This window comes from Nuphar pumila, chromosome 13 (genome assembly GCF_984573655.1).
Source record: "Nuphar pumila chromosome 13, dmNupPumi1.hap1.1, whole genome shotgun sequence".
Classification (NCBI taxonomy): domain Eukaryota; kingdom Viridiplantae; phylum Streptophyta; class Magnoliopsida; order Nymphaeales; family Nymphaeaceae; genus Nuphar; species Nuphar pumila.
Genome location: NC_143261.1, coordinates 5508342 through 5565533, shown reverse-complemented (window position 1 = coordinate 5565533; position 57192 = coordinate 5508342). Strand labels below are relative to the sequence as shown.

Here is a 57192-nt window from a genome sequence, read left to right as displayed (position 1 = left end):
TATTTCTTGACAATTTAGTCCCGGAGTTTAGTTGAGTCAGTGTCTTGTCAGTCTCTTTGAGTTCTGAAACCTTAGAATTCAGTTAAAACCTCAATTTTCAGTGTCACTGTAGGCCCGACAGAGGCAAAAACTATTTCTTGGACCATTCTATTCATTTTCGTCAAAATTATCACTTTTTAAACTGGTACAACTGTCGATTAGGGTCTAATATCCAAAATTTTTCATCCAGGGTTAACATTTCGCATGACATTTCATATCATTTCTCATCATTTCATTACATATCATTTCATTTTTGAGATCCAAAACTCTAATTTTGAAACTTTCAATCTAGATTTGAATTTTAAAGCTTTTCGAAATCAATTTCAAATCCTGGGTTTCAAAATGGACATTTTTACACCCCAGGACGCTAAATTTAGAAATATTTTTCCTGAGAAAATAATCTGGATTCTTTTCAAACATGATTTTTCGAATTTCAAACTGGATTCGCTTGTTTAAGGGGTACAAAATTTTAAAGTTTGAATTTTATTTCAAAAACTACCAAAAATAGCTCATTTCATCCAAATTTTTTTCTGAAAAACCATTACCTCTTTGGCTTTCGAAATGAATTTCAAAAATAAGTGGAGCCCATTCTAAGTGGTGCCACATTGAAAAACTTTGGATTTCATTTATTTATTTTAATGTTCTTAAAAACCGTGTGGGCTCACTCCAAGGTGGCGCCACACTTAAAACAAAAAAAATAATAATAAAAGAAAATTAAAAAAATCAGGTTTCCTTTTTGCCCCCTTTTCTTCTTTCCTTTTCCCTTTTTCTTCTTTCCTTCTTCTTCTTTCCTTTCCTTCCTTTTTTTCTTTCTTTTCTTTCCCTCCTTTCTTCCTCTCCTTATTACTCCAGCCCCTTTCTAAAATCCTCATAACATGATATGGTGGCCTACTTTCCACTCTCTCATTCAACCTTAAGCATCTTTCCCTTCTCCTTGCTAAAGCCCTAACTTTCCCTCTCTCTCCCAAGGATTGCAGAGCTGGGCACTTTAGCCCCTTTCTCTTAAACTTTCTCATCTCCTATTCTCTCTGACATAGCTGCAGATCACACAGTTGGTGTTGCTTTCCCTTTCATATCTCTCTCATACTCTCTCTTCTCCAACTCACACCCAGCCCATTAGCTCTCTCTTCTCCCAAATCTCACCATCTCCACTTACCTTCAGCCCCTTTCAAGCTCCACCTGGTGCCTACCTTTAGCAACACCTCCGACAAACACAACCAGCACCACCATCTTCAACCTCTGCACCAGCAGCTTCAATCCATAACAGCAACACCTACTCCAACTGTGGCATCCACCATCAACCTCCAACCTGCAGCATCAGCCACCTCCAGCGCCATCAAGGCCCAGCATCTCCAGCCACTGGATCCTACCCTCTGCAGCAGCTCCCTCTCTTCAGCACCATTGATAGCAGCACACTATCATCCTCAGCTCCAGCCGGTTCACCACCACCTGCAGCCCCTCAACTGGTTTAGCCTCTCTTCAGCACACCTTCCCTTGCAACTGATCTTCAACGACTACCTTCAACTGCCAGCAAATCCAGCTCTTCCTTGGTTACCTGCACCTCCAGTGCCACCTCCGGCACCCCCTTCCTGCAGCCGGTCCCAGCTTCCCCCAAGGTGAGTTCATATTTTGTTTTTTTTTTCTTTTTCTTTATTTTCATGCTTTTGCTATGTGAGAGAAGAGGATCTGTCTGATACATGGATCGAATCCTCTCTTTTCCTAGCCAAAAAAAATATACATGACTCGTATCTCCCTGTGTTTAGTCTTTTCATGCTTAAATATTGCATTTAGGTTAGTTTTATTATTGCTTTATTTATGTAATATAGTTTTATTAGTTTTTTGGATTAGGATTCATAGGTTTTAATTTATGTGCATAGGACCATCGTTATTTCATGTGTGAATTTTTATCTTTAAATCTCAAAATTTTTATCTTAATTAGGTTTGCTTGTTCATGAATTACTGCAAAAAACCCAGTTTGATACGGGTTTTATAACCCCGTTTTAAAAATCCAAAACTAAATCGGGTTTTGAACCCTCTGGAAATTCCAGATTTCCCTGTAGCAGACTTGGTGATTCGAGATCTCCCTCATGGGAGATCCGATTAGCTCTCTAAAAAATAAAGTAGATTCATGATTAGATTTACTATTTTCATGTATTTTTTGGGATTTTTTTAAAAAGGTTTGATCCATGTCAAAATTCGGGTTTGGCAGACCCCTGTGAAAAGCCTGTTACAGGCTTGTTAGGGTCTAGACCGACCTTAATCCACTGTGGATTCTCAATCCGTAGGTTGGATGCTCCAACTATCAAAAGAGGAGTTGTTCCTCATGAACTCCTCTGTCATTTCCCATAATTTCAGGATTTTTAGGACTCATTTTTATTTTTCCAGATTTTACAAATTCACTAGTTAATTTCCTATTGTTTCAATTTTATCAGAATCAGAGGTTTGATAATCCCTTGTGTCCTCTGTAACCATAGGTTCAATGCCAAAACTGTCAAAAGAGGATTTGTTTCTCTGTGTTTCTGGGACATCGCTCTAAAATTTCAGCCATTTTGGCCACTGTCTACCATTTTTCTCTGATGTTTTTGTAAAAATCTGTCTCAAATTCTAGTCACTGGATTCTGACCAAATTTGTCGGAGTTGTAATTGTTTGACCATAGGTCAAATCCTAAATTTGTAAATGGCAAAACTTCTCGTCTGAGTGTCCTCTGTCACCCCATAAAATTTGGTACATTTCTATGGTAGGTTAGTACCCCAAACTAGGTCATCATTAGGTTAGGTATAGGCTAAAAGAGAAAATCTTGATTTTTTATTAATTACCATATTTTAAAATGCCAAAAAAATTAGTTTTGGAATTTCATTCTGTTATTAGGGTCAATCTAGGCGTCCATGCCAAATTTGGGGCAATTCCAAGTTCATTTGCCTTGTGTGTTAGTTAACTTTTAAAACCAAAGGCGAAATTCAGAGCTTTGATGATATTTTTTTATTTTTAGGGTTTTAATATGTATATCATCATCTCATATCATATTATAGTTGATTGTCACATCATTTGCATGCATTGAAATTCCAAAATTTGCATTTTTACAAAAATATTTCTGAAAACCCTCGTTTCAAGGCCATAGTCTTGCTATCAGGGGCTTTTTGGTCATTTTCACCTCAATTTCGAATTTCCAAACTTTAATTTTCATATTTTCATACTTTCAATCATATCATATCATCTTATGTTTGATTCTATCTTTCTTTGAATTTCAAAATCTTATTTTTACAAAAATTATTTCTGAAAACCCTGATTTCAAGGCCGTAATCTTGCTATCAGGGGCATTTTGGTCATCTTGACCCCAAATTCGAATTTTGAAACTTTATCTTCAGATTTTATATTCATTTTTATCATTTATTTCTTATGTTTATATCAGGAAGGTATGAATCGGGGTTTACATATGGGTAAAATTCGATAATTTCCCAATATTTTTGGATAAATCCAAATAAACCTACATTTTTGTGCTAACTTGTTTTCTGGTTTTGCAGGAATACTCAAGTAGAAGATTTTATTTTATTTTTTGTTTATTCAATTCAATGTAATATCAAATATAAATTTGAAATAAGAGTTACATTTTTTGCTTAGAATATGGTGCATTGCATATAGTTTGCTTTCGTAATTTTAATATTTGATATATGATTCATGCACATTTTTCCAAATCCACTATGGTTGACACAAATGGCATGTGCACAAGCTCTTAGGTAGTTGACAAACTTGGTGGAATTCGTATTTTTGGCCATAGTAAGAATACGAATGAAACCCAGATTTGTGATCTTCGTATTATCCACATTCAGCCTACACCCTTAGGCTAACTTCAAAATGCACTACATTTCTCAAAAGCAAAAAAAGATTTTCTCAAGTTTCCTCAGAAATATTCTTTGAAATTCCATTCATTCATTCACATTGGCAAATGTGTATCATTTTCTAACTCACTTTCCAATTCCATTTCAGAGAAATCTATTTTCTCAAAATTTTCTAAGTCTTTCTCAGAAATTGATTTTCTCAAAAACTTTGGGTTTTCAAATGATGTTTGAAATGTTTTCCAAGTTCAAATCATGATTTTCCAATGTTTTCATATTCTCAATTTCAAGGTTCAAAGTTCACAAATTGATTTTCTCAAAGTCTTTGAATTACCTCTGAAATTGTTTTTCTCAGAATTCCAAAATCTTCTTAAGAAATCAATTTTCATTTCAAAAAGCAATCCAAATCTCAAAAATCGATTTTCTCAAAGTTCCAGTTTTCCCGAGAATCAATTTTCCTTCAAAAGTTATTTTCCAATGCAATTCCTGATTTCCAATGAAATTCATGATTTTTCTCAGAATCATCACTTTTCCAAAGTATTTTCCAAGTACATCTCAATATTCCAAGCATTTTCCAAATATGAGAAGCAAACATCATATTTCTCAAAATGTGCATCTTTTCAAAGATTTCATAGCACATGCCTGATTCTCTATGCATTTTAGGAAAATAGAGCATGATTCAAATAATTGAATTCAGTTAAAGCACACTTTTGATCCTTGGTTTAATTACCCATGGTAAAGGCGGCAGAAATGGTTGAACCTCATACCGATAGGCGGATCCCATTTCACAAAATTTTCTCACAAATTTCAAAAACGGAGGCGAGTTAATTTTCAAAACCAATTTTCAAAACTTTGGTCGAGTTTGACTCGCAGAAGAAGGGAAAAATTTTGCGATGATTACAGTATGGTATAAAGATAAAATGAATAAAAAATATATATATCAACCCAGGGATGGTCGAAGAGTAAAAAGACTATGTTACCCTCAATATGCTCAATTAGTAAATGGGGCATAACTTTTTACCCCAATATCAGATTCAAGTGATTTTTGGATCCTTGGATTCTTCTGTTCGAGTAGGATCCATTAGCAGGGGATATGATGATAAATTTTAAAAGAACAGAGTCAGAGTTTGGCATTAAAGTTTAAGAGTATTTTTATAATTTTTTATAAAGATTAGACTTTAATTGATGAGATGAGATATTCATCTATTTCATATCAGAACTTGCAAGAAGACTAATGTTATTCCTTATAGTTGAAAATTAAGTGTTTCAGGTAAGTGAAGATTTGCAACTTTCTCCTTAGTTAAATAAAATACATGCTAGTTAGTTTAGGCATCCTTCAATGTGATTCTAGGTGTTTTAAGTATGCTAGTTTTATCTTATTTTGAATAGAATAATTATTTAACATGCTTAGGAATCCATAACCTTAATGTTCTGTATGATGCTTAAATATGATGATACATGTTACATGTTTCTTGATTTATAACATGATTTAAATTATGAATGTATCATGTATGGATTAAATCATGACATTACTGCATGTAAAAGATTGATGTATAATTTTAAGAAATGAGTGTAGTGTCCAGAATTTTAGGACATGATCTGTTCTGAGAATGTCACGCTTATGCCTTGAGAGGGGCATTGTAAGTGTTGTGATTTAATGAGTTGACTCTGTGGTGCTTTGTTATCCTTAAATATATGATACGTGAATACGTGTTAAAAGTAGTTAGTGAATATACATTGATGATTGTGTAAGGCACTAACTTTAAGAAATAAAAGTTTAAAGAATAATGTGTATAGGGTAACAATATAAAGCATGATCAGGAATTCTACTAGGTAAGGCATGGTCTAGGGCATCATTTGAGGTGTGTATCTCATTTGTATCTTGGGATTTTTTCAAAAATTCTTCGATGACCCTTAGGGGTTAAAACATTGCCCACTAGCCACATGTAGGATGTAGCATGAACCACAAAACCTTGGGAGCAAGTATAGCTCATCGACATTTTGGGGGCAAGTATAGCCACCCACGCTCTTCGATTAGCTACCAATTAGTACTTTGTGACTTCCGACGAGCAACTGCAGCTTTTGTATTCATAGTTTGGGCTGGTTTGGACTATGTTGTTATGAGTGGTTCATATGTCTGGCCAACACCGTAGACTCTAAGTTGTCTATACGGGTTGCTATGCCTAAGGAGGCTATTTTCAAAATAGTTGATTAGAGTAGAATATAAGTATCTACTTTGATAATGATGATAGAGACACGGTAAGGGGGTTAAAATGTAGAAACATGTGTGCTTAGTTAACAAACTAAACTAAGATTAGGAGCTTAGAGTTCCTACAATTATAACAATCGTGTCTAATTTGTAAATGGAAACTTACTAAGTTGTAGACTCATAACTGTAGGTTCAGGGACTATTGTCAATAGGAGGAATTGACCATTGACTTTTGACTCAGCTGCCACCAGACATCACAACATTTGAAATATCATTCATTTATATTTTTTTATTTATTTTGCTTATATAATTATGATACTTTTATTTGGATAGAAATAGTTATTATTAATGGATATATAGACCTTCAGTTATTATGAAAAAAAGTTTCTAGCATGGTTTTGAGGTTATTTTGATAATTTTTCTCTAGAAACTAACGTCCACAAACCCAGGCTTGAGAGGCCCCAGTTTGGGTCATTACATTTTGCATGTAAATTGTGTTGTAAATTGCAAAGTATAACAAACCTCATCGTCTCATCCTAATGAGGTTGCATAGACAAGTATTTCATCGGATGTGGTTGTTATAAGATCTCCATATTTGAAGGGACGTTTATAGCATATCCAGGATTGTTGAAGATTATTTGTATTGTACACTTATTTATATTTTTTATTCCATGTGAATGAGTATCAAGATTTCTCTCTCCATTTGTTCTTTTAACTTACTCTTTTACTCCTTCGTGTTACCATTTTTAACATGGTGTCAAAGCTTTGGGTTATTTCTTCAAGGAAGGCTTTATAGAAAAGAGAAAAGCTTTCATAATGGAGATATTGAAAAAGAGGATATTGAGTACTTGGATGAGTCTCTCTTGTAGTATCCGGTTGGAAGACAAGATCAACTACATAGCATTTATAAACCTTGAGATGACTTGGTTGAGATCGATGCCTCGTAGAGCGCCTGAGTTGGGATTTAATTTGATCAGGTACAGTAGAATTTGTATTTTGGGTATGTTTGGGTTTTGTGATTTGTGGGGCAATGGTTAACTGGGAGTTCAGGTGTGTATCCTCATGTTTGATGATGGGTTCACAATAATCAGGAATTGGTAAGGGCAAAGCCATGTCAATGCCTTTGTTTGATTTGCTCAAATTTTGAAATGGATACTTATTTTCATAAAATTTCACATCTTTATAAATAAAAACATTGTGGTTTCCAAGGTCATAAACTTTGTATCCAATTTGGGCATATGGGTAGCCTATAAACACACATTATTCAACTTAGAGTCAAATTTATGGGTATGATGTATGTTGTAAGCATAATGAAGGCATCCAAACACACGCATTCACTTTAAATAAAGTTCACAATCTATCATTAGACAAATGCCCAAGATAATTGTGCCAGAGTTTAGAAGAGATTAATGAAGCACTCAAAGCATTGTCATTGCCATGCATATCTAGGATATAAAGTCCATCTCCAAGTTTACCCGCTCCAATCGTCTGCATCGAGAGTGGGTCCTGAAACAAGCAAGAATTATCTTTGAATATAATATGACATTTTAAATCTTGGACAATCTTGCTCACATAAATAAGATTAAAGTTAAAATTGGTAACACAAGACAATTTTTAACATCAAATTGGGAGACAATATAACATTTCTAATATGTGTCACTTGGCTGGACGTCCGATCAAGTAGATCGACAAGACGACATCGGGTTTTTTCAGAGGAAGACATACAAGAAATTGAATGGGTCATATGGTCACTAGCTCTTGTATCTATGATCCATGAATGGGATGTTGAAAGAGCAAAATGGTTTGATATATTACTTGCAAGATTGACTTGGGGGCCTTGGTTACCTGGGTAAATTAGACTCATAATCCTTTGGTATTGATCTGGAGTGAGCCGAGGAGTGGACAGTTCTGTAGAGGCATCATTGGTCTGTTTTGGCTCTTGGGTACTAAGAGCAGCATTGGCAGTAACATTGGCAATAGATTTGATATTGGTAGAAGTCGAAGAATAAACCTAATGGATCAGCCAAAAAACCGTGCAGGTGATAGCACTTGGCCTTGATATGCCTAATCTTGCTACAATGGTCTCAGTGAGGGCGAGGACGTCCTTCATGATTTCTAGATGCATCTTTGTTTGCAATTATGGAAGTGGTTATTGTAGCTATGGACGTCCCAATTGTAGCTATGGGTATCCCAAATGTAGGCAAAACATGTATCTCACGTTGTCTTTCCTCTTGGATGACTAAAGCATATGCCTTGGACACAGACGTAATGGGATCCACGAGTAACAATTGGCTTCAGATAGCATTGTAGTTATCATTCCATCCCATAAGAAACTGCATTAACCTTTCTCGTTGTTGATTCTCCTGAATCATTTTCATTGCCCTAAAAGAACATGTTGGGACGATGACAAATGATGACAATTTATCCCATAATCCTTTCGGTTTAGTGAAATAAACTGCAACTAATGATTGAAATTGTTTGTGGTTTATTATTTCATACTAAATTTGATAAATTCTTTGGTCATTATATTGAAAAAATCTATCATGTAAATCTTGCCATACTTCGAACGCTATTTTAGCATATATAATGCTAAAGAAAAGATCTTTATGTAGAGAATTAAGTATCAAAGAGAGGAACATATTATTGCATCTCTCCTAGGATGCCACCAAGGATGGGGGTGTAAATCCCATAAATTTTTTATATTTTATGAAAAATATGGGCAAATTTAATGCTAAAATATTATTTGAACTTAAGGTGAGATTTAATTGTAATTTGAGCTGTAATTTGTATTTGGAGTGAATCTCAAACTATGAATTTATTTTGAATTGGCTTTTGGATTTAGTATGGATTTAGGTTGGACTTAATTGAAATTTAATTTGAGTTTCGATATAGTCGGGATTCAAATTGAGTGCGTATTTGAATTTAGAGTCTCATTGAATTTCAATTTTAATTTTAATTTCAATTTTTAGAATTTAAATTTAGTTTTGGATTTGATTCGCATTTTCATCTAAATCATAATTAAATTGGATGTCAATTCAAAATTTAAACTATACAAAAATTTGAATCCTTGTGAAATTGAATTTGGGAATTTTAAATTGAATATGGATGTAACACTTGTGATTTTTAGAGCATTTTAATAAATAAAATAATATTAATAAAGATTTTCATGTGAAATAAATATAAAAAATAAAAATAAGTCTGAGTTTAATTTTAAAAGGTATTTTATGAAGAATTAAAGTGGATTTTAGCAAAATTTGCATTCAAAATCAAATTTATGAAAAACCAGAATTTTAATAGAATAATTGGAAAATTTCTTTAAAATAAAGTCGAATACGATTTCTGATGAATTTAAGTTTAATTTGATATGTATGTAGTGTAATTATATTAAATTAGAATTGGGTTTGTGTGGATTTGAAATCTAAATTCTAAAGTAACATAAAATATAAATAGGGATTTTATGAAATGAAACACTTAAATTAATTAAGATTTATAAAATGGTAGAGGTCCATAGGGTGGGTGTCCCCCTAAGTGGGCCCATTCTATGTGGCATATCTTGCTGAAATTAGGTTTGAAAATTTGTAAGTTAAAAACCTTAGTTAAATGGTATTTCAAATGTTTTCTTAAAATAAAATAAGTAAAAAACAAAATATAAAAATCAAAATTTTAAAACTTGCCAAAAACCAACACTAGAAAACTTGTGTGGACTTTTGACTTAGAGAGGACATCCTCTAGGGTGGAATGTCCCATCCTAGAAGGTTCTCAAGGCTGGACTAATAGGTAATAAAATTATAGCAAGAACAAAAAGAAAAAAAATGTTAAAAGTCAAAAACTTACCAAAAGAAGTTAGTGTATTAGTTTCTAGGCTTAAGGTTTTGGAATTTGGTAAGTTTGAGAGCACAAGAAGGGCGCACCATGCTTGTGGACCCCATGTGCTTACATGGACTTTATGATATACATTATGTAGTTACCTAATGTAACTATATAGCTAGGTAATATAATAAGTGGAAATAAAAACATAAAAGATAAGTAATTTAGAAAAAAATATAAAATACAATTAGGAAAGTCTGGACTGGAGAGTTTAGAGGAATTATGAAGGTTTGTAAAGGAGAAAAAAAAACTATAAAAAGCGCCAAGAGTGACTCACGCACTTCCTTGGGATTCTTTAGATTTTTTAGTCTTTTTCTCTCTCTTTTCTTCTCTATCTTATTCTCTCTCTTTTCTCTCTTGCCTCTCTCATTCCTCCATTGGGTTTAGGAGGTCTGAACCTCCATTGAGGGAGTGTTGATCAAGTAGTTGCAACCACATATTGAAGAAGTTGTGCAGATCGAGCCATTGAACCAATCGTTTTGGTTTTTGTGCTTACCGATTTTGACAAAACAAGATAGGGGTTCTATTCGATACTCGTAGATTGGGGCTCATATGCACAAGCATATTTCTAGGCTGAATAGGATCTTGATCCGGATTTAATCGAATCAGATCCAAAAGTGGTCCTCAGCCTATCGATGCTCATGATGAGCCCAGGCTATCATGTCGATGGTGAGCAGGACCCTGAACCCAATGAGAAAATCGGATATCCCTTGGTTGTTCTCATGAAGCAACTAGGCATCTTTTTGTAGATTTCCAAGAGAGGCCTGTAGTGAGAGGTTTTAGTGGGCGGTTACCACTATCAGTGGTTACCCTGTATAGGCAGTTGCAATAATTGTCCTGTAACTCCCATGAGTTATGCTATCTCATGATGTGCTCATGTCAAACTGAGTCATATCATATTGCATTCGATCCATATTCCAACATTGGATGAAAGTGAAAGGGGAAACATAAAGGGTAGGGGCATCTAGAGTTTATGGGATGGGTGATGAAGAAGCAATGGGGAGGATTGGTGAAGGAGCAGAGAGAGGTGCAACAATGGTGGGCTGAGCAAAGGTGGTATGGGAGGCAGAAATGGAAGATGAACATTGAGTGAGGGAGTAGGATGCAAAGGGTGTTGGTGGAATTGAAGTATTGAGGAGAGATGAATGAGAGGCCAATTAAGAAGTTATGGGGGCAGGCATAATGATGTCGAGTATAGAAATGATTTGATGGATGCCACTTGGAGTGGACAAGCTCCAACCCATGGCAGTGGCGATGATAAAGAAGGGTGTGCCATTAGCATAAGCATGCATGGTCTGGTTGGCTGGTGTTTGATTGGATTGAACACCTAATAACCACCAACGCCAATAAAGGTGGTGGACGCACCCACCAAACCAAGACTTCGAAGTGATCTTTCAATCTCGTGGAGGCTCGACAACAATTCTCATGGGATGCAATCTCTGACCCAACAAACAAGAAGATAGAAGAGATAGAAAGGGTGAGGTGGGAAGGGCCATAACTACTTGAGCAAAATCGATATGCCCTCTCGAACTAGTAAATTGATCCATGGCAACAAATTGGCTGACCAACCTATTCGATAATGCTATTGAAGATTCCAACATTACAGAACTCAACCCCGAGCCCATGTAGACACAACCAACAAGGACACAAACCCTCAATTCTAAAAGGAGGTGGGGTCCATAACTGAATTTGCATCGAAACCCTGTGGAAGCACCAAAAATTCATGACTAAGATCATCTTGATGCTCAAAAGTAACCAAGAAATCCTTGATTTTAAGCATGGAAAAAGAGGATTTGCCAAGGAGACCACAACTACTTGCAAGCCTTGAGAAAAGGTTTTTTGTGTTAAAGCTCTGATCAGTAATTTTTTCAACCAAGTTAAACTGCATTGTCTGAACACAAGCCTCCTTAAACTCCCGAAGCAGGATATATGTCCCCCCCCGAAGACGCACTGTAGAAAACATTTTGTGTTCGGGGGTTCGAATGAGCGCCACGTATATAAGCACAAGGGGCTTGTATCCCAGTGTGTGTCAGCATGAGTTAGCATTGGAGTCCAGTGCCATTACAAAGACTTAAAGTACCCTTTCTCATCATTCTCGTCATAAAACGCTGATTCTAGAAAAAGAAAAAAATGTCTTACATCCAAAAAAGGGAGGATGATCTTAACTTTTTAAAGTCCAAACGTTCTGTTTTTGCCCTAAGCAGTAAACTCCTCTTTCGTAATAGGAGCTCCTCACAATATTTCACCCTAAACATTCTCGATCACCCTTTGACAACGCACAATCTCTTGTAACTGGAGCTCCCTTTGACGACGCACCATTTGCCATCGTCTGCTATCATCGAAGCACCCTTTGCCATTGTTTGTTGTCGTCAAAGCACCCTTTGCCATCATCTATTACCGCCATAGCACCCTTTGTTATCGTATGCTCATGAGAAATAGTTGAACTATCAAATGAATTGACATTCTTTCTATTGTTTATCATGATACCAGGGTGCAAGCATTGAACTGAGTAGACATAGAATAGTGATTTACAACAAAGATAATAGTGGCATCGTCGAACTGAGTACAAAGAGAGTAGCAATTTACAACAGAGATCAGATCAGAGAGTAACGATTTACAGTAGAAATCATATTAGAGAGTAGTGATTTACAGTAGAAACTAGATCAGAGAGAAGCGATTTACAGTAGAAATTAGATCAGAGAGCAATAATTTATAGCAGAGATTAGATCAGAGTAGCGATTTATTATAAAAATCAGATCAAAGAGTAACAATTTATTATAAAAATCAGATAAGAGAGTAGCAATTTACAACAAAGATCAGATCTGATTTCTACTGTCAATCGCTACTCTCTAATCTGATCTCTACTGTAAATCGCTACTCTCTAATATGATTTTTATTATAAATCGCTATTCTCTGATCTGATCTTTAATGTAAATCACTACTCTATGATCTGGTTTCTACTGTAAATCACTACTCTCTGATCTGATTTCTATTGTAAATCGTTACTCTCTAATCTCTGATCTCTATTGTAAATCGCTACTCTCTAATCTGATTTCTATTGTAAATCGCTACTCTCTGATCTGATCTCTACTGTAAATCGCTACTCGCTAATCTGATTTCTACAGTAAATTACTACTCTCTGATCTAATCACTATTATAAATCGTTACTCTTTGATCTGATTTCTACTATAAATCGCTACTCTCTGATCTGATTTATACTGTAAATTGCTACTCTCTGATATGATCTCTACTGTAAATCGCTACTCTTTGATCTGATTTTTACTGTAAATCGTTACTCTCTGATCTGATTTCTATTGTAAATCGCAACTTTTTGATTTGATCTTTACTGTAAATCGCTACTCTCTAATCAGATTTCTATTGTAAATCGCTACTCTCTAATATGATTTCTACTGTAAATTGCTACTCTCTGATATGATCTCTATTATAAATTGTTACTCTCTGATCTAATCTTTATTGTAAATCGTTACTCTCTGATCTGATCTCTACTATAAATCGCTACTCTTTAATCTGATTTCTACTGTAAATTGTTACTCTTTGATCTAATTTTTGTTGTAAATTGTTGCTCTTTGTCTACTCAGTCTGACGTTGTTACCATTATCTTTGTTATAAATATCTATTCTTTGTCTACTAAGTTTGATGCTTGCACCCTGGTATCATGATAAACAATAGACAGGATGTTGATTCCTCTGATAGTTTAACTATTTCTCACAAGCAAATGATGACAAAGGGTGTGGTAGTAGATGATGGCAAAGGGTGCTCCGACGACAGCAGATGACGACAAAGGGTGCTCTTGCGATAACAGACGATGACAAAGGGTGCAACGTTAAAGGGAGCTCATGTTACAGCAGATGGTGCGTTGTCAAAGAGTGATCCACTGGCAGCATAGGAATTTACTACTTAGGACAAAAATGAAATGTTTAAACTTTTTGAAGAGTTAAGATAATCCTCTTATTTCTAGATGGAGGACATTTTTGTCCTTTTCTCGAACCGTCATTTCATGATGGGAATGGTGGGAAAGGGTACTTAAGTCTTTGCAACCGCACCAAACTTCGATGCCAAGTGATGCTGATGCACATGGGGATACGAGCTCCATGTGCTTATATATGTGATGCTCATTCAAACCCTTGAACACGCACTTAAGACAACCTTGTATCTTCGGAGGAGAAGACACAACACCCTCCCCTAAACTCCTTTGACACACGAACCACTAGTTTACCATCCATGAGTGAAGGAGGAGGGTGGCTTGCCATGTCTTCAATGAGGTGGTCCCATGGTCTGAAATGCCAAGCGAGGGGCCTGAGAGAGGCAGAGCATGGAATAAACCAGTAAATGAAGGACCAAATCAAAGGTGAGGAATGGTAGCAGGGATAGATTGGGTGGTCGGAGATGGGAGGGGTAGGAAATCATGATTACAAGAGAGGATAAGAGAAGCAGGTTGAGAAGGAGTGGATTGTGGGATTGGAGGTGCAATGAGGGAGAGGGAGGGGAATAGCCTCGATCGAGAGCCATCTTTTTGCTTGTTTTATTCTTGAAATATTTTTATGTACAAAGTCTCCACTACTTCTGGCCATGATGGCATATATGTGCTTATCAGAAATGCATCACCTTTATTTCTTTCACATCATAAAAAATCCACTTCAGGTTATATGTTCCCCCCCGGAACACACAAGTGTGTGTTCTTAGGTCTGAATGAGCCATCACTTAGCATCGAAGTCTGGTGCATTTGCAATGACTTAAGTACCCTTCCCCGCCATTAGCACCATAAAATGATGTTTCATGTAAAGGACAAAAATGTCCTTCCGCCAGAAAGGGTTAAAATCATCATCATTTTTGCCCTAAGGAGTAAACTCCTCTGCTTTAATAAGAGCTCCACGTAATATGTTTCCCTAAACATTCTGGATCACCCTTTGGCGATGCACCATTTGATGTAATAGAAGCTCTGATTGACGACACACCCTTTGCCATCGTCTGTTGTCGTTGGAGCACCCTTTGTTGTCGTCAGAGCACCCTTTGCCATTGCCTATTGCCGCCAGAGAACCTTTTATCATTGTCATCATCTATTATCACTGAAGCACCCTTTGTTGTCGTCTGTTCATGAAAAATAGTTGAACTACCAAAAAAATCAGTATTCTGTTTATTATTCATCATGATACGATGGTGAAAACATTGAACTGAGTAGATAGAGAATAACAATTTATAGTAGAGATAATGATGGCAACATCAAACTGAGTAGAGTAATGATTTACAATAGAAATCAAATAAGAGAGTAGCGATTTACAGTAGAAATCAAATTAGAGAGTAGCGATTTACAATAGAAATCAGATAAGAGAATAGTGATTTATAGTAGAAATCAAATCAGAGAGTAGCGATTTACAGTAAAAATCAGATAAGAGAGTAGCAATTTACAGTAAAAAATAAATCAGAGAATAACGATTTATAGTTCAAATCAGATAAGAGAGTAACGATTTATAGTATAAATCAAATCAGAGAGTTGCGATTTATAATAAAAATCAGATAAGAGAGTAGCGATTTATAGTAGCAATCAGATTAGAAAGTAGCAATTCACAGTAAAAATTAGATCAGAGAGTAGCGATTTACAGTAGAAATCAAATCAGAGAGTAGCGATTTACAGTAGAAATCAAATCAAAGAGTAGCGATTTACAGTAGAAATTAGTAGAAATCAAATTAGAAAGTAGCGATTTAGAGTATAAATTAGATCAGAGAGTAACAATTTACAATAGAAATCAAATCAGAGCATAGTGATTTATAGTACAAATCAGATTTCTATTGTAAATCGTTACTCTCTGATCTGATTTCTATTGTAAATCGTTACTCTCTGATTTAATTTCTACTGTAAATTGTTACTCTCTGATCTGTTTTTTACTGTAAATCACTACTCTCTGATCTGATTTTTACTGCAAATCACTACTCTCTGATATAATTTCTATTGTAAATTGTTACTCTCTGATTTGATTTTTATTATAAATCACTACTCTCTTATTTGATTTATATTATAAATCGCTACTCTCTGATTTGATTTTTACTATAAATCGCTACTTTCTTATCTGATTTCTACTGTAAATCACTCTTTTTAACAGAGAGAGAATAAAAAAAATCATGTCTGCTCAGAGAGAAATCTTATGACTCTTTTTCAATAGTTACAATAAGGAAAGAAAAGAAAAAATTTATACAAGGCAAGGGTGATAACCCTAAACCTAAACAAGTTGGGTCTGATCCATAAGAAACCAAGTCTCAAACATAAGCCCAATTTTTTTTTTTTGGGAGCCAGCGTCGAGGGGAACCCCCGGACTCCCCTTTTTTTAAGAGAAAAAACTATGAATCAGGCTCCACAACTCATCAGACAGGAATGAGAAGGCGGTCATGAGTTGTAACACAAGCTAAAAACAAAGGCGAAACATGTAAATCTATTTACGGGGAGCGGGAGGACATTTTCATCCAACGCATATCTATCTTATCAGAGGATATTTCTATCAAAAGCATATCTACCTTTTTTATATGTTATTTTATTAGAAAGTCATCGTGGGCAACATTGACATATGAATTATCGCAGGTCCCAAGATATTCCTCTGTACACACAGGAACATGCAATTTGTGTTTCAGGGAGAGCACACACCACCCTCTCTAAAAATTCCCCCTCCACCAACTTGACAAGAAGACTATTTTAAGGAATAGACAATATGGTAACTCAAAAAGTTTCAAGATATATATATATATATATATATATATATATATATATATATATATATATATATATATATATATATATATATATATATATATATATACCGCATAATAGCCTTCCTTTAATTTCTTCTATATCTGAGTTTTGGCATATCAGCAAAAGCCCCTACTGATATGATGTATAATTGATATATGACTTGATGCAAACTTGCCTTTCTTCAAAAAATAAAAAATAAAAAATAAAAATAATCCCCTACTGATGCGCTTGGCAAGTGAAAGGAGGCGTAGGTTTCGAAAGTGATAAAAATGGCTACTGTAAGTATTATTTTAAAAAGGTACCTGTTTTAAAAGCCACCATTTTTTATCTCTAAAAAAACGCCACCATTTTCGTTTGTATAAAATCCGGTAAATTTTCTCTAAAAATTGACCAAGAATGAAGGTAGATTTTGGCAATTCATCTCTACAGTGACATTTTTCTTATAACCTGCCTACGAACAAGGCCCACTGGGTGGCAGCCTAGCCCAAAAAGTCTTTTTCACTGGGCTAGTCGGGTATAGGCCCAGTGGAATTCGAACATGGGACGTCCGGGTAGAAACGAACGATCACAATTCCACCTAAGGTGACACCCGTGGTGGGCCTACAATAACATTTGACACCGAAAGAATTTACAATATGAAACATACTAGTCTTCTCTTCTTAGGTTGGCAGCATCTCTAGTTCATAGAGAAAGTGGTCCCTGATTTTTGAAGCCGTGGTGATCCGGGTAGCCCGGCAGAGCACCTTTGGTGTTAGCCTTGTTCTCATTGCTACTGGTGCCATTGCTATTAGTAGCATTGTTGTTGCAGCTGCTTATGTCATTGTTTTTGTTGTTGCTGCTGCTACTGCTACTGCTGTTCCATGGTGACGCCCCGATGATAGAAGTTATAGCATCTGCTAGAGCAGCTGTGAAGTTCGGAACAGCAGGAAGCGATGCCATAGAAGCTTTTGCTGACTCAGCCAGTGATGGTGCTTGGCATGGCGCAAATTTCACCGGCATAAGGCCAACATGCAGACCAGGTAGTTTAGGTGCATCATGTAATTGCTGTCCTATCAATTGAGGGCAGTTGGTTAAAGGTAGTGGAAAAGAGCGTGGAGGTGGTGGAAGTTGGAATTGGGGAAGATTAAGGTTAGGGTTTGTGTGGTGGGTCAGGTCAAGGATGACTGTTGGGAAGGGTGAAGAGGCGGATAAGGTGGCCGTGGAGGAGGGGAAGTTGGGTGGCATAGGGAAGAAGGCTGGGTGGAGAATGGTGGAGGTTGAAGAGGATGAGTTGGCTAGGAGCATGCTTGCTGCTGCAGAAGTTGTTGCTGCCATTGCTGCAGCAGTTGGTGGAAGAGGGTGATTGTGGCTTCCCTCATACGTTGTGAAGAGTATTGTTTTGTCCTCACCGGATCTTTGTACCTGTTCCAAGATAGCATCAGTGGGACCAGTATATACTACAAAAACTGAATGAAATGCAAACTTGGGCATCATAGAGAGACAACCTAGCTTAGCACACCCATCCATGTATACACAAAGTGAATATATAACAGAAACGATTGTACCCAGATGGCGAGTCCCATGGGTTACAAGCAGCTACAAAACTATGCATCAATTGGTTTGTTAAAAGATTGAATTATGTTCTAGCCCTGCCCAAAACAAACAAGATAAGTCTGGATCCTAACTTACCTAGTGGATCCATATGTTATCAACTGAAGACTACTAGCTAAGACAGGAAGCATTCTCACACTGGGGTCCAGGTAGGATATATAATCAAACCCGAGATCCCATATTTTCTCGCTGAGTGCATTTGATTATCGTGGATTTGAGATCCATGGTGATCTTAAATCTTAAGATTTTTAATTGGATCTAAATTTCAGTGTTTGATGAGAAAGAGGGAATTTTAAGGGGGTATTTGTTACACTCACACTCCTTTGAAAGAGCCACTTTGGAGGAGGAGAGGAAGGGGGAGCAGGGGTCCAGGGAGCGGCTATGTGCCATGGCTAAGTGCCATAGCCAATCACATGACAGCATTTCATGTGGGGCCTGCACTTTGTAACTCTGGGCCCCATGTAATGCTGTCATGTAATTGGCTATGACACTTAGCCATGTCACTGGATGGGTTGGGGGGGGGGGGGGGGAGGAGGGGGTGAGATATGAACCCTTTTGATAGGTAAGCATTTTTTTTCAGTTATTATGTAAATCTCACCATATATTTTTCATAGACATGTTTGTTTCACCCTTATTTCCTATAAAGAGAGCCCCTTTAATAGGAAGGCATGAAACAAAGGTCTAAGATCCTATGTTTTCAATAGCATGAATTTGGCATAGGACACACATTAGATTCAATACACAATACAGGAAACTCTACTTACATGTGGGAAACCCATTTCCAAAACTTCTGGAAAACTTTTAAAAATTCATAGAAAATCCATTTTACATTGAGTAAGAAACTTGTTTCACATCACAATGGGAACTTACTTTATATACAAAACTTCGCTTCGCTTATTTGGCAAACATGTATTTTGTATGTTTTTTGTGCATTTTCTTTAAATAAGAGATTTATTTTCAATAAAAGGTTGAGATATACATGTTATTTTAAGTTTTTTATTATATATTTTAATATAAATAAGAATGTAATGTACTGGATGAAATAGAGAAATCTCAAATGTTAATATAACCAACATAATTTTTGCCTTCTTTCTTGAATCTATTATTTTTTTAAAAGTAGGCTGACTATGCACTCGTCTACATAAAGTATAAACAACTTGCGTGATTGTTATATAATTGTAGTCAATGTATTTATATATTTTATGAAAGAAACACATTTAATTAATTCTATATTAGTCATCATAATATTAGAAAAGAAGTAAAGCCTGTGTAAACTACTATCAATATTTGCATTTTTGCTAAATAAAATATAAACATAAATATAAATAAATAAGTATACAAACAGGCACACTTGCGGACATTCACAGAGATCTTTCTTGTTTCACATGAACCCGAAAAAAGTCAAGTTTCCCATTTCCATTTTCTATTTTGCATTTCCCTTCTTAGCAACCTTGTTCAAAAGAACTATCATGCTTAATGGCTTAGAGGTCTCAGAAGCCACCCTCAAGGGCTTAGCTCATATGTTAAGGGTGACTTGTGAATGTCACTAAGTCGATGGGATGTCACAAGTTAAAAACAGAATGCCACTAAGTCGATGGGATTTCACAAGTTCGAAACTCATGGGTGGCATGCCACAAGGTCAAAGCTAGGTGTACTTCCCAGTGGGCAGGGGGACTTCAAGGGTTTTACCAACTAGAGGCCAGCCAATGTGCGGTCTGTGATGGGGTTTTCCCCTTGGATTATCCCAAAAAAAAAAAGTGTTAGAGGCCTTCATAAGCCCCATTGATTGAACAACTCTTACCTGCTTGCGGACTGGGCATCCAACAGCCATGGTGCAACGATAGTAAGCTCGCGGGCAAGGATTTCCCTTTGCCATCTTTTGGCCATATTTTCTCCATTGACATCCATCACTAATCTGAAGCAACCAAATTTTAGCATGTCAAATTCTGGCAATCGCATGTAGGTAAGACAATCAATACCAACCAAAGGCCATGTTTGGCATGCATCAAGTTCAACATGACAAAGTTCATGAACTGCAAAAAAATTGTATGACGTGACCAAATTCATTGCCTTCAAAGATGAGGTTCCACATGGATTCCTAGTGTCGGGTAAAATGATGGAAAATTTTGTGACAATGCACCCTGTTGCTTGCATCAATGCATCATGTTGTTCAGGAAATTAGTCAACAATTGCTTCAAAAACTGGTATTTCTTACCACAGAGGCTTCTGATCTCGTGCGAACACAAACTCTAGTCTTTCGGCATGTAACTTCCGGTGATCGACCAGCGACATTCACTTGTCCTAATCTAGAATTTCGGACACTGTCATTTCTCTCTGAAGTTTGATCAGCATTATCATCGTTATCCTGATATTTTCCGGAGAAAAATGAGTTGTAGTCGCGTTTCTTAGGTATTACTTCATCAATGTTCGGTTCAATAGATGGACCTGGGTCCATAAATTGCTGCACCATGATGTTGCCACCTTCAATTGATGTGCACTATTACATCAAACACAAGAAAAGAAAGATGACAATATAATGAGTTAGGTGGTGATAATCTGCCATCAAAACGTGTGTGCGTGATTCTTTGCATGAGGTTGCATATACACCACAATATGTAAAGGTTTAAAAGGGTCAATATTTGTTATATTTTGAGGCCTTAATTTAATTTAGGCACATGTTATCCATTTTTTTATGAATATCTCAAGATTGGGACTTCATGGTTATAGAAAATAAACATTTATTTATGCAATGAAAGTAATGAAGCGTGATAGTTCCAACCTTGTCTTGCCTGGTCTCGTTCATTTTATTTTGATGTTGCAATCCAAGAATCAACTGAGACTCTAACGAGCCATAACTCTTACTGATATGTTCCAACACGGCTTTCAATGTGGAATTCTCTTCCTTCAGCCGAACCAGTTCTGATTGAAGAGTTATTACCTGCCACCAAAATTAGATCTTACTCATTCTTACCTAACTACCATGATGGTGACCTTGATACTTTATCAACACATGAACAAAATCAGATTATGCCTCAACGCACCTGATTCTTTGCCCGATCATTTTCTTCCGATCGGTGGCTCTTCGAACTTGCAGTCAAAAGATGAAGTCCGGTCTGCCATATCAATCCGATTTCACAAATTTCTTAAGTTGTATTATAATAATTAAGATTAAAAATTGTCACTAATTATAATAATAAAGAATATGAATCCTAGAAATAAAAATAATAACGAGAAGTTATTAATGGCATCAACGGAGTTAAAGAGATGTAGCGCAATTTGGTAGTGCCTTTGTTTTGGGTACAAAACTTCACCGATTCAAATCCTGTCATCCCTACCTATTACTTAACTTATAGGCAGTAACATGGGATCAATTGAAATTGGGGATGGCATGATCATTAGTATCATTGAATGCTACCATAAGGTTCAAATCCTACATAGCGTTATTCTACTTTGTACAGAATCTCATTAACTTGAATTGGAATTGCAAACATCAATCAAATTTGACCTCCTGAGGATCAAAGATATATAGGAGGTCAATGACAAGAAAAAAGAGATTATAGACTTTTGCAGTGTAACCACTAACACTTACAACAGAATCCGCTCCCTCACATCCACCATCATCGAAAAGTGGACTGCCGTCACCTTCGATCATCGGTGTTTCTCTGCCGGAATCATCTTCTTCTCCAGGAAACATAGCATCCCTAGAAAAGAAATCTACCTCGGTAATCGAGTCACGGCGGCGAATGCATGTATTGGTGGCCAGGTCCATCCTCGTGCAATTAATGGGAGCTTGTGTAAGAGCATCAGAGCCATGCAGAGAAATCTCACTAGAATCTACGATTCTAAATTCTCTACGCGCATCCATCTCAGATCAGAGAGAGAGAAAGAGAAGGGCAGGTTGTTTGCGTGTGAATTTTGATATGAGAATAATAATAAGAAAGAAACGACCAACCCTAATGACTTCAGGTAAGGATGCAGAGGCAATGAGGAAGTTGGTCTAAAACGCAGCGACCGGCAAAGAGTGTGTAATAGCTCACTGGAAGAAGAAGGCTCCGCGTGGTTGGTAGGAGCTAGGGTTCTGCCTAACCCCAGCTTGCCTTTCAAAAAAAGAAGAAGAAAATGATGGTAGCGAGTCGACAAGGAAGAAGAAAGCATGGAAGATGATAATGGTGATGAAGCATAGGAATAGGAAGAAAGAGAGAGAAGAAGAAAAGAAGAAGGAGAAAGAAGACAAAAAGAGGAGCGGTAGACGACGGGTCGTGGAAGTCTTTGGGCGAGATACGACAACGTGGCTCGTGGAATCGGTGAGGGGCGGGACCTTCCGTTATTCTCAGGGCACCGTAACGCCGTCAGCATTGACGTCAACGTGACAACCGTCTTGTCCTCAAGGCTGGCGTCATTCCGTTAGCTCGCGGCCCGGTTTCCTCCGTCAAGACTGACGGAATTCGTCGGGTCTGACAACGGCGTTCCGTCGCGTGCTTTTCCACGTGGGCCTCTTCACGAGCCAAGAAGGTTGACGCCACTCTTCCAATCACCATAATTCCAGTAGCCAATGGGAGCCCGACACGCGTATATCTAAATCAACGTCATCCTGAAGCCTCTGGCTTATTGGCTCGGCTCATGGTTCTCTCTCTCACGCACATGTGAAAGAAAGAAGTGAGAGACCATGGCGAGTCAACCGCAGGCCATCCGGGTCAAGCCGAAACCGAACAAAGAAAGTCGTGACCTGATCCAGTTAGGCCAGTCAACCATGAGTCCATACAGGCTCTAGCTGGAGATTATTTTTTGTTTTATTATTTTGTGGCGTTTTGCTCGTTTTGGAGGTTGTAGCAGTGATGACTCGTACACGGCATCAGAAGCTGAGTGATATAAGACGCGGTTGTGGGCGTCATGGGTCCAACCTAATCCCCAATTTCCATGAACTTATGTTGAAATAAAAAGCGGTCACAAACAACAAGCAAGGGTGGTAGTTCGGTAAATTTATGAGGGTTTTAAACTAGCAAGAAACTCAAATACCATAATAAATAGAAAGTATGATAGCTAAGGTGACTTGATTGATATATTACTTACCAACTAAAAAGACAAAGAGGAAATCCATTAATTAAAACATCATTTTTTTTAAGTAAATTAGAAACATCATTTTCAAATACACTTGTAATTAATCCCAAAGGGGTTTGGCATAGTGGATGGGACCTAGGGGCAGGTGGTCTAGGTTTAAATCCCATGGGTACGTATCAGCCTTGTGCGTGACTCTCTTGGAGCAAGGGGTAAACCCACGGAGTTTTACGCTGCTAGGGTGCAACCGTAGGTATGGCAGGCAAAGCCAAAACAGCTAGATCTCTGATCCTGAGGGTGGTTTCTCCGCGTAAATATTAAAAACAAATGCACTTGTTAAGTTTATAGTACTTCAAGTGAATAATTATGTAGCAAACACGCATTTATACCCATTTTAAACCTATCTATTTGTTGGTCACCTTACATGCCATCTGCGTAAATCTACTTATATCCAAAAAAACCAAACACACGATCGCATACTTATAAATAGGGCCCTTTTGTGTGTGTGTGTGTGTGTGCGCGGAGGGACTAAATTGATTATATAGTAGATTATTGTGTCATACTCATGGGGTTCTCGAATACCATCTATTCCGATATAAAAATGTAAGAATGTGATCACAACCATTCAACAATGAATGCAATCTGCCCGTAAGTGTATTCTCAAACCTAAACTTTCATAGTTGAATTTCCTTACATTTATGAATGGTAAGCAATGTCATGGTGGGCCCCACCTGTTCACTATTGAGAGGACCTTTATATGAAATGCACCTGTAGGTCAAACTTTACACTATTCAATAAGTTATTTTAGAGAAGTGGAGATGTGGTAATGAGTCATTTGAGACTAGAGCTTGGTCCTGTTAGGGAACAACCCTTTCACCTATCGATGGATCGAAGAAACAAGCATGAAAAGACAGAAAAATAATTACACACAAAAACAATAATTTTATGTGATTCAATGAGAATTGCTTACGTTCATGATCGCATTGAGCCTTCTTCTTTCATTGATTGGAATACACAATACAAAGAAGGATGTCTCTTTAACTATGAGTCTACAAATTTTACATAGAGTCTACTAGTGTTGCTGGATACAACAAGGACTCTAGAGTTAAATTATAGAACTACCCTAAAAAATTGCCTCGAAACTAACCTCCATGAACCCTACCTTACGAGCAGGGAACCCACCCCCTGCAATCCCCAACCAACTTAATGTGAAGTTGGATCTGCGCAAACTTAGGATTTATTTCAAGGTAGAAAACAAGATTCACACTCCTCCAACAGTCTCCCACTTGAAAACTGATTCCCTTCAGCAACTACACCTTGTGACTTCTCGCCTCATGCAATCCAGAATCTCACTGTGACGCCCCTAATTACTATCCATGAAGGCCAAATGTGATTTGCAGTAATTGTCTTGGTCAATATGTTTGCTAAATTTTTTGAACCATGAATCTTCTTGAGTGTTAGTGGGCCATCAGCCAACAAATCACGAATAAAGTGATACTTCATATGAATGTGTTTGGTTCTGGCATGAAATATTGAATTCTTTTACTAGATGAATTACAATTAATTATTGCAGAAAATAACATTATTGCTCTACTTTCTGCCAAATTCTCCTAAAAATTATTTAACTAGATCATCTCATTGTTGGCTTTAGTAACAATAACATATTCAACTTCAATGGTGGAGAGAGCTACAATCTTCTCCAACTGAGAGACTCAGCTTATAGCAATGCCATCCAAAGTGTAGACATAACATATAGTGTTTTTATGATTATCAACATCACCACCTAAATTTGCATTAACAAAGCCTTGCAAAATCATGTTACCTTTGTCAAAACAAAGTATTATGTCTTAAGTACCTCTCAAGTATCGAAGAATCTACTTCATAACTTCACAATGTTGTTTCTCTGGATATGTCATGTACTTGCTCATGACTCCCACTACTTGAGCTATGTCTGGTATAGTACAAACCATAACATATATCAAGCTACCAACTGCTAAAACATCTAAAACTTTTAATATATACTCATAGTCTTCATCTGACTTAAGTGACTACTCTTTGCATAATTTGAAATGACTTGCCAAATGAGTATTTACAGGTTTTGCATCCTGCATATGAAACATGCTTAACACTTTTTCAATATAGTCTACCTGAGACAACTTCAAAGAGCCAATTTCTCGATCTCAAGAAATTCTCATCCCAAGTATTATCTTTGCAGCTCCTACATCCTTTATTGCAAACTCTTTTGATAATTATTATTTTAATTTGTTGATCTCTTGAATTAGATTCTACAATGAGCATATCATTTAGATATAAGAGCAAAATAATATAGCAATCATCAAACTTCTTAAGGTAACAACAATGATTCATCTGACATCTCATGAAATTGTGGTTATACATGAATCCATCAAACTTATTATACTACTGTCTGGGGGATTGCTTCAAAACATACATGTTTTTATTCATCTTGCACATAGACACTTCCTTACCCTGCAGAGTAAACCCTTTTGGCTGCATCATATTGATGTCTTCTTTCAAATCATTATGAAGAAAATCAGTTTTCATATCTAACTGCTCTAAGTACAAGTTTTTAACTGCAACAAAACTTAATATAAGCCTCATTGTAGTCAATTTGACAACAAGAGAGAAAATCCCAGTGTAGTCAATATATTCCTTCTATTTGAATTATTTCATAACCAACCTCACTTTATATCTCTTGTTGCCATCAAGTTCTTTATTGATTTGATAGACCCATTTGTTATGAAGTGTTATTTTACCTTCTGGCAGTTGGGTTAGAACCTATGTTTGATTTGCATGCAATGAGTCCATCTCTTCTTCTATGACTAGCTTTCACTGGAGAAAATCATTAACCTTCATTGCTTCACTAAAATATTTTGGCTTACCACCATCAGTCAACAATAAGTAATGCAAAAAAAAGAAATATCACTGAGTAGATTTAGACACTCTAGACGATCTTCTCAGCTCTATCACAGGTGTGTTAGGTTCTAGTTGTGGAATAATGTTTTCAGGATTCTCCTAAACTCTCTTTGCCACATTATGCTTAGATATTTTCCAATTTAACATGCTCACAGTTTCTCTGGATTCTGCAATATATCTATCTTTATACAAAATATTTTCATTGAATATAACATATCTTCTTCTTTTAATCATTTTGTTCTGATGATCGCAAAACCGATATCCAAATTCATCATTGCCATATTCAATGAAAAAAATACTTCATGGGCTTTGGATCCAACTTATCTTTGTCATCAGAATCTACATGCACATATAAAATACAACCGAAAACTTTCAGGTGTGATAGATTTACCTCTTTTTCTATCCATGTCTCATCTAGTAGTTCAAAGTCCAAAGAAACAGAAGGCCCTCAGTCGATCAAGTAAGTTGTTGTGCTCACTACTTCAACCCAAAATGTTTTGAGAAATCTAGCATGCATCTTTATGCTCCTGGATCATTCATTCAAGGTTTTGTTCATGCGCTCAACAACTCTATTTTATTATGGTATTCTTGAACCTATCGTTTTCATACGAATCTCACTTACAACACAAAACTCTTTGAATTTTTTACTATTATATTTGCCCTCATTATCGGACCTCAAATGCTTTATTTTTACCCCTCTCAATATCTTGAAAATTCATGAATCTTGGTTGCACTTAAAGCAGCAAAATGCCAAATTGGCAACTTGATGAGCAGTCAAAAAGCTGAATATATATCATGAACTTGGTCGTGCTTAACTTTCCATATATGTTAAAAAGATTCACAAACTTGGTGCCATTTCATGGAATGCCAAACTTACCTCAATTCAGCCAACACCTCAACGTCATGGTCATTTAACTAGTAAAGCAGAGGAGAATGGGATATGACTATACCGTCACGGGGCCTTCACTGCGACGTGTATGTGAATGTGGGTGGTGAAAGTCAAAGAAAGGGAGGAGAACGGAGGGGCCAGCTGCGGTGTAGCAAACGATAGGGCGCCCACACCCTCACTCCAATGAAACATCACCACAGGACTAACAGTTGTTGTGGCGTGGACGTAAACAAAGCCTCTCAACATCCATCTCAACATATAGAACCAGTGGACTACTCTTTTTCTTTAGTTTACTTGCATTTTCTTATGATCTGCTTCCTTTTGTGTGCCTGCCTCATTTCATCCCTGCCATGATAGTACTAAGCCACAGTATTTCCCATTTGATATATTCTTCTCTCTCGTCTCTTATTGTTGCACATATCTATGGACTATTATAAGGATCAAAATGGGCAAGAAGGAAAATCAACGCTTATAAGGGCTCCACTCATTTGGTAGTTGTGACTTGTGAACGTCATTAAGTTGATGGGATGTCACAAGTTCAAAACACATGGAGAGCATCCTTTGCCGCAAGGTCTTAGCTGGGTGTACTTCCAGGTGGCCAGAGGGAACCTTAAGGATTTTACCAATTAGAGGTCAGCCAATGTGCCGGGGCGAGGTGATGTGGGGGGAGGGGAGTGAAGCCCAAAAAAGAAGAATCAACGCCATAATCTATATCCAAGACTTGGTGGATAATGGGTTCAGGTATTCTTAAGGGCTTGTCATAGACTTAATTTGGAGGTATGTACGTATATACCAGGGAGGTAAGCCCTAGTTGACCTGGTCCAAACAAAACAAATTAAGTCATTGTCACTAGAATATGAGAACTAGAAATATGAGCATTTTCAAGATTTTTTTTGCAAATCCAACCATGTGGCATGGTGAATTTGCTAGGAATCAAACATTGGATCGTGTATTTTCAATAAAAAATGAGATTTTTGAATGCTTGAATATTTATGAAGATTATGAACCATTGATTTTAAAGCCTTAAAAAGATCTCATTTATGCATCAAAATCAGATAATTCAAGAGCGGATTCTTATAAAAATCAAGCATATGACTAGATTCAAGAGAAAAGAACAAAAAATTCATAAAAATTGTGGTTCACATATTAGTTCTCATATTTTCAGTTCTCATTTTTCAGTGACTCATTTGACAAGCTCTATCCACATCGGTCGGGGGTAGAGAGGAGAGAACATTTAAGAGAGTATGATGGGTGGATCGATTGAGTTGGGTTTTTATGGTTTCTCTTGCCTTTTTTTAGTATTTTATTGATGAGAAAAATGGGGGATTTAACACCTTCAATTAATATTAGCTAAATATCATCCTTACCAATATTGTTTCTTACTTTATGTTGTTATCTGCTTTGAGTTTTAATATAATTTAGCTTAATCCCAAATTAGAGCATTGTAGCTATCGATCCCTCCTGACTTGCATTAGACTTCTTGAGTGGCCATGCATTAGCTCCAAAGTAGGGGTGGCAATCGGGTCGGGTTGGCGGGTTGGCGTGTCAGCATACCCGAACCCGACCCGTTTATTAAACGGGTCAGCTGTGTCAAACACGAACCCGACCCGTTTAATAAACGGGTAACCCGACACGACCCGCCAACCCATTTAATAAATGGGTTGGGTCGGGTAAACGGGTTTTCAGGTTCGCGGGTCAGGTTGGTGGGTCGGGTTGGCGGGTTGACGGATCGGGTTGGCAGGTTGGCGGGTCGGGTTGACGGGTTGGCGGGTTGACCCACCCGCCTAACCCGTTTATTAAACGGGTCAGTCGGGTTGGCGGGTTGGCATACCCCCAACCCGAACCCGACCTGTTTAATAAACGGGTTACGCAGGTCGACTCGTTTATTAAACGGGTTGGCTTAAGCCCAACCCGAACCCGCCTAAGAGGCGGGTTGGCGGGTCGTGTCAGAAATTGCCACCCCTACTCCAAAGATACTTGGTTGTACAGGCTTTGGCTATGACATGTTCATCTTGACTTCATGACGAGCAAGGATCAGGTGCAATGTAATTGCACAAAAAAATGTGCTGCTCCCTGGCCTGCTCAACACGTCCCCGATTCAGTATGGGACCCACAAAAATTGACCTTTTTTTGTCATGTCCATAATTCCCACAACACGTGTCATGCAAGGAGACGGGGGTGGCACTTTTTTTTTGGCAACTTTTGTTCTTTCATGACCTGCTAAGACCTGTTATTAGGGGTGGCAATCGGGTTTTGTGGGTCGTGTCGGCGGGTTGGCGGGTAAGTATACCTCAACACGAACCGGATCCGTTTATTAAACGGGTCGACTGTGGCAAACATGAACCCGACCCATTTATTAAACGGGTAACCCGACACGACACGGTTAACCCGTTTAATAAATGGGTCGGGTAAACGGGTTGGCGGGTCGGGTTCAGGGTTTTACATTAAAAAGTTTATGGGTTAGCGGGTTAGCGGGCAGGTTGGTGGGTCGGGTTCGGGTAAACGGTTTGACCCATCCACCTAACCCGTTTATTAAACGGGTTGGCATACCCCTAACACGAACCCAACCTGTTTAATAAACGGGTTAGGCGGGTCAACCCATTTATGACACAAACCGGTTTAAGCCAAACCCGAACCCGGCTAAGAAGCGGGTTGGCGGCGGGTCAGAAATTGCCACCCCTACCTGTTATGTTATGGGTGGATTTGGACCTGTCACTCCATATCAACCAATTCTATTAGTTATCATGTTTGGAAGCCACGACAAACTCTTAGCCCAAGATTCTGAGGCATATTTCCTTTTCACATTGACAATATGTTTGCATAGCCCCAAGAAGAAAAGGAAAAGGGTTAAAGGACAAAGAAAAAAGAAAATGTGGGCCAAAGAGACTTTGGGCATGCATCTAGGAGGACCAACTACATGCCGTATCGTGCCAACCCTGTCAGGATCGTGAGACCCACTGAACCCACCAGAGCCCTGACACAGTAGTAGGTCCTGGACCGACTCAAGGTCTACCCAGGTCCCAGTTAGGTCTAGATCCCTTAAACTTTGCTTTCATTTGATGGATGAAAGTTGACAAATAAATATTTATCTTTTGGCTATCAATCGAGTGCTCATCAATTGGTTTTAACTAATTATTATAGTTGTTGGTACCTAGATGATCATAGGGTGGCACTATCCTAATATCTTAGGCCCTTTGCCTAGGCATCTCCAGTTAGAAAGACACTTGAGGCTATGCTACTAGCTTGCCTAACAATATTAAAAAGGATTATATTATTGAAATATCTAAGGAAAAAGAGACAAAAAAAAGTGTACCAAAAATACTTTAAAATTAGGGTTCCTTCAACGCCTACCTTGCACCCAAATTTGTAAAATAGGCCCCATGACCTGTGGCACATGTCACATTTATACGTGCACAAGTTAAGACATAACAGGCTGAAACTGCTTTAAGGTGGCAATTGGTCAGTCGCACCATCGTTCGTACTTTTAAGAGAAAATTACAAAACACTGTCTCGCTTATCAGCTATTTGCAAAAAGCAGCTCAATGTTTCATTTATTACATTTAAAACGCGTGCACTGCAAAATTGATGTTTTTGTTATTTTCAGATGAAATAACAGCTTACGCTCTTTCAATTTAGCCATTTGGTTTTGAGTAAACCAAGTCAACTCGATCGGTCTTTCAAAACATACATAAAAAAAAATGAGCAGCTAAATGTAATAATCAAAATGTTAAGTAGTTTTTGTAAATAGCTTTTAAGTTAGACAGTTTTGGTAAATTATTGCTCAGATTTCAGTAATGCCCTTGCCATATCTGGTGTAAGATAGGGGCATTGGGCGTAGCTTTTTGCAAGCCAATGTGCTTCCCATATCTGCTAGGATAAAGCTAAAAAACTTCTTTTTATTTATTTATAACTCGAAAAAACCGCACCCGGCACGAAGACCTGGTCTCGGGCTCAGCCTGCCATACTTATACTTACCGTCATTGTGCCGGCAGCGTAAAACTCTGACTTTAAGACCCCTGTTCCCGAGGCCTATGCTACGCGTTGGCTTACGCAAAGGGGCAACGCCCATGGAAATCGAACCTTAACTGCTCCATCAAGCAGCCAAGGCCCCACCCCACTATGCCAACCCCCTTGGAGCGAAAATGAAAAATGGATTATAACCTCCTTACTACATTTGAAAAACAAGCATCCATGGCTGCCTGCTGCAAAGTAGACCTTAAACCATTAATCTACATGTGGCAATACAACAAATTTGGCATGTTTTGTGCATGAAAATTGTCATTGTACACCCAAGTGCATTATGCGCATGATATGATATTCTTGGCATTTTTTGGCACCATCAGGCGTGTGCCGGTAGGGTGCCGGTAGGGGTGTCAACAGGTCGGGCTTGGGTCTGGTATGAAATTTCACGAATCATACCCAACTCCATGTATTAATCAGACCCTCTAATTTTGATCTGAATTCTAATCGAACCTTCTTGTTTATCACCAAACCCTGACCCCTATGGGGTTTGGTACGGGTTGGGTCTGGGTCAAACCTGACCCATTGACACTCCTAAGCACCAAATTAGGGGACACTAGTGAGGTGCTATTGCATGCTGAAAACACTGTAGTGTTTTTTCTTTTCTTTCTTCTAAGGTGACTTGGAGGATAACCCCATAGGTATTTTGAACCCAAGTTACGCCTCAGTTACGATAGTATGACCTAACCATCCAGCTATATCATTCCAACCCCCCAAAAAATGCATTTTGATAAAAGTAGTGTCGTTTTGAAAGGGTTTCAGGTTCAATTCCCATCAAGCTCCATTGTCCCATTTGTTGTCAAGTGGAAAAGGAAAGAAAAAGAAAGATAAAGATTTTGGTCTTTCAAATGTCTTAGGCCTTTTTTCCTTTATTAGTGAATTTGTTAGATTATATATATATATATAGAGAGAGAGAGAGAGAGAGAGAGCTGAACATATTAGGCCATTTTTTCTAGTTTTGCCCCATTAGGCCTTATAGTTTGAAGTGTTTTATGATAGATTGTAACCATTAGATGTGTTTAGTATGCTCGATTTATTGAGAATTGATTCTTGGATCATGTTTTTTCAATGAAAAAATATATTTGCATGAGCAGGAAAAAATTGATGTCTTTAGCCATTGATTTTGGATCATCTAAAAAACATGTATAACACATGCATTGAGTTATTTCTCACATAGTCATGTGGTCTTTCCATCATCATGTGAACTATGATTCTTTCCATATGTGGTATGGGTTTCACTATAAGAAACCCGTGGATTAGCGACGACCTAAATTCGTCGCTAATCCGACGCTAATCCGTCGCTAAACTGTTTAGCGACGGATTAGCGATGAAAAACTTTCATCGCGAATTTTTCGACACTAAGTAGTGCCAGAACTTATTCGCCGCTAATTCCGTCGCTAATTTACGACTGATATGATTCATCGCAAGTCCTTCGCTATTTTTAATTAGCGATGGATAATATCCGTCGTTAAAATTTAAAAAAAAAATTGCTCGCTGTCGGCGCGTTCTCCGGCAAAGAGCAATTTTTTTTGCACAAAACCGGTGCGTTTCGACAGGCTGCGACTCCGCGCGGATCTGGGGGGATCTCCTCTTCAAGTTTCAGGTCTGCCACGAGAACCAGCCGAAGAGCTTCACGTCGGGGGCACGTTCTGGGGGGAGCTCATCTTCAAGTTCCGGGTTTGCCACGAAAACCAATCGAAGAGCTTCACGGCGGGGGCGCTCAGCTTCAGCTGCGACTCCGCGCGAATCTTCGCGAGTTGCAGGGGGAGGAGCAACGAGTACGACATAGGGGTGTGGGACGGTCACACCGGGAAGCAATCAGATTTCTACTACGAGACCCCCGACTGGTCCGTCGGCGACTCCGGCAGGCTCCAGTGGCTCTCCAACAGCAGCCTCCTCTTCGTCGCCACTCTCTTCGACTCCGGCAGGCTCCAGTGGCTCCCCAACAGCAGCCTCCTCTTCATCGCCCCCTTGACGTCTCGGCTCCGGCGAAGCCACGGCGGCTCCATCTGCGACTTCTCCATAGGTGGGGATCGACTCTTTGTGCGCATCGTCAGCGGGGCTTCTGGCGTTCTGAGAAGCGCCTCAAGTGGGAATGGTTTAAATAGAACGGGAGGGAAAAACAAAGGGAGAAAAATTTTTGAACGGAGGGAGGGAAAATTTCGCGCCTCAAGTGGGACGAAAATTAGCGACGGAATTAGCGAGGGAATTTTTCTGTCCCTAATCCGTTGCTAATTAGCGACGGATTAGGGCCAGAAAAATTCTCTCGCTAATTAACATTTTTTTGTAGTGTTTTGGCGACGAAAAAATGTTGTCGCTAATCCCTAGCTAATTAGCGACGGCTTTAGCGACGAAGATATTTTCGTCGCTAATTTTGCAAATATTTAAAACGTTAGTGACAAATAGTTTTCGCTCACTAATCCGTTGCAAATTGGCGACGGAAAAAATCCGTCACAAATTTCTGTCGCTAAGTGGCATTTTTCTTGTAGTGTTTGTCCACGACATCATCTTTTCATGCATTCATTTATCATAACCATATGAGTTTCTCATCGTGTCACAATTTAAATTATAATCCTTAATATGCAATGCCATATTCAAACAAATATATTATATTGTGGATCTCACTTACTTAGTCATGGAGTTTATATTACTCTTCCATGACCATCCCATATGACATCATCATTTGCTAATGACCTTCCACAAAGTTTGCATGCACATAAGTGGACTACTATGGATTTTCATCAACTCATGGATTCAAGATAAATTATGATTTGCCAAGCATGACAAATGTTTTTATTTTTTCAAAATTTTTACCATAGTCAATACTTTCACTATTTATGTGCATCATCATCATATGCCACATACTTTAACTCTCAATAGGTTAACCACTATCTGATCATTTTAGATTGATATATTCATATCCAAACAATAAAAAATATGAATATCACCATGTTGCATACCATGCATAAAACTTCTAAAGCATAAAAAACATTCCTTCTTGTATTCATACAAAAAAATCATGAGAAACGTGATTTATGATGATAATTTATCATCATATGCAAATAAATATCCACATGTATGTGCAAATAATAATCCAACTCCAACTTTTCTAACATATTGCATTTAAGCAATATGTTCATTAAGACGTCACAAATTGGAAGCAATATGCATTAGGAGTAGGGGTGTCAATGGGTCGGGTTTTGTTTGGACCCAAGTGAAACTAGATCTGGCCCCAATTTTTGGGTATGGTATCAGGTTCAGACCCGAGTCTAATCAGACCCACCATAAGAGAAACCATACTCAGATCCGATAAGAAGTATAAGAACCAGACCCTAGCTATACTAGGTAAAATAAGATTTTTTATCATTTTAACATTGAAAATTTGTGGGTCTTAATTGGAACTCGGGTCAAACCCGAGTCTGGTATAAAATTTCTCAAACTATACCCAACTCCATGTATTAATCAGACCTTCAGGTCTGGACCCGGGTCTTAATTGAATATTCTTATTTATCACCATACTCGAACCCTATAGGGTTTAGTTCGAGTTGGGTTTGGGTAAACCTGACCCATTGACAACCCTAATTAGAAGTAAAGCATAAGTCCTCATATCCATATTCAATTTGGATATGCATCAGATCCATATTAAATGGGAGTTATCTTTTTCATATCCTATTAGCATTTAGATATGACAAAACATGATAAGCCCATTCATTTTCCAAGGTTTTAATCTAAATAAGCAATCAAACCACAAGCCTATAAACATATAAGTTCAGATTCATTACCGAATCCAAACAAAAAAATATACCCATATCCATTGGATTTATGAGTCCATATCCAAAACTAATTTGAGATGTTATCATCAAGTCTAACATGATCCATAGTGAAAAATGGATCTACATGCAGGTTTAAGCAAAACCATGGGTCATAGGATTTGACTGTAATCCAAATTCATTATATATGTGGTTCCAAATATATTCAAAATCCAATTATTCAGACCCATTCACATAATCTTGGTTCAAATGTAAATCAACTGGATCCAAAACATGATCCATCCATAAAGCATATGCAATCATATAAAACATTCTTAGATCTCATATGGATTCAACTCACTTGTATAACATACGAATTTCATTCAAACCATAATTAGGTTCATGTCAAATAGATTCACTTAATCCAATGGTGTTGCCTGGATCCAAAAAATATTCAACTAGATCTATTCAGATCCATTCAGGTTCAACTAGATTCAATATGATTTATCGAATCCGACTAGGTCTATTAGAATTTTCTATGTTCCAACTTGATTCAACATGCTCCTATGTTAGCTTTATTGATCCAATACTATATGATCCAATTCAACTTAATCCATCATAAAAAAATGAACCAATACAAGGCCATCTCTGATCCATATGTTAATAGGATCCGAACATGAACAAAATATAAATCATATCAAAACAGTATGCTACTATCTGGATCCATCATAAAATTGAATCAAAACTATATCCATACCAAAATATATTATTAACTTCAAATATCCAGCTTGATACTATCTATATCCACCATAAAATCTAGATCAATACTAGGCCATACCAGATCCATATATAATAGGATCCAAACATGAACAAGTTATAAAGCATATTAAAACAATATGCAAGCATACACAATATTTCAAAATCCAAAAATACATGCTGAAAAGTTCAAACTCTCCCATATCAGGGTTGAGATCCAATCCAGATTATAATTGGATCAAACGACCAAACCATGAGTTTGTTTTTAGGTTAAAAGAATAAATATTATGATTTTAACCCATGTAACTTAACCAAATATCAAACTCATGAAAATAATCTATGATCCAAATAAAATAGATTAAAACCAATTTTGTCAAAAAATAAAGCATTGAGAGGTATTTAATAAACTAGAAAAAGTTTTCTATAATATTAGAAAATTCATAAGGCAGTTCTGGGTAAAAATAATAAACCAGAACCCTAAAGCAAAAATTCTAAAAAAAATGAGTTAAATAGAAAAAATCTAGGCACCTTTCTATAATTTCAAAAAGTCCTGGGGCTGTTATGAAAAAAGAAGAGACCACAACCCTGTCTCAGATATTTTCTAGAGAAGAGGCTTATTTCTGGATTTACCAAAAACATAACCTCTGAAATAAAAAAAATAGAGGTCTCAAACAAGAATATCAGAAGTTTTATGGACTAAATAAGTAAAATTATATTTAAAAAATGAAAAATAGAATAAAAGCAAAAGAACCCGAAGGGTTCTCGACCGTTCAAAACCCTACCCCCCCCCCCCCCCCTTTGCCCTTTTTTGATTTTTTTCTTTCTCCCTTCTCCACTGCTTCTCTGACAACTCCACCCTTCCAGCATAGGCGGAGGGGCACCTCCCCTGCAACCTTTAACGCCGACAACAATGGCTATCAGAGTCAATTGTTGTTTGGCAAAGGGGTTTTACTACATCTGTTATAAAACCTGAGATTTTTTCTTAATAATTAAAATGAATAAATGATGAATTGTTTGTGCATTCATGACTATAATCTTGATTTTCTTGATATTCTTTATTTTTTAGATTTTGATTAATTATGAACCTTTGTCTCAAGTTATGAAGATTATTTCAAGAATAATTGAAAAAGCTAAAATATATGGACTAAACAAGAAAGTAGATGATTTTAGACTATGGATTTTGGATTTGGATCTAATCTTATTGGATTAGACCAATAGTATCAGATGTTATTATTGTTTTGATAGAATTTTTGACTGATCAGTGGCTCACCTATTCAATTGGATTCAACCTTGACATTCCTCATTTCGAGGGTATCGAAATTGACTATTTATATGCCCAAATTGGTGTTGATTTGAGCATTTTATCATCGGTCGAAGTTCATACCTAATTATAGGTCAAAAATTAACATTTTTCAATATCAACTAAATTTTATTAGCAATTTGTATGCTTACGATTAAATCTAAGATCACCACGATGATCCATGTTTTGAGGGCTATCAAATCAATTATTTAAATGTCAAATTATGATGAGTCTTTGGGTCTGTAGACCTCCCAAAAGGTTACCATATCACTAGAGCCCAAGTCAAGGCAAAAAGTCCCTACTTTTCATTTTTAGCTTAAGTAATTTTGAAATTTAATTAATTAGGTTTCATAATTTGTTTTCTTATTTTATTAATAAAAGAAATTAATAAATATTAACTTCTTATATTAGATATGAGATTCTTGTCTAAGTTCATCTATAAATAGAGGCCCACATAAGAAGGATTAACAAGGTTAGTTTTCTCTATTCTTTTTTTTTTGTTTTTTGGTTTTCTCTCTCCTCCAAAATGTGTAGGAGCCTTAGAGAACCCTTGTGCAACAATTAAACTTGTACTTAGTCATTGGGTGGTGGTGGAATAGGAGTCAGATCGTTCGTTTCTACGTTCTAACCGTAAAAATTGATCGTGGACAGGTAAGATTTACGTAGCCAATATTTTGTATACACTTAGACCATGTATGTTTTGATTATTTGGATTTTCAGCAACTTTTAATATATTCGTGATCTGTTTTTTACATTTCATGGTTGAAGAATCCGTTTCTTGGATCGAAAACCCCAAATAATGAGTTTTCCCTAAAAACGATTTTATGAAACATAAGAAATTAGGACTTTGTTATTATTTTGTATTAGATCTAATCATAATATGATTTTTTATGATATTATTCATGTATTAACTTATATTAAGTTAGATCAAACAAAAAAATAATCAGATTCTAAAGGTTTTATAATCTTAAAAAGGGGTTTTACAAAATCATTTTCTGAGAAACTTAAAGCTATAATGTGTCATAATTTTTTCCTGACCAGTTTTGAACAAAAAATGATAACTCTATGAATATTAGTCTGAAAAATCTAAATAAAAACCCTACGATCATCTACACATCTTGATCTTAAGTTTAGAATCTTCTTTAACTCATTTTGAATCTATATTGATGCAGATATGTCTATTTTAACAAAGCCTTAATTTATGTCTCTATTTACAGGATGATTTTGATCCATCTTTGATAAACATTATAAATGCCTATGAAAAGCGACCCAAAATATTTTATAAAATTTTTGAGTGAATCTTAATATCTAATATCAGATTGTGTAAAAGAGGTTTTGTCAAAAATATTCTAAAAAAATGCAATAAATACCTTAATCTGATTAAAATCTTGCAGATTACAGATTTTAGACTGAAACTCTATCATAATAGGGTTTCATAAATAATTTTTAATTATTTGTTTATTTATTTATTTTATGAATGGTTTATTGGGTTGTACTCTTGATAGGTACATGTAACCATAATAAAAATACTGTGATTTTATTAGTGCTCTGTTATTCTCGACAGATTTTACAAAATCGAGTTACCAGAGATCCGAATTTGTTTCAATAACTTATACTTGTTTTTAATTAGCAACATGTTAGAAGCTTATGATTTTGATATATTTCTAACATGTATTGCATATTATTAATGATTTTATATCATATTGCATCAATATTAATGAGCTATCCATGTGAGAAGATCTGATTGCGATGTTTATGCGAATCGTACGTGTAATACACGACTCCTTTCATATTATTTTGCAAATATATTATTTTGATCGATTCTAAAAGGCATATTTCATTGAGATATGAATTGTTGGTAGTTTGTATGGCATGAACTAAGTTTAAGTAATGTATATTAATCTTTTTTAATCATTATTATAATTGAACATAATTAGAAATATGTGGGTCCTTCCGGTTTGGGCTTATAGGGGCTTGAATCGAGATAAAGGACTTATGTGTTTTTAGTTACGGGCGTATTGTAATGAGTTCCATAATGTGTATGATACCATAGATATTTTAATTAGGTTTAATATGATTTGAAGACTGAAAGTTTAAAATATTAATTGTAGTCATATTAATTTGATTGGTAAGGGTTTATGGGATCTCTTATAGGGAAAGTCGAGTTAATGATTTCGATTATGTTTTGATATTTTCTTTGAACTTTTCATAAATTCAGTGCTTGAATCATATTTGATCTGAGATAAATATTTGTGATAGAGTTAATGGTAAGATTTATTATTTTTATACATGTTGCAAGTGAGATTTGTGGACCTGTTTAATTATAGCAGTTTGATTATATAATTTTTATGATAAATTGATTATGATCATGATTGTAATTACAAAGCATATGAAAAAAAAATAGTGAGCATGTTAATGTTGTTTCATGTTGGCCATGAATGTGGATGCATAATGATGTATATGTGATATTGTTGCATGTTTATCCTGAAAAATTGAAAATAATATGATACTGCATGAGTGAATTGCTATATGGCATGTTAAAATGATTCTGGACTCTTGAGAATGCATGTTATGATTTTAGTATGCAGTTTTTGTAAATACTTGCAAGAAGTGTGATATCCCACAGGGTTTGGTGGGCACTTGGTGTGCTTGATAAAATTAAGATAATAATAGTTCCATAAGAGGGAACAATAAGATGGAAATTGCACTAGCCTAAATGGTAGTTGCATATGTTACCTATGACCTAATTTAAAGATATTCTATGATAGCCCTTCCAAGTATGCCTTGTTTCATCGAGGTATGCTTAACCGATTGCTTGGCAGTGATCTATCTTAGAGAGGGTAGAAGGTATGAAATTCTCTAGACCCTTCCATTTGACTCGTGAGAGGCATTTCCTCGCCAAGTCCTCCAACCAGGGAGATTAGGGGGACCAGGACTGTCAATTTGTCCTAGGTGGCAGTTTTTGAGTACTTCTGCAGAAGTGAGTGATCATGATCATCGTTGTGACACTGGTGTCATACCTCCGAGTAGAGTTCACTCGGAGCGGCCATTTTCTCTCACAGTTTTTGAGCTCCATCCTTGGAAGATACGACTTAGGGGGCTACTCGGGCATAATAAAATACATAGCATAATAAACACCCGAGCTAGTCAGCTTGTTTCGGGTTGGTCTATGTCATACCCAGGTAGACCAAAAAATTTAAGATAAAACATAAATTACTTGCTCACATTACTTTACTGTAATTTGCTTTACTTTATTTTATATTACTGCAAATTATTCTTGATCTTGAAAGTTGGTAAATTCATGCTTATTGATATATGCCTTGTTATCATCTGGAGTTTGATGTTAGCATATTTAAGATTGTTATTTTATATTTGCCTTGTTGATAGTTGATGAAAAATTATGAGATACATATATCATGCAAGCTTTATGTGTTGTACATTGCATTAGCTGTGTAAGTTTTACTGAGACTTTTTAAAGTCTCATTCTTTCAAAATAAAATATTTTTCAAGAGACACGTGATGGCCAGAGCAAGTGCAGGAAGCTGGAGGGGGTTGTGCACACTGATATTTTTGATGATCCTAAGGGCTTATTTTATTTTAATTTGGATCATTTCTTAATTTCTAAAGGACTATTTAATTGGATATTTGATTATAAGTTAAATTCTAAATTTCAGTTACTTTGTGTCTAGTCAATGTCTATTCAGATATGTGATGGTAGTAGTCTCTAAATGTAATGTGTCCGAAGATTTAACCAAGAAACCGATTTATAAAATTGATTTAAAAAAAAATCAATACTTTTTACTGTGTTTACTCACCTAATAATAACATAAGGATTTTATCAGTTGGATGCTTTAACTTCGAACCTTGTTCTACGGAGCCATTAAACGTTGGTGCATGCGCAGGCTGACTCCCTAGAGCTTGATTTGATTAAGGCAAAGCCAATAATGAAAAACTTGATATATTAATAAATTCTTTTATGTAATGGTTCAATCAAATTCGTTAATGGATGGTTTCGTACTAGATCCGGTACTAGGAGGGTAAGACATGCTCGTGCTTACGCTCAGGCATGCTGTCTAATACTTGGTACGGTTGGAACAAGTTCATTGATGAGATCGTTGCATTATTACATTTAAAAAAAAAAGAAAAAATAATTGGTATTTTTGGTTTGAAATCGTTCAGGCTGTTACATTTGTCACTGCCTCACACACAGCACCGAAGGCTCTACCGAACTCAGTTTGTCGACGAGACTCGGCCGTTCAGCATGGATCCACCTGCAACAACCTCTCTCTGGCAGCCGCTCAATGGAGGGCTCTCTCTGCGGTAGCCTCTCTCCAATGACAAGAACCGTTGGGCATGATCGTCTGATGGCAGTGCTTCTCTCTACAGTCGCCCAGGCACGACAAGGTTTCCCTCCATTTTTCTCTCAAAAAAGGGGATTTTCCTAGCGAAGGGTTTTCCCGGTGAGAGGGTTCGATCTACCCTCCCCGAATCCATAGGATTTTGATGAGGCACCTCCCTCCTCTGTTTGTGTTTTTTTTTTCTTTCTTCTACAGTTGCGCACTCTGGCAACAAGGGCCCCATCCGACGAGGGTATTCCCTTTGTTCACCTGATACCGAAAATAAGGTTGTCAGGTCTGCCACCTGTCTAGTGGGGGTTTGATCTTCGCCTGCAGCCTCCCCCTCCACTGTCAAGCATGGCTATATGAAAGAGGTACCCCTCTCCTTTGCAGTCGTTAAACAGAGTCGTTGGCCACGACCATTGGTTTTTGAGTTTTTCGATGAGAGGTGCCCAAGAAAAAGGGTTTCTTGGTTTTTGGGGTTTTCGATGTGACACAGAAAGGGTATTGTGTTTTTTGCTCACCACAATGACTAGGGGAACAAGATTCATTGGTTGTCAAGGCATCGCTCGAAGATGCAACCATTCTTGTGTGTCCGCACCTTGTCTTCGTGCACACTTCCTGCGCCCTAATACCAATGTTGGGTTTTAGCATCGAGGGTGTGCGCAGAGAGGGAGGAGAACTAGAAAAATAAGGGAGAATAGGGGGTTCTATAAAATGACATGCTTTAGAGGAGATACTGCTTGGTCAGAAGCATAGTGACAAATATCGCAAGATTTATGAAAATCTCACGATAATATCGCAAGAAACTACTTGAAAGTTTAAAACGACAATTTCTCACAAGATTTTCAAAATATTGCGAGATTTATGAAAAAAACATAAATATTGTGATTTAAGCACAATATTTATGTTTTAAACGGCTATTTATCACGAAAAAATTGTGTATTTTTATTTTTAAATAATTTTTATTAATATTTTCTTATAAAAAATAATTTTTATATTTTTTAATTAATTTTTTTATTGCCTAGATTTTGCCAAAAAATGTGAGATTTATGATTTTTTTTTCAATTTCTCACGAGTTTTTGAAACACGAGAAATTGCCGATAAAAAACGTTTGTCACTATGGTCGGAAGGGCAGGAGATTTATAGCCCTCCCCTGGATTGCCGTTTTTTCAGCCTTAGTTTGTTGTTTTAGTAGAATTTTAATTCACTTTTTGTGTTTTTCATGAGTTACGAGCCCGATACCATGTTGTATTCTCTTTAAAACCTTGGGACTTGCGAATCAAACGGGCATCACGTGTCATATGTCTGATAGTTATCAAACCACCAATAAATTAGCGTTATATGGCTTATATATAATCAACAGTAAGTTGGTGACACACTGACATGTGACTATCACCCCGCGGTTCTCCGCAAGGGTTCTTCATCGTACCGGACAAGAATTCGGTTTTAGTTTCTCCACATCTGAATCTGAATTTGAATCTGAGTCGGACTCGAAGTCCAACGAAAGCGAAACCATTTGTATAAAAATGCGCATCCAATTAGGGTATCCTAACCGGATTCGGATCCAGTATAGCTTCTCTATCCGGGTTGGAACACTGACTCCATAATCAATTACCATATATCGGATCATATCCAACCCCATTTACATTCATCCTCCAATGGTTGAATGCCACGTGGACTTGCTTGGTTCTTCCAAGGCTCCCAATATCCACACACTTGGTCTCTCCAATCACCCACCGTTTCGTACAAAGAAAGAGCAGTCAGTAAAAAGGCAGGCCAGCCAAACGCAGATGACGGTGTGCTCCATCTTAAAAAATGTGGCCGTTGAGGCCACCAATCTCTTCCTCCGCCGTCGCTCCTCCACCACAGCCACCCACCCTCACATCCTCCCTCTCTTCCCCTCTCTTTACTCCCCTCAGGCCCACCTGCCCCCTGTCTTCCTCTTACTCCCCACTCTGCCTCAGACCCAGGCGTCTTCACCTCTTCAGGCCCCACTCCTCCCTCCAGAAGAGCAAGAAGCAGACCCTTCACAAGGTCTCCAGTGTCCCTCCCAATCCGAGGACCGGGAAGGTGCCGGGCGGCGAGGAAGACGACGACGAGCCGTTGAAAGCCGAAGATGGAGGGTTGGAGGGAGAGACTGCGGTCAAGGGGACTGTCCTAGCTGGGCTTTTGCTTGTTGTTGTTGTTGGAGGGTTCGGGACAGTTGGATACATCTACCGGGATCAGATCAACGCGTTCTTGACGCAGTTCTCCGGGTTCATTGAAGGTAGGCTTCGATCGACGGCCTTTGATTTTTTAACAGATTTTGGGTTGTTCGTTTTCCTATTGTTAAGTTAAGAATTTGGTTTGATTCTGATGATTTTTCAGTTTGTTAGTCTAAGTGTTTGATTATGATGGTGTAGATTTTGGATTTCCAAATATAGAAATGGGAATGTATTTATTGGCCTTTTACTGATTCTCTTTGGCTCCTTGTACTGGCTGAAACAAAGGGGGGATTAGGTTCATTTCGGTTGTGTTGTAGTTGTTGGAGAAAAGACATCTGAAGCTTCTGCAACAGAATGGATACGTGAATGAACCTCTGGGTGTGCTATTTTCTAATTAAAATGGTCACTACAGTTTTTCTAACTATTTTGAAAATTTCCACTTTCAAGACAGTTTTTCTCTTTTGTGACAGTATATGCTACTGCAAGAATCCTGCATTGTGTCTAGGGATATTGAGTGGGGATGGTTAGGCGTCTAGTTTGACATGGTGGTTCTACTTTTACCTTTAATCCATCAAAATGCACCTTTAGAAAATTTCTTATCTCGATAATTTAAGCATCTTCTCTGCTCTTGTCTGCTAGGCGGTGCTATCATGTACCTCCCTCCTTGTTTTGTCTTCTTGGAGATGAATGTTCGTCTATAACCCACATGTATCGTGTTGAATAGTTAGTGATTTTTTTTTTCAAATTTGATATGCAATCATTTAGTTCTCAGCCCTTTCAGGATGTTGTTTCACCGTTTAACAATCTTTGAAACTTTCCTGCCATCTGCCCCCTGCATGTATGTAATCCCCAAACAGCACCCATCCAACCAAATTTTTTAGATCATCCTCAGCCTGTATATTGATGCCAAGTTGAGTGGTTCGTTTTTGTTTGCTTGGTACTAATAGTGTTCTTAAATAAACAGGTTACGGACCAGCAGGATATGCTTTGTTTGTAGCTGTTTATGCAGGATTGGAGGTATGATCTACAGATGCATGTGCTTGTTCTAGATGTACTCATGGTTCAACCTTCCATATCAAGAGCAGTGTATCTTGTAGTAAATGTCCCCTGAATATGAAATATCATAGAAACCATGTTTCCTTATAACAAGAAATATTCTCTTATTCTGTCTTGGACTACTGTTTTTCTGTTTGGGAAACCAGTACTTGGAGCACCTTTCAACAATATTTGTTTATACAGTTATTTAAAACATTTGATGCATTTCTCTTTAATTAGAGGTGAAAATTGAGTCTTCTCAACTTTCCCTATATTTAATTTTTGAACTGTTTGTATTGTGCTAGATCCTTGCAATTCCAGCTATTCCATTGACAATGTCTGCGGGACTTCTCTTTGGCAGTGTCACTGGGACTATCATAGTCTCAATCAGTGGAACGGTACTGGTTCTTAAAACTGGATTTTCTTTGTTGCTTGTTTGATGGTTCCACTTTTGTAGTTTTTTCATGTTCTGTGACCTTTGGCAGGTGGCAGCAAGTGTTGCCTTTCTGATAGCCAGATATTTTGCTCGTGAACGTATCTTAAAATTGGTGGAAGGCAACAAAAGGTTTCTAGCAATTGATAAAGCGATTGGAGAGAATGGTTTCAAAGTTGTCACTCTATTACGTCTGAGTCCTTTGCTACCTTTTTCTCTTGGGAATTATCTTTACGGTCTTACTTCAGTGAAGTTCATCCCATATGTACTGGGAAGGTGCTATTCCTAACTCTGAACAATTATCAGTTTTCTTTAACTTGAAATGTTTTAAAGTTTGACATATATTACTTGTCTGTAAATGTTGTTCACTGTACAAAACAAAAGTGCAATTTAAAGGAACAAGTGAAGAGACTGTTACAAATTTGAGTGATCCATTTGTTTTCACCTTCTGATACAATTCAGGTGGATTTTACTATTTTTATCAACTATTATATCGTATTTCCTGTGTGTCTCTTAGTTCAGGCTTAAGATGACATGAGTTTCATTAACTCAAATTTGTGTATCTTTTATTCAATCCTTGTTCTTTTAATTGGGTTGACCTACAGTTAGTGGGATTACCACTGTAAATGGATATTCAGCACCTTTTACACTGGCAATAATATTAAGACTAGATCTACCTTGTTGGTTATGTTTCTTTTCAAACTGTTATTCATCTATTCTGTCTGCAGTTGGCTAGGGATGCTACCTGGGACATGGGCTTATGTCAGTGCTGGGGCATTTGGTCGAGCAATCATCGTAAGCAGCCTACAGTTTTGCTATTTTCTGTTTATTGGTTAGGGAACCGTTTGTTTCACATTAAATATTATATTGTCTCCAGATTGTCTTTTGCAATGATGCTTTTTGTACACTTGAAACCTACAGTTATCTGTTTACGTGATGCATGCATGTGCATTTTGTTCATGTTTTCACACATAAACAAAATGATGTCCTCGTACTTATGGTTTTCCCTTGTTATACTTGTTTCTAATCACTTTCCTTTTCCTCCCATTTTATTTCTCTTTTAAATTTTGTATTGGGATATGGAAGTTTACCTGAAATCCCTCCAAAATTTATGCAATTGATGTTTGATTATAGTTCTGCTGTTTACCTGTAGGGGTGGGCATCGGACCGGGCCTGTTTGAAAGTGCACTAGGATCGAGGCAACGAGCACTAGAGGGGGGGTGAATAGTGCTTTTAAAACTTTCTGCGGAATATTGAAGGATTTTGCAAATCTCAAAGCAAACACACAAAGAACACAAGATTTTATCCTGGTTCGGTCAAACCCGACCTACATCCAGTCCCCAAGCAAAACCCGCTTGAGATTTTCCACTATCAACCTTGTAAACTACAAGATCACACAGACCATAACCGGTCCCACTTTCAGTAACAATCCCACTGAAAGCAAACAACTCCTTTACACCAAGGAGTCCTTCTTTTTACACAAAAGAAATAACAACTTACAATACAACCTATGAGCCTTCCTTTTGAATGCAAATGAGATGCAATTGGCTTTTGAGGTTGTTGAAACACTCTACTCACGAATTCACTATCTCTCAAAGTGATTTGAGTGAAAAACTGAAGTGAAAATATCACGTGAGTGAGAAAATCAATACTTGACTGAATAAGAGTGAAAAGCAAGATTCAAATTGATTGAATTGTTGTTTTTTAGTGTAAAATGCACTCATATTTATAGTTAAAAGATTCCATACGTTGAGAGTATGAAAGAGTGTCAAAACGGTCCATTTCGAATGATCAAAACGTTTGAAAAATGAAAAGACACGCCTTTTTGAAGTTTCAGGAAAACGGCAAAATTAGTCGACTGAAACATCAGTTAGTCGACTAATATTTAGTTATTAGTAAACTGACAGTTATCGTCGGTCAACTGATCTGTTAATCGAGCCGTTTGAAAATCTGAACTTTTGAAACTTAGTCGACTTGAGAAAAGTTAGTCGACTGATAATATCATCAGTAGACTGAAAAACCTTTTAGTCGACTGCTGCTAAAAACTTCTGAAAAACAAACATTCTGTTCGGTCGACTGATAAAAAGCATTAGTCGACTGCTGCTAAATTTTTCAGAATACACATGTTCTGTTCAGTCGACTGAAAAATCATTAGTCGACTGCTGCTAATTTTCCAGAAAACATACATTCTGTCCAGTCGACTGATAAAACCTTCGGTCGACTAATTTGACAAGAATGACTTTTTAGAAAATATGGCGCGAAAGGATTAGTCGACTGATAAGTCTATTGGTCGACTAATAAACATGAAAATTTAAGAAAAGAGTTTTCTAAAAAGTTTTTCAAAAGAGTTTCTTTTAGAAAAGTTTTTCTAAAGACTTTTAAGGTGAAATGCAACCTAAATATGCACTCTAAGTAAGGCTCTTACAAGAATCTAAGACTTTTAATGAATTAAACATTTGCACACTAGTCTTCAAGGATTCTTCACTGAATTCTTCAATTTCTTCATAGCCTTAGCTGAAATGCAGTTGATTCCACTTGCTCATCATCAAAACCTTGTACTTGAAGTATCATGTATGGCTTCATTGTCGTAACAATCTCCCCCTTTTTGATGATGACAAACTTAATCAAAGATGAAGCATTTAGATGCATAGATGGAGATTTTACTCACCCTATCAATATGCTGCAAAACATTAAAAGTTAGCACATTTAAAGCACATATATCACATATTGATTGGTTTGCATTTCCATTCATCATTTCTTCATGCATTTAGAAATACATTCATTTAAAGCTTTCTTTTTCTCTTAATTTTGCATTTCTCATGCAAGATCTCCTGTAATGTAATTGCTGTCATCTTTTTCTCAAGATCTCCCTGCAATTTCAAAGTAATGCTATCTTTATCTTTTTCTCCCCCTTTGTCAGAATAAAAAAGAGTAAGGGCAAAAATAACATAAGCAGAAATAGAGATAAGTTTAAAATATTACAACCCATAAAGTATGTTTTTCAAAGATCAAAGATCAGAAAAGAGAGTTTAGCAAATCCTTAATGGCAGTTACATCCTTCTGAATTGAAGCAAGTTGTTGAGTCACATCTTCACGAAAGGTGTGTTGATGCAGCTCCAAAGCTTCCAGTCTCTGCATAACTTCATCATGGTCTTGATTTGTCGAAAATTTCTTTCTTTTTGCATGAGATGAAGGTGTTGCAGAAGGTGAAGGTTCAGAAATAGATGGTTCATTAGGATTAGATGGTTCAGTTTGATCAACATTTAAAGGAGGCAGATATTTAATTTTCATTCTTTTAAAAATTGTTTGATCAAAGAACTCTTTTTGCTCAATGTACTTTTCATTTGTTAAAGGAACTTTAAAATGTCTAAAAATACGGGTTAAAAGACAACCATAAGGAAGAAATGGTTTTTGTTTCCATAAGTTTGTTTTATTTGAAGTCCAAGGAAGTAGTTTAATTCGCCCATCAAGCTCATTTCAAACTCTTCCTGCATAGCCTTAGCAAATTCTTTACAAAGAGAATCATTAGTAGAACCAAATATTATGTCATCAACATAAATTTGCACAATAAGAATATCTGAATTAAAATGTTTAATAAATAAAGTGGAGTCTACCCGACCAATGGAAAAACCAGATTGTTCTAGAAAATTTCGTAGTCTTTCATACCACGCTCTTGGTGCTTGTTTGAGTCCATACAGAGCTCTTTTCAATTTGTAGACCTTTTCTGGATATTTCTCATTTTCAAAGCCTGGAGGTTGCTCTACATAAACTTCTTCATTGATGTGTCCATTTAAAAATGCACTCTTAACATCAATTTGATATAACTTGAAGTTCATGTAACTAGCAAAAGCAAGCATCATACGAATTGACTCTAATCGAGCCACTGGTGCATAGGTTTCATCAAAATCTATGCCTTCTTCTTGATTATAGCCTTGTGCCACTAGCCTTGCTTTGTTACGAATGACTTCACCATTTTCATCCAGCTTATTTCGGAAGACCCATCTTGTTCCAATTACTGGATGCTCCTTTGGTCTATCAACTAGATCCCAAACATCATTCTTAGTAAATTGGTTAAGTTCTTCAGACATGGCTAAAAGCCAAAATTCAACTTCACATGCCTCATTGATATTCTTTGGTTCTAATTTAGATATGAAAGCAACATTTGCAATATATTTTTCTAACTGCCTTCTAGTTTGGACACCACTCTTTATTTCACCAATAACTTGTTCATGTGGATGATTAGGAACTTCTTTCCAAACCGGTTGAAGAGGAATATTTTCTTGAGAAGTACTCTCTATCAAGGGTTCTTCTTGAAGTATTGCTTCTTCTCGCTTAGAGGAATAACCTGCTCACAATTCTCATCAAATGCAACATGTAGAGATTCTTCAATACAAGATGTTCTTTTATTGAAAATACGATATGCTTTACTTCTAGAAGAATATCCAAGAAATATTGATTCATCTGATTTTGAATCAAACTTATCAAGATTATCTTTGGTATTTAACAAGAAACATTTACTACCAAAAATTTTGAAATATGAGATCTTTGGTATACGATCATAATACAATTCAAAACATGTTTTATGTAAAATTGGTCGAATAAGAACACGATTTAAGACATAACATGCTGTATTAATTGCTTCAGCCCAAAAATATTTTGGTAAATTTTTATCTTGAAGCATGGTTCTAGCACATTCTTGCAAAGTTCTATTCTTTCTTTCAACAACTCCATTTTGTGGAGCCGCTCTAGGAAAAGCAAAGTTGTGAGATATACCATGTAAATCACAAAACTTTAGAAAAGATTCATTTTCAAATTCACCACCATGATCACTACGAATTTTAATAATAGATGTAGATTTTTCATTTGTAATTCTTCTACAAAGTTTAGAAAATTCTGAAAAAGCATCATTTTTGCTTTTTAGAAAAATCACCCATGTAAACCAAGAATAATCATCTACTATAACAAAAGCATACTTGCTACCATTCAAACTTTGAATTCTAGATGGTCCAAATAGATCTAAATGTAAAAGTTCAAGAGGACGTTTTGTTGAAACTATATCTTTAGCTTTAAAAGAACTCTTAATTTGTTTACCCCTTTGACAAGCATCACATAAGTGATCCTTTTTATATGGTATTCTAGGTAGGCCTCTTACAAGATCATTCTTGGATAATTTTGAAATAATTTTAAAGTTAACATGTCCAAGTCTCTTGTACCATAACCATTGAATTTCATTTGAAACAATAAGACATTTTTCATTAAAAGAGGGTAATTCATCTAGATATAGTTCATACACATTGTTTCTTCTTTTACCTTTAAAAATGATCTTTTTAGATTGAAAATCAGAAATTAAGCATAAATCATTTTCAAAAGAAACATGAAAACCTTTATCACATAATTGACTAATAGATATTAAATTATGCATTAAACCATCCACTAAAAGAACATTTTCTATCAAGGGAAATTTTGGATTACCAATATTACCAATACCTATCACTTTTCCCTTGTTATTGTCACCAAAGGTGACGGTTCCTCCATCCTTATTTTGGAGGGTGGAAAATAACTCTGGCCTTCCAGTCATATGTTTGGAACAACCGCTGTCCAATATCCATTTGCTCCTTATGTTGTGTACCTACAACAAAATCAGACAACAGAGCATTTGACCCCTTTCTATTTTCGGGTCCATGAGAGTTAGTCTTAGGAACCCATATCCATTTGGATTTTGGTTTCCTTTGATAATAATTATTCTTTCTATAAAAGGATTTAGAATAAACATTTCTAGAATAATCATTTCTAGATGCATTTCTATTAGAACTAGAAAATTTAGTTTTATGAACAAAAGGTTGAGAATAATGTCTTTGATTTTTCACCACATAGTTTGGTCTATTTTGAGTATCAAAGAAGCTATATCCCAATCCGGTTTTATTAACCGAGCATCTTTAAGAACCAAGAAGTTTTTCTAGATTCTCTTGACCATTTGTAAATTTGGTCACTATAGAAAGAAGATCATTTGACTTTTCTTTAAGACTAGATATTTCTTTTTGTAAGAGATTGGTTTTAACTCCAATTTCTTTTATCTCAATTGCCTGGCAAGAATTTTCCTTCTTGAGATCTTCTATTTCTTGAAGTAACACTTTATTTTGAGAGTCAAGAGTTAAATTTTCAGTTTTTAACTCTTTATTTTTAGAACTAAGACTCTTAAATTTAGCATACAAATCATTAAATGCTTCAAATAACTCATCATAGTCAAATTGACTTACCGATTCTTCTTGTGCTACAAAACACATGTTGGCGACTTCTTCATTTGATTCTTCATCGGAAGAGGAGTCACTATCATCCCAACAGGCTTGAAATGCCTTTTTCTTCTTGAATTGGTCCTTGGGCTTGAATTTGAGAAGAGGACAATCTTTCTTGATATGTCCTGCCTTTTTGCAGTTAAAGCACTTTACTTCATTGGGAATGGAAGAATCTGCTTTCTTTGCCTTTCTTTGAAATCTTCCCTTTTTGATGAATCTTCTGAATTGCCTTGTGATGAGGGCAATATCTTCATCTTCATCTTCTTCAGAATCTTCTGAGTCAGAAGTAGACTTAAAAGCAAAATATTTCTTTTTAGGCTCTTCTTATTGTCTATCTTGAAGTTGGACCTCATATGCCATTAGGTTACCAACTAAGTCTTCAAGAGTGAGAGTATTGAGATCATTTGCTTCTTCAATAGCAGTGGTTTTTCTCTCCCATTCAGGAGTTAAACACCTTAGAATTTTTCTGACTAAATCCACTTGTGAATATTCTTTTCCAAGGGATTTCAAAGTGTTAGTTATATCGGTCATTCTAGTTACCATGTCCGATATAGATTCATTTTGCTTCATTTTGAACAATTCAAATTTATGAACTAAAGAAGCAATTTTAGATTCCTTTATCTTTGACGTACCTTCGTGTGTTACGAGAAGAGTATGCCAGATTTCATTAGCTGTAGAGCATTGAGAGATGCGATTGAACTCTACCTTGTCAACGCCACAATATAAAGCATTCATTGCCTTGGCATTAAGTGAAGCAGTTTTCTTTTCATCATCGGTCCATCGGCTGAAATCAGTTGATGGAGTTTGGTACTTTTCTGAAACAACTCTCCAAATATCGAGATTCATGGATTGCAGGAATATTGTCATTCTTACTTTCCAGTATCCATAGTTTGTTCCATCGAAGAGAGGAGGACGAACAAAGGAGCTTCCTTCTTTGTGCTGAGATGTTGTAGTTGCCATGCTAGATGATGGTCAAATCAAAGTAATAGCAAACCTGTGCTCTGATACCAAATGAAAGTGCACTAGGATCGAGGCAACGAGCACTAGAGGGGGGGTGAATAGTGCTTTTAAAACTTTCTGCGGAATATTGAAGGATTTTGCAAATCTCAAAGCAAACACACAAAGAACACAAGATTTTATCCTGGTTCGGTCAAACCCGACCTACATCCAGTCCCCAAGCAAAACCCGCTTGAGATTTTCCACTATCAACCTTGTAAACTACAAGATCACACAGACCATAACCGGTCACACTTTCAGTAACAATCCCACTGAAAGCAAACAACTCCTTTACACCAAGGAGTCATTCTTTTTACACAAAAGAAATAACAACTTACAATACAACCTATGAGCCTTCCTTTTGAATGCAAATGAGATGCAATTGGCTTTTGAGGTTGTTGAAACACTCTACTCACGAATTCACTATCTCTCAAAGTGATTTGAGTGAAAAACTGAAGTGAAAATATCACGTGAGTGAGAAAATCAATACTTGACTGAATAAGAGTGAAAAGCAAGATTCAAATCGATTGAATTGTTGTTTTTGAGTGTAAAATGCACTCATATTTATAGTTAAAAGATTCCATACGTTGAGAGTATGAAAGGGTGTCAAAACGGTCCATTTCGAATGATCAAAACGTTTGAAAAATGAAAAGACACGCCTTTTTGAAGTTTCAAGAAAACGGCAAAATTAGTCGACTGAAACATCAGTTAGTCGACTAATAGTTAGTTATTAGTAGACTGACAGTTATCGTCGGTCAACTGATCTGTTAATCGAGCCGTTTGAAAATCTGAACTTTTGAAACTTAGTCGACTTGAGAAAAGTTAGTCGACTGATAATATCATCAGTAGACTGAAAAACCTTTTAGTCGACTGCTGCTAAAAACTTCTGAAAAACAAACATTCTGTTCGGTCGACTGATAAAAAGCATTAGTCGACTGCTGCTAAATTTTTCAGAATACACATGTTCTGTTCAGTCGACTGAAAAATCATTAGTCGACTGCTGCTAATTTTCCAGAAAACATACATTCTGTCCAGTCGACTGATAAAACCTTCGGTCGACTAATTTGACAAGAATGACTTTTTAGAAAATATGGCGCGAAAGGATTAGTCGATTGATAAGTCTATTGGTCGACTAATAAACATGAAAATTTAAGAAAAGAGTTTTCTAAAAAGTTTTTCAAAAGAGTTTCTTTTAGAAAAGTTTTTCTAAAGACTTTTAAGGTGAAATGCAACCTAAATATGCACTCTAAGTAAGGCTCTTACAAGAATCTAAGACTTTTAATGAATTAAACATTTGCACACTAGTCTTCAAGGATTCTTCACTGAATTCTTCAATTTCTTCATAGCCTTAACTGAAATGCAGTTGATTCCACTTGCTCATCATCAAAACCTTGTACTTGAAGTATCATGTATGGCTTCATTGTCGTAACACTGTTAAGAGCTCGGCCCGCCCGGCTTTAAGTGCGGCCTGACCCATTTACTAACGGGCCGGGCTTTGGTCCAGTTCTTAATGGGCTTGGGTTTGAAGAGCAGCCCATGACCCCGCCCATTGACCCACCAATGTGAAGCGGGCCCAGCCCGGCCTATCCAGGCCCGGCCCAAACCCAACTAATTAGGTAAATAATTAACAAGTTCCCATGTACCCAACTAGTTATCTTTCTAGTTTTCTTAAGATTAATGCAACTAATTATGTAAATAATAATAGTTACCAAGTTACTATGCAATTAATTAATTTTTTTATTTTTTATATTATTAAAAATTAATAAATAGCTCAGGCCTGCCTGGTAGCCCGCGGGCTGACCCAGACTCGACCCATGTATATAACGGGCCAGATTTCAGCGCGGTAGCTAACGGGCCCAGGCCTAAAACTTTGACCCAAAACCGGCCCATGGCGGGCTGCCCGGCCCGTTGCCCACCCCTATTTACCTGTTATATAGATATTTCTGGTATATTATGCTTCCAATACACCTTTATAATACTTGGTGGATGACTCATAGGATTGTTGGAATATTATCATGAGGTCGGGTGGTTCAACATAAAGTATGAACTTTGCTGGGGAGAGGCATTGGCTGTTTGACAGGTTTCTTCTTAATATGATTATGACATGGCAATCATCCAACTTGTGAAAGAAGTGAGCCATGATTCCTAGCTGATAGGGAACAAGAAACAACATAAGATTGTTGATGCATTTCTGAAAGCAGTAAAACAGCCATTCTGAATGATGAGTAGTATTGTTGTGAGTTGTAGTAGATGAGAGTGCTCTGCAATTACAACTTAGGAATCTTTTTTCAAAACAATGAATGTTTGACATACATTCCAGACCAGGTTGTCTTCATGGAGGTTCAGATGTACCAGGTTCTTTTATAGGATAGGTGGCCTATTTTCACTGGGTAAGGATTAAGCAGAACTTGTCTTCACTTCAATCTGGTGTACAGGCGCCAATATGTAAGAACTTGGATCGATGCATTTCAGACATCTCCTGGCCCATATTGGATTATGGGGTTCTTAGACCTTGTTATAAAACATCACAAGTCTGCATCTAGGAAACAAACAGGAAGTGTTTTGCTAAAATGTGCATGGTGAAACAAGATAAACATTCTGTTAAAGTGCCTTGTTAAGGGTCAACTAAGTGAATATATCTAAAAGCCCTAGATGCATATGCTGTCAAAATTGTGGCTGGCATGTGCAACTAAGTGAATATATCTAGAAGCTCAAGATGTACATGCTGCCAAAATTGTGGCTAACAAACTCATAATTTTGAATGTTTTTTTATTATTTTTAATTATCATCCATCCTCTTTAAGAATCAAATATTTTAATGGTGAGATCTATAGTAATACTTCATTCATCTTTTGTTATTGGAACTTGTGTATTATCACCACACATTCTTTCTTTCTTGATCCAATTCAAAACCATTCGCTTGGTAATTTTTTGCCCATCCCAGCTTCAGTAAGATTTTTCATGTTGTGAATCCATGAATCTTGTTATCCATCTCTTAGATTCTTCATATTTTTCTTAGATATGTGAAAAAATTCTGTCAAATAACTAGAATTTCTACTTTTTGATCTTCCAGCAAGAAGAATCAGATGTTGGTTTACCAGGAGGAAATGGGCAATTGTTGACTCTTGGTCTTGGCCTTCTTGCAACGGCATTGGCTGCAACATATGTCACACAACTTGCCAAGGTAGATCTTTTTGCAAAATACCTTTGCTTTTTGGGTAGAAATCAACACAAATGATATTTTGGTAGACAGCTTTTTTTTTAGAGAGAGTAACAAACTTACATTTTTAGCTTATATATTTTGTTTCATTTAAAAGAAAAACTTATATTTGTTGTTCTGAATGGTATATAAAAGGTGATGTGTTCTTTTCAAAACACTTTCTTTTTTATTGTTCAACTTGTAATAGGCATTGAACATGGCATGTAAAGAACAAGTGAGAAACACTGAATAAATGAGAAAATCTTGATGGTTTTATTTTTTATTATTCTGCAAAGATTACATGGTTCAACCTGCTATCTGTAACCCCTTTTTGTTATCCCTTTTAAGAGGGAACGCCATGTACAGCAGTTTGTTTTGGTTGCAAACACGGATGAACACCATATGCATTAAGACCTGATGTTGGCATTGCAGGATGCTGTAAAGGGCATCGAGTAGCCGAGTATCATGAGCTTCTTCAATTTTTCTGCCACAGATGGGCTGAAGATGGTGTATATAAATTGCATGAAGTTCTGCCATTGTTCTGAAAATTCTGGCACACTAGTGGGTCAGCGTATTTAGTGAAGATGGATAATGCTGATTATTACTAGTTAATCTTGTAAACTTCATAACCTAGAGGAACCTATAATTGAAAATCTTCTTTGAGTGGGAAAGGCTCTAGTAGACAAGCTGGAAATTTTGGTTCACTGTACCAAAATGCTGTGTTCACAAACACACACACACACACACACACACACACCAGATTTCCAGAAACCTAAATTTTATTTTTTTATTTTTTTTGTGGGGTGAGATTAGAATTGTGGCTAGAAAGTCCAGTGGAAAGTTTTGGTAATAATGCAAAATTTTTGGTACTCATAAAGGTACAAATTATTCAGTAGGAATTACCTTCATTTCATAGTTTTTCAATTTTTTTGTGGATTGGACCTATATATGTAATAATCTACATGGTTTATTTAGTAAGAAATAGTTTGAATCAGGTGATTATGTATGTTAGCAGGTTTTTCATGGGCTTCAAAACTCGATGACCTGCAGTATACCTTACTTCATGACTCGAAAGATGAAATTCTTACATTAGAAAACATGACCCAAAATCTTATCCTTTTAAATAAATCATGCTGAGCACATTTATGTGGTACAGTTTGCACCTATCATTACTAATTCAATAGTTGCATACCTTCATTACTACCAAATATTAACCTGGTTTAAATATATGGAAAGGCATAGTTTATAATAACATCCTATACATACAAGCAAAAGGCTAAGAAATTAGGCAGGAACGCTGAATAAAGTTTTTGTTTTTTTTTGAAAGGCAAGCTGGGGTTAGGAAGACCCCTAACTATACAACTATACCATTGGGTTCTGAACCTGCAACGTCCCAACACAAGGTGACTTGCAGTAGCTGCTCCTACCAGACAAGCGGAGCCCCCGTTTGTGAACGGTTAATAAAGTTAGTGAGAGAGCGTTCTCTGTAGCATCTTGTTGGTGTTTAGGGTGTACGTGACTGCAGATTGCCCTTACTGATAGCCCACTGACCCTCGTCTCATATTACTGATGCTTGACAATGTGATAGGCGTTGCCTTCAAAGAACATTTTTCCTTACTAAGCTTAAATATTTTCTTTGAGGCTTGAATCTGATAACGGGACAGGTGGGTTCAATATTATTTTCAGCCAAA

At 36.7% G+C, this 57192-nt stretch overlaps 2 protein-coding genes across 2 annotated transcripts; one reads left to right on the top strand and one right to left on the bottom strand.

Moving 5' to 3' along the window:
* Positions 1-17260: 17260 nt before the first annotated feature.
* Positions 17261-22464, bottom strand: LOC149817607 (putative WRKY transcription factor 47). Its single transcript, XM_089984691.1, has 6 exons — positions 21889-22464; positions 21341-21412; positions 21079-21237; positions 20515-20796; positions 20101-20214; positions 17261-18110 (listed from the first exon to the last, which is right to left on the bottom strand). The coding sequence occupies exons 1-6, from the start codon at positions 22162-22164 to the stop codon at positions 17391-17393; spliced, it is 1623 nt and encodes a 540-aa protein (XP_089840817.1). The 5' UTR covers positions 22165-22464; the 3' UTR covers positions 17261-17390.
* A 20620-nt stretch (positions 22465-43084) lies between these two features.
* Positions 43085-56172, top strand: LOC149817606 (uncharacterized). The gene is made up of 7 exons (XM_089984848.1): positions 43085-43608; positions 44511-44563; positions 44887-44979; positions 45067-45290; positions 45743-45809; positions 55376-55486; positions 55934-56172. Exons 1-7 carry the CDS (start codon positions 43158-43160, stop codon positions 55955-55957), a joined length of 1023 nt encoding a protein of 340 aa, XP_089840974.1. The 5' UTR covers positions 43085-43157; the 3' UTR covers positions 55958-56172.
* The last annotated feature ends 1020 nt before the right edge of the window (positions 56173-57192 follow it).

Coding starts and splice junctions, on each gene's coding strand:
- LOC149817607 (XM_089984691.1), bottom strand. CDS start 22,164: ATGGATGCGCGTAGAGAATTTAGAATCGTAGATTCTAGTGAGATTTCT. Junction 21,238..21,340: donor ATGATCGGGCAAAGAATCAG/GTGCGTTGAGGC, acceptor TTTTGGTGGCAG/GTAATAACTCTTCAATCAGA. Junction 20,215..20,514: donor CGAGATCAGAAGCCTCTGTG/GTAAGAAATACC, acceptor TGGTTGCTTCAG/ATTAGTGATGGATGTCAATG.
- LOC149817606 (XM_089984848.1), top strand. CDS start 43,158: ATGTGGCCGTTGAGGCCACCAATCTCTTCCTCCGCCGTCGCTCCTCCA. Junction 44,980..45,066: donor TAGTCTCAATCAGTGGAACG/GTACTGGTTCTT, acceptor GACCTTTGGCAG/GTGGCAGCAAGTGTTGCCTT. Junction 45,291..45,742: donor ATCCCATATGTACTGGGAAG/GTGCTATTCCTA, acceptor TTCTGTCTGCAG/TTGGCTAGGGATGCTACCTG.